A 65,610-nucleotide genomic window follows, 5' to 3' on the forward strand; every position below is an offset into this window, starting at 1 on the left:
ACCCAAGATCGACCGCCTAATGGATGCGACCTTAGGGCATGAGTTGCTGAGCTTCCTAGATGCATACTTTGGTTACAACCAAATCAGGATGGACCCCACTGATGAAGAAAAGACAACCTTTATAACTGAGTTCGGGTTGTACTGCTATAAGGTTATTCCCTTCGGACTAAAAAATGTCGGGGCAACCTTTCAAAGACTTGTAAACAAGATTTTTGAGCCATTAATTGGCAATAAAGTTGAGTGTTATGTAGATGACATGATCGTTAAGACCCAATTTTCAAAATTTTTATTAAATGATATTTAAAGTGTTTTTGAAATTTTACAGAAGTACAATATGAAATTAAATCCCAACAAGTGTGTCTTCGGGGTCACCTCGGGTAAATTCTTGGGCTACATAGTCAACTGATGTGGCATCGAAGCCAACCCGGAAAAAATAAAGGCCATTTTAGATATGAGACCACCTTGCAAAGTAAAAGAGGTTCAGAGGTTGAATGACCGGATAGCCGCTCTGAGCCGTTTTATGTCTAAGTCGGCATATCGCTGCCTACCTTTCTTTAAGGCTATGAAAAAGAGTAAAGGCTTCGAGTGGACCGTGGAGTGTCAGCTCGCCTTTGACGAGCTAAAAAGATACTTAGCTAGTACCCTGGTTCTGACCCGACTCGAGGAAGGGGATATTTTAAAGTTGTACCTCTCTGCGAGTGACGAGGTGGTCAGCTCGGTACTGATTAAAGAGGTAGATCGGGTTCAACGACCCATCTACTATGTTAGCAAAGTTTTGTAGGATGCTTAAACAAGGTATCAAGAGATCGAGAAACTTGCGTATGTGCTAGTCATAGCGGCTCGCAAGGTTCGTCCATACTTCCAAGCCCACACCATCGTCGTCCTCACCAACAAGCCTTTGAGACAGACCCTGCTCAAGCCTGAGGTGTCTGGCAGATTGACGAAGTGGGCTGTTGAACTCAGCGAGAACGACATCCGGTATGAACCTCAGGCGGTAATTAAAGCCCAAGCCTTGACCGACTTCGTGGCAAAATGTACATTCAGTACCGCAACTCCCGATTTGGCCAAGCTTGAGCACACGATGGAAGCTTTAACCAGTGCGACACCAATCCCGGTTAGAGCAGGTCCAACATGGGACGAGGAGCCCTGGATCCTCCACGTTGACGGCTTGTCCAACCAACAAGGAAGCGACGCAGGAATAATTTTGTACGGTCCAAGCAGGGTAAAGCTGGAATACGCGCTCTGGTTCAGGTTCGCAACATCGAACAACGAAGCAGAGTACGATGCATTAGTCGCCGGGCTCACTCTAGCAAAGGAAGTGAAGGCTAAGCATCTTTTCATATGCAGTGATTCCCAACTCATGGTCAACCAAGTCAGCGGCGAATATGAAGCCCACGACCCCACCATGGCAGCTTATTTGGCCAAAGTCAGGGAGATACTGTGCGGCTTCATCTCCTACTTCATCAGGCAGATCCCGAGATCTGAAAATGCTGAGGCCGACGCTTTGTCCCGGTTAGCTAGCACAAGCAACAACACCATGCGGATCGTGTACGTAGAGGACTTACCTTGGCTTAGCATTCTCGGGGGGGCAGGAGAGGTCGCTCCTATAACACAAGCAGAGCCGAGCTGGATTGACCCACTTTTGAGTTATCTACTTCACGGGACCCTCCCTGCAGAATGCAATGCGACTCGAAGGGTAGAGTGCTAGTAAGCTAAGTACGTCATTATAGATGGACAACTGTACAAGAGATCTTTCACGCTCCCCTACTTGCGCTGCTTGCGACGCTCAGAGGCCGAGCTCGTTCTCCGCGATACCCATGAAGGCTTATGCGGCGGTCACTTGGGGGGCAGGGCTCTCGCCCATAAGGCATTACGACAACGTTACAAATGGCCCACGATGAAGGCAGATGCACTCGAGCTCGTCAAGAAGTGCGACAAGTGTTAGAGGCACGCTAACATCCACCATCGACCTACTACCGACCTCAAATACCTCACCAGCCCATGGCCTTTCGCACAGTGGGGAATCGACATACTTGGCCCATTCCCGCCAGCGACAGAACAGAGGAGGTTTCTGGTTGTAGCAGTAGACTATTTTACGAAGTGGGTGGAAGCGGAACCCCTAACAACGATCACAGCTCGCAACATACAAAACTTCTTCTGAAGGAACATAGTGTGTCGCTTTGGGCTACCTCAGGTACTCATCTCCGACAATGGGAAGCAATTCGAGGATGTCAAGTTTCAGAATTGGTGTGCTGAGATGGGAATTCAGCAAAATTTCACCTCGGTAGCACACCCCTAGGCGAACAGGCAAGCATAAGTCACCAACAGAGCCATACTCCGTAGACTAAAAGCTCGCTTAGCTCAAGCCAAAGGATTGTGGGTAGACGAACTGCCCAGTGTACACTGGGCCTACTGAACCACTATCAAGACTGCCACGGGTGAGATTCCTTTTAACCTCACTTACGGAATGGAGGTAGTGATCCTAGCAAAAATTGAGGTGCCTACACTACGCTTGGAGGCCTACGACGAGGAGACAAATGATGACGAGCTCCGTACCAACCTAGACTTGGTAGAAGAAGTACGAGACCTGTCATACATCCGAACTGCAGCCTACCAACATAGAGTAGCTCGGTACTATAATGCCCAGGTTAAAAAGTGACACTTCCGTGTCGGTGACCTGGTTCTTTGGAAGGTTATGGTACCTGAGCTTGGTGTTGGTAAGCTCAGACTGAATTGGGAAGGTTTGTACAGAGTAAAACGGGTATTCAGAGAAGGTACATACGAGCTCGAGACCTTGGAAGGGAAGCAAGTACCTCGAGCGTGGAACGTCGACAACCTGAGAAGATACCGCTTTTGATCACTGAATTGGAGAGAGGACTGCGAGTCACTCCCAAAAGCCCAAGGGCCACAATGCCGAGCTGATATAAGGCCTCGGTACTACGATAAATCCCTGTCGCCTCTTCGGCATGGGCGGATAAGTCCCAGTCACCTCTTCGGCATGGGCGGATAAGTCCCAGTCACCTCTTCGGCATGGGCAGACAAGTCCTAGTCGCCTCTTTGGCATAGGCAGACAAGTCCTAGTTGCCTCTTCGGCATAGGCAAATCAACCCTCATGCCTAAGGCATAGATAGTTCGGGCATAAACCTTACGACGTCTAGCCCACCTCGGCATATAACAACAGGTTGATCTCATTTGAAGTTAGGCCCGATGGCTCGGCTCTAAGGGACAACCGACACCCAAGCGAGTAGCTCGTGCGCAGACAGGTTGGCTATACCCTACAATGTCCGCCCACCTCAGCATACAATATGCGAAGTTACCCCTACTCCTAGTCTAGCTCATTAGCTCGACAGTTCGGGGTAACCAACACTTAGAAGGAAGTTTTACTTTGGTTATCCCTACTCCTAGTCCAGCTCGTTAGCTTGACAGTTCGGGGTAACCTACACATTTCTACTCCTACTTGGTTTAGTTTGCTAGTTCGGGAGTTATTTACACTAAGAAAATTTTTGCACAAAGATAGTCAAAATGTTTGCATCTCATTGATATAAAATTTTGAGTACAAAAGGAAGAAAAAGTAGAAACTTTCATTATAACCCGAGCTCAGAGGCCCGGGGTGTACATCATAAGGGTCCAAGGAAAGAGGCAAGAATCATGCATTCGGACTACCAGGCAGGTCGGTCTCCATATGCTCCTTCGCATCCTCTCGACTTGATGGGCCCGCCTCGGGGACTTCATCGTCGCTTTCCTCTTCGGAGGAGCTGGGTTCTTTATTTGCCGCCTTCGCCACCTCAGGAGTAAGGTCAGACATAGAAACGACTCCGAGGTCCAGTTTGGGAAACTTCTGCCGCATTAGATATTTACATAGCTTGAAGCCGGATCGGTAAGAGCTTGATCCATATTCGACCTGGAGATTGTGAAACTCCAGAGACTCCTTGAAGCTTTCAATGGCGCGCTCTTTCTCTTCAGCTCGCGCCTCTTGAATGGCGGTCTTAAAGATCTCGGTGCATTCTCGGATCATTGCTTCAAGGTTCTCGTTCTCGCGCTGAAGCTTCCCCTACTCCTTAGTTAGTGCCAGGATCAGATCCTATTGACTCCAAGCTCCCTTCTTAGCCCGAAGAACCTCACCCCGAGCAATGTCCATCTCACGGTAAAGTTTCCGTGCCTTCTCCTCGGCTTCCCGAGCTTGCTTCAGGCAGACCTTAGACTGGTAGACCAATGAGTGAATGTGGCGGAGTCCACCTAGCAAAAGGAAGCAGAGGTAAGTACACTTAAAAAGCAGACAAGGAAATGAGGTATGAAGTTAGAGTACTCACCACCATACAATAGCTGGCAGCCCGACCTCCGAGCTGGTTTGTAGGCATGTTAGCCCACTCCGCGACCTCGACAGGAAATATGGCGTCCTTACTCTTGAGGAGCCCAAGCCGAGGGGTCATTATGCTCTCCCTTGGAAGCTGAGGCTCGGGTGCGGAAGTGCTCTCCGGTTCGCGAGGTAGAGCACCTTCGTCCTGGTTTTCGTCCAGGTCCACAATGGGAGGCTAGAGACGGACCTCCTCCTCTGGAAGCTCGACAGAGATCGGCTCTGGCGCAGCAACCTCGGGCGGAACGGGGGCAGAAGGACTGGCCTCCCAGCGAGCCTTCTTTGAGGCCTTCCTCTTCTTTCCTCTCTGGAAGCTCTTCAGAAGGTTCTTTGCATCGACCTCCGGCATGGCTACTGCAAGAGGAAAAGAAAAGGTTAGTCACGAACTAAAGAAAATTCAAAGTAAATAAGTATCGAGGTGGAGGCCTACCAGGAGGGCTCAACCCAGCTCGCACAAGCTTCTCTTCGGCCAAGAAATCTTTCATCTCTAGGCTGAGGTCCCTCCAGGAGCTAACGACCACCCTAGTATCCGCATCTAAGCTTACCCCGGGGTCTTTGATAGCCACCCTCCAGTGAGTCGGGAAGGGCCATCCCTCAGGGTTCCGAACAAAAAAGTATCTTCTCTTCCAGGCCGGTGCTTTGTTCGGGCTACCGAATAGGATTTTGAACCTGGACCGAGGAGAGATGTAGTAACTTTGTCGGACGTCCTTGCGCAGACAAGCGGAGTTCTTTTTTATTGAGCAAATCGAACTAAAAACATCTAAGGACAGAGGTCGGTTGTACTCGTGGAACAGGGAGATGGTACCTACTATAGTTCGGATGGAGTTCGGGTGTAGATGGTTGATGGTGATGTAAAAAGACTTGATTATTTCTATAATAAATGGGTGGAGCGGAAAGCGTAGCCTGGCTACGAGCTGTTCTTCGAAAACCGCGAGCTCATGGTGAACATGAACACAAGGGTATTGACCTAAAGGAATACTAAAACTAGGTTATCAGGAAGACGATAACGAGCTACCAAGGATAGCAGCCTGTTCGAGGTCATAGTAGAAGGCCCGAAGTCATCCGGATCCCGATCCCGAGAAGAAGATGGGACCTCCTCTCTGGAGGTCAGTCCCTCCTCCTGAGCTACAGGCTCCTCAGGCCGAGATGGCCCAACTTCAGGTAAAGAGGTTTCCTCTAAGGGGCGAAGGGGGGAACTACCTAGCGAGGAGCTGACCTCGCCAGTGGGAGCCGAGGACTGCACCTCGGCACCCTCGAGCTCACTAGAATCGCCAAGGAGCGTATCTATGCTAGCACTAGACATGTTGAAACAGGAACAAGAAAGGAGAACAAATTAAGAAAAGACGAACTCACCAAAAAGAAAACGACCTAGGAATACAAAGGAGGAAGTAGCGAGCTGAAGGACTCCGACGCGACCTCGGGAGAGCTCAATCACAGGATTTTTGGTGAAGAAGAGGGGCCCCTCGGCCCCCTATTTATAGTTCACTGCGAGGCGATCAACGGCTGAGACCTGCTCGATCCAATGGCTTTCATGAAAACTGATTGCATGACGCCCGAGGATGAAATCGGTTGAACGCGTTTTTGACATTCGCGGAGTCCATAAACAACGTGACGTCCGCGCGTACACTCGACGTGACCTGGGTTATTACTGGTTGAGCCGGAAGTTCGAACGGGTCCGACCAAATGATTCGCCCGGCAAACCGCCTAGACCTCGTGCCAAATCCACCTGGACTCATCATGAACTCCCCACACCGGGTCGAAACCCCTGGCTCGGGGAGTGGGGGGCAATTGATGAAGGGTGATTTGGCCTGACCTAGTAGGAAGGGGACACGTGGACATGACCTGACTAAGAGATGACAGCTCTGACATGCCTAGTTCGCAACAGATGAGCTTAGATATTCAATCACCTTGCCACAGGGTCACCTCGGAACAGGGTCATCTCGGCCCCAAGGCACTTCGGCATTTAATCCAATTTAGAAACTAAAAGGTATCAGCCCGGGGATACCGACTCGGACCACTACGTGACGATCCCGGAAATCTCTCCAACAGACCCTGAACCTCGCGGGGTCACGCCGCGTAACGACAAGCTTTATCTCCTCCTCGCCCGGTTCGGGCAGAATTGATAAACTTTATCAGTTGATAGCGTTATCCCCCAATTAAAGCGGAAATGGATCCCATCATGACGAAGATCATGGAACCGATCCGCAAGACCCGCGAGGATTCAACTATATAAAGGCTCCAACCCCGAGGGCACAAGGTACACGTGATTTTCTGCTCTCTGGCTCTCTAGCTCTCTACATTCTCAAAGCTCTTCAGCTCGCATTAGATATCTAACTTAAGCATTGGAGCGATCTCGCCGGGTTATCCACCCCGGGGTCTCTGATCTTGTCTTTCAGATTCACCTAGCCCGTCGTCCGACTGGAAGTCAAATCACCCTCCAGTAGGGAGCAATCAAATCGCGCTACATCAGTAATCAAAGGAAAAATCATACTCCACACATGATATTCGTTAGTCAATAAGCAAATTTCCATGTAAGATTGTAGAATACTTGCGATTTTGATGATGTTGCAAATCTCCGTTGCTCAAGTTAATGGATTTGATGTCTTCGGCATATTGTAATGGAGTGGTTGGCCGTCCGGATTTTTATTTCGCTACTTCCATGGTCGGATGCATTTGTCCCACCACACAAGCACCCCTGTATTATAAGGTTAGTGAGAAAGACCCCTACATAAATACCCCTTGAGCTTTAGTCATTACTCATTATACAAACCATCTATTGAAAAAGATGGTTTATTAAATGTACAAATTACCCTTTTCTAAGTTATTTTATCCTTTTTTCCTTTTCTACTATGATCTTCATTCCCATTTACTTTACTCTATATTCATGATGGCTTCACGGTATCAACCCTATGTGCATGTCTCTTTGAGAGGGATTCATGGATTAGGGGTCGTGTTGAGCCTTTCACGAGCTATTCAAGCTCGACTTGTGAGGTTCGTTAGCCTAGTATTAAATAATCTAATTTTTATTATATATACATATATACATATATATAATAAATAATTTTATTATATATAATAATATTTTTATTTTTTATGTATAATAGTAAATAATTTTTATAATTTGTATTTTCTTGTATGTAAAATAAAAATAAATTTTATAATTATTTTTTGTATAAAGAATATTAAATAATTTTTATAATTCTTAATTTTTTTGTCTAAAAAATAAAAGAAATAATTATATATACAATTTTTATTTAAAAAAAAAACTTGGCTTATAGTTAATTCGAGCCATGCCTAGCTCAAACTTGCGAGCTATGAACCAAGCCAAGCTTGCGCTCAAATCGCTAGCTCGACTTAAGCTCGAACCTGATACTATTCCTACGAGCGGAGCTCGAATAGCCAAGTATTCTGCTTAGATGGCTCGAAACTATTATGACATCAAGACCACGTGCCAACTAACTTCTCCACTTTCTTGATCTTGATCTTGGTTCTTGCCACTTGCTCGACAAGCTATTAGGCCATCAATTGTATTTATAAATACCGTCGTGTACTACTAAGAAACATTAACAAAGTTTTGTTTTTTCATCACAAGTTGCACTGAGCCTTGTACTGTTGCTCATCGCAACCTTTTCTCATCACAACTCTATAATTTGTCATGGTATCAGAGACTATAGTTTGATCGACCGTTGCATCTTGGTTTCCCCAATAACGCTTGCAACTCTATTCTTCATCAGATCACGAGAAAATGGTTGTTAAAAGTAACGGGTGTAGAGACACGGAGATTAGAGACGTAGACTACTCTGATCCTACGTCTCCATACTATCATGGCACCTCAAACAATCCTGGCATGGTGCTGGTCACCACTCTACTGAACGGTGACAACTATCTGACTTGGAAAAGAGCAATGACTAATGCTCTTTGGGCAAAGAATAAGATCGGTTTTGTTGACAACACAATCTTGAAGCCTGATAAAACAAAACCAACAAAGCTTTTTGCCTGGAAGAAATGTAATTCGATGGTCATATCCTGGATTTACAATGCCTTAACCAGAGAATTACATGACAACGTTGCTTACATGGATGATTCTCATGTAATCTGGTTGGATCTTAAAGAAAGATTCTCGCAAGGAAATGCTCCCTGTGTCTTTCATTTAAAACAGGAATTAGCTCTGCTCAAACAAAACGACCTCTCTATTTTAATGTATTACACGAAGATGATGGCGATTTGGGATGAACTCTCAATTTATATTCCAACACCAGTCTGTACTTGCTACACATGTGGTGTGATGAAAGATCTAGTAGTAGAACATGAAAAAAATCATGTTTACCAATTTCTCATGGGTCTGAATGACCACTTCAGTACTGTTCGCTCCAACATTCTTGGAATGGAGCCACTTCCATCTGTGAGCAAGGCATATGCCTTAATTACAAAAGAGGAGAAACATCAGTTAGTTTCTGGGCAATGGAACCCAACGATTGAAGCAACAACCTTCCATGTAACTGATCAGGCTAAAGGTGGTTCCAAGAAAGCCAAAGATCGACCAAAGCTCCGTTGTGATCACTACAAAAAGACGTTACACAACAAAGATATCTTCTACAAACTCGTTGGTTGTCCTCCTAGCTAGGATGTAAAGGGAAAATCTGGCATGAACAAAACCCATTATCAAGAAAATAATAATACCAACACTCTAAGGCCAAGCTCAAATGTTTCAAATGCTTTAGATTCTTCACCGATAGCAAGCCTCATAATGGAACGGTACCAACAAGTCTAATAAACCAGTGATTTCTTCAAATTTTGCTGGTAAGGCCTCTAGTTTACATTGGCTATTTGAGTTAGGACCTTGGTTATTGGACAATGGTGCATTAGACCACATGGCACCATCAACCATGAATCCAAATAATCGCACTTTCCCTGCACCCATCAATCCAATCCACTTGCCAAACATATCTATAATGCCAGTACAATCACAAGCCGATTTGGAACTATCCCTGGATTTGTTCCTACGGGATGTTTTATTCATGCCAAAGTTCAAATACAAGTTATTATCCGTCAGCAAATTGACCTTATAACTTAATTGTGTTGTCTTGTTTTTGCCAAATTTCTATGTTATACAGGACTTGAGCTCCAAGAAAGTGATTGGACTCAGTCTGATAAATGATGGTCTGTATTATCTTCTACCTAGTCCGCCATTCGTGGTTTTTCACGCTGCACATGATGTTGACTCGAGACTGTAGCATTCAAAACTTGGACATGCTTCTTATCAAAATATTGCTTTATTTATGATTTACATATTACTGTTACTTGATGTGACATTTGTATGAAGGCAAAGCAGGCTCAACATTGTTTTCCCATTAATAAGACTCGCGCTACGAAATGCTTTGATTTGATACATGTAGATATCTGGGGTTGATACCGTATTCCTTCACTTACAGGGGCTAGATATTTCCTTACTATTGTGGGTGATTATTCACGAGCTACATGGGTTGGAATTTCTATCTGGCCCTATGCAGACATACTTTATTGAGAATGGCATACTCCATCAATGTTCGTGTGTTGAAACTCCGCAACAAAACGGAGTGGTGGAATGGAAACACCGTCATATTCTTGAGGTGGCTAGAGCCCTCTGATTCCAAACAGGTTTACCAATTCAGTTTTGGAGGGAGTGTGTTCTTACAACTGCATATCTGATAAACTATCTACCCACTCCTAACTTATCTGGTAAAACCCCATATGAAATGTTGTTCCAAAGGCTACTTGTTTATGATCATCTATGCCACAACACATAAACGTGGTAGGGATAAATTTAGTCCACGTTCACAACAATGCATATTCACCGGGTATCCTCATGGCGAGAAAGGTTATCGTGTTTTTAATCTTGAAACGAAACAAATATTACTCTCAGGATGTAATATTTTTTGAAGATCAATTTCCGTTCAAGGCTGTCGATCATAGAAATGTTGATACTTCCACTACTGTAGTAGTCCCTGTTCCAATCACAGATGATGCCATCTCTCGATTGGAAACAATCAATGGCGATAGCCCCCATGCAACAACTGATGATGCCAATGTGGATTCATCTCAAGGCCCATTTCATCAAGATGATGATACAAGCCCGATCTCATCACAAGAACTGTATGAAAACTCCACAAATCAAATTGGGGCTGCAGAACCATCACAATCACAACCATGTGATGGGCTTGTCGGGCCTACTCACACCAATGAGAATGCCCAATCCAATTCTAGGCCCATCAGAATACGTCAAGCACCCACCAAACTGAAGGATTTCATTTGCCCCACCATCAAATATGGACTACAAGTTACCAAATCAACATGTAATACAAGTCATCCAATTTGTAACTTTCTCACCAGTCTTCATTCAAGCTCTACTCCATCTGGCCTATCCTCTGAACCCACCACCTATCAACAAGCCAACCAACATGCATGTTGGCGTAATGCCATGGCAGTTGAACTTGATGCTCTTGAAGCTACCAAAACTTGGTCTCTAATAGATCTTCCTCTTGGAAAAAAGCCTATTGGTTGTAAATGTGTCTACAAAATTAAGGCCAATTTTGATGCTGGTATAGAGCGCTACAAAGCGCACATTGTAGCCAAGGGCTACACCCAAACTGAGGGCGTGGGCTACACTGAAACCTATGCACTAGTTGCTAAACTCATCATTATCCGTTGTCTATTAGCTTTAGCAACTACATGGGATTGGCATTTACATAAGATGGATGTAAACAATGCTTTCCTTCATGGTACTCTACATGAAGAAGTATATATGCGGCCCCCTCTGGGCCTCCTTCCTCTAGGTGACAATCGTGTTTGTAAACTGAACAAGTCAATATACGAATTGAAAAAAGCATCTAGAAATTGGTTTGAAACTCTAACTCATGCACTTAGGCAAAGAGGGTTCTCTCAGTCTTCTGCAGATTATACTCTATTCACTTTTCACAAAACTAGAGGCACTTTGATTATGTTAGCTTAATGTGGATGACTTAATCAGAGCCAGAGATGATCTAGTCAGCATTAACTCACTTAAAAAATAACTCAGTCACTACTTTCCCATTAAAGACTTGGGTCCACTCTGATATTTTCTGGGCATTGAGATCTCTTGGTCTCCTTCTGGCATCTTCCTAAACCAGTGCAAGTACACACTCAACATTCTCAAAGAAATGGGGATGCTTGAATGTCGTCCAAGTCCTTTTCCTATGGAGTAGCAACATCATTTTGGCTGAGATTCTGGTCCTCCCATACCACACCTAGATTAGTATAGATGCTTAATTGGGCGCCTGATATACTTCACCATCACCAGACCAAAAATCACCTATGCAGTGCATATCCTCAGTTAATTGATGAGCGATCCACGCCATGAACACTTGGATGCTACTATGCATGTTCTATGGTATCTTAAGTCTTCACCTGAGAATTAGGTGTTTTTTTTCTTCTAAATTTGATCTTCTTATACGAGGATAATATGATTCAGATTGGGCAAGATGCCCATCAACAAGACGGTCAACAACCGGTTACCTTACTACTTTGGGTTCCTCCCCTCTGTCATGGAAATCCAAGAAACAACCAACCATTTCTCACTCTTCTGCCGAAGCCAAATACAGATCAATGGCGGCAGCTACAAGTGAGTTACTTTGGCTTAAACGCTTGTTTGCTAATCTTGGACTACAACATCTACAGCCTATTAGCTCTTCTGTGACAACCAGACTACTTTACACATTGCCGCCAATCTAGTTTTTCATGAACGGACAAAGCACATAGAGATTAATTGTCATTTTATCTGCTCTCATCTTCAAGTCCACACCATTGCGACAAATCACATTCCCTCTAAGTCGCAACCAGCTGATTTATTTACTAAAGCCTTGGGGCGTAATCAATTTACTTTTCTCTTATCTAAGTTGGGTGTTCAACCTCTTGCTCCAACTTGAGGGGGAGTATTACGACATCAAGACCACGTGCCAACTAACTTCTCTAGTTAGCACTTTCTTGATCTTGATCTTGGTTCTTGCCACTTGCTCGACAAGCTGTTAGGCCATCAATTGTATTTATAAATACCGTCGTGTACTACTAAGAAACATTAACAAAGTTTTGTTTTCTCATCGCAAGTTGCGTTGAGCCTTATACTTTTGCTCATTACAACATTTGCTCATCGCAACTTTGTAATTTGTTAGAAACCATCCCTACTGTGGATCAAGTTGAGTCTGAGTGTGTTTCTCTATATTCATGACGTCTTTCTGAGCACCGGTATTGTTAATTAGTAATATGGCGATTAGAAGAGCAAAGTTGAGAGGGGAAAAACTAGTGTTCTGGTGATTTTTGTTGTTTTTCTATTTTATTTGTAGTGTTTTGGCTTGTTTCAGAGTGTGCATTTCGTTTTGTTCTAACTTGGTTACTTGGGTTGTGAAATGGCTTGCAGTTTGCTAACTGGAGATTTTCTGTTCCTTCAACCTACAGGGAGGAAGATAGAACGAAAACCAGAGACACTCTTAATACCACAATCATCTTGTTGAAGGCTCCCTGATTTCAAACAATCTATTAAGCTGAAATATGTCAAGCTCAACTACCATTATCTCATCACTGGCCCGTGGTATGCATCTCTTAATCATGCCTACGGTGGGCATCATTACTACCCAACTACTAACATTATCGTTCCAAGACCTGTATCTCCTATGAGACCATCTCAGGTTCAACCTCATTTCCGTGATCCTTTGCTCCACCCTCCTCGTCTTCTTATCTACAATCTACTTCGTCACTTGACCAAGGCCTCCCTACCTTGGAAATGCACAAGGCATATTTTCATTGAACGATCCACCCTAGCAGGCACCTTCATTGAAAAGAACCTTGAATTTCAGAAGAAGATCCTTGAGAGGTCTAGTTTCTGTGAAGACACTTACCTCTCAGTTGCTGTTCTCCATGTCCCTCCCAACCCATCAATGACAGAGGTTAGAAAAGAGGCCGAGACTATGATGTTTGGAGACTTCGACCAGTTCTTTGCTAAGACTTGTTTAAAACCCAAGGACATTGGTGTCTTGATTGTCAATTGTAGCTTGTTCAATCTGACCCCTCTCTGTTTGCAATGGTCACCAACCCTTATAACTTGGTACAGTTTGTCGCAAAAGAAAAAAAAGTGTAGGAGGTCATTGTCATTGACTTTGACCCCATAGTGTAGGGGGTCCTTGTAATTTACTCGATCAAGTAGGAGTCGACCACCGTTGCTTGAGTCACTTCTACTTGGTGCTCAGCTAGCCTTATCCGGTTGGTATCGTTGAATTAGAGGTATATGCAATGTAGTGTTTTCAAACTATTATTGACCTAGACAGTTAGGATCGTTCGACCCAGGAACTGTCCAAGCAACTAGTTCCGTTTTACCCCAAATCCTATCCTTGGCCAAAAACCGTTAAATTGGTCAACGACCCATTGACCTGGTGTTAGCACCCAATTTTTTCTCAATCCCTTTACTCTACCTCTTTGCACCCCTTCTTAGACCCTGAAAACTTACATCCAGATTGACTTGAGACTTGCCAAAACCCAAAATACCCTCCTTTGATACAATCCACAAGACAAATAAAAACCTTGAGATCAATATCAATGTCCAATCATACATCACCCTTAGAGTTGGAAAACTAAAACTTTGTTACACGTCAATTTTCTTGATTAAACTCCAAAGATCTACTATTCATCATGCCAACTTCCTTTTTAACGGACCCAATCTATGCGATAATCAAAACCGAACTTCGAAATCAAATCCAATATATCTATCACCTCAAGATCATTAGGAAACAATATATCTATGGCCATTCCCTACCCCTCCTTAGGGAATGAAATCCCATTGCTGTTGATTCCAATTGCCATTCCCATTTTTATCTGAACCAAATAGAATATGGGAATAAATCATTTCGATTCCAGCTGCAAACCAAACAGACCCTAAGTATTTTGCAAGACCAAATTACCCCTAAAATGGCTAGTCAACCGTATTAAATATTCTTATGACAAAATTCTTCCTGAAATGGCTGATCAACCTTATTAAATACTTCAGACCTAGGCCGGACTTGAAGTATTAAGCCCAAGCCCAACTCTAAAATTTGTAAGCCTAATGTGGGCCTGGGCCTAGGTCAAATGTAATTTTGTCATAAATATATTTAATAAGCTTGATTGACCATTTATGGGACGAATGTTTATTCGATCGGTTTGGGTTGAAAATGGATTCCAAACAACATTTCAATTATGCAGTTTAGCTAAAACTTTTTTCTTAAAATAATTAGTTTTTGGTTTGATTTTCAGTTTAACCAATTTTGGACCCATGGCTAATCTCCTGACCCTGGTGGCCACGAGCAGTGGTGGACCTATGTAGAAGTCAGTGTGGGCAATCGTCCCCACTGATATTTGAAAATGTTTTATGTAATTATGAAAATGACGAGGAAATTTATTTATTTTTTACAATTGCCCCTAGCAGTGGCAATTGGGCGGGTTGGGTTGGGTTTCGTTTGGGTTGAGCTTCAACCCTATCCAGCTAACCCGCGAACCCATTAATGACCCAATTATATAAAATTAAATGGGTTGGGTTCAACCCAAACCCGTTTTAACCCAATCCAACCCACCCAAACCCATTAATCTTATATTTATGGACTTAAAAAACAAACTAACTCTCTCTTAACAAATATGTTGGTTATAGCTTGGTGGTAATTGTAGTTACTATTTACATAAGTGCTAAAGGTTCAAGTCACATTACATGCATATTACTTTTACACAAGCGGCGAAGCCATTTGACTATGTTTAGATTTTAGGTTTGACCGAACCACTTAGGTTCGAACTGGTCAGACCAACTTGAACTATCTAATTGGATTATCTTCGAGCTAATCATATTAAGGGTGGTTGAACCGTTTAGATTTGGATTAGTTTAGTCGAATTGGTTTAATTAATGGTAGATTGACTTGAATCGGACCATATCAGGTTTGTGCACGGGTTTGGGACCGAACCGACCGACCTGAAGCGAGTCAACTTAAGTAAATCGGGTCAGTCCGGATTCGGGTTGGGTTGCACGGATATCGGTCGGCCGAGTGGTTTGACCGAGAACAACACGCGGACAATGGACCATCCCGTTTGAAACTGTTTTGGATTCGATCCGACCCGGATCGGCTTGTGCCAGGTTGGATTGGGCCGTGTGAATGCTGTTTGGATCAGATGACCCAAACCGGGCAGAGCAAGGTACCAAACCATCCTGCTCGGGGTCTATTTCGGATTTGGGTCGACCTAGATCGGTATATATATGCTGGATCAGGTCAGACCACGTTGAACTGGTCGAACTCAGGTTAAATTGATTTGAATTTATGTTGGGTGAAGTGTGTTGGTTAAAGACAAAACTAAATTTAGTTAATAATTAATAGAAAATTAATGCATTAATTATAAATTATTTAAGTCAAATAAATAGAATTAAAAAAGAAGGCTAAGGAATCAATACTTATGTATGTAATGGTTAACCCAATGGTTATCCACAACCCAACCCAATCCAACCCATTTAAATGGACGGATTGGGTGATGGGTTGATCACACAACCCACCAAGTAAATGGGCGGCTTGGGTGAATTAGATACTGGGTGGTTGGATGGGCTCCGCAGGTTGGGTGAAAAATTGCTACCCTTAATTGCCCCACTCAAATAAAATAGTAAGGGGTCAAATAAAATTTGGCTTCTTAAATATATGAGATTATTTTCTTGGAGACGAATGGCTAAGAAATAAAGAAAAAATATAAAAGAATAACACCTATGTCTCTATTCCATATCGACCAAACTTATGGGTCATTTTTTTTTTTTTCATTTCACATTCCTCAACAATTTAATCTCATTTCTCTACTTCCTCTCTTCAAAACGGCAATTTTCTTTGTCTCCATTGGATATCCTTCATCACAATCAAAGGTCCTAGATCCGCCACTGGCCACGGGATTGTAAAGAAGAAGAAGAAAGAAGAAAAATAGTAAAAAAGCAAATAGGTAGATTGGTAGATTATTTCATACGTGTACTTGGAGTATGCTGGTCGGCCCGGGCCTACTAGTGTTAATACACCACCAGCACCACCATGACAAGCAGATAGTGGAGGATGTTGACTCACAAACTAACCCACATAATACAGTTCTAAACTGTTTATTATCATTTTAGTCTTTGTCTGATTCTGCCAAAGCCTAATTAAAATAGTTAAGTACGTAATTCATCTATATATGCTCAGCAGTCAGCATTAGGATCTACCATCACCCCTACATAATGATATTCAAATCGACAAATCGGCCGGCCCCACGCGATGGTCCCCACTCCCCACTTGCTAATAAAGGAAATTGAGAGACAGAACTCAGAACTTGGTAAAGGTGTCCCACTTCATGTTTGGAAAATAAAACAAGTTTCATTGTAACTCCCACCAATACCCAGAATCATATTTACTGGCTGATTGAGAACAATTACTTCTTCCAATCTACACTCTTCTCATCTATACTATAACGTTTAATCCATTACCCCATAAGAACCTGGTTTTTGGGGACAAATCACGACGGCAGATTCATCCGGCTAAGAGGAGCAGTGACAGAACCGACCGGGTAATTTCCTTTTGTCCTTATTTGTTATAATGTTATGTCTCAACTTTACCCCCCAAAAAGGGGAAAATAAAAAAATCAATCGCTTGAATTCAAAGTTCTTTGTTTTTCTCTTTCTTTGGTAAAACTTTAATTCAAAGTTCAAACACAGAGCTATATTCTGCACACTGCACTGGTGAATTTCACAGGACAGGACCACATATTTGGAATACTTCTCTTGATCGTCGAGGGGAAAGAAAAAAAAAAATTGATAAGGGTCGTCGGTTCTGCTTAATTCCTGTTATGCTGACTTCAGTAGTGCAGAATTTTTTTTTTCTTTTAATTTAATGCCAATTGGCAAAGCTTTCGAATGAAGCCTGTGAAGATGTGCTGGCATCTCGTATCGCGTCATCCGGGCTCCGGAGTTGAAGTAAAATCTTGACTTTATAATTTATATAAATATTATTTGGGAACTCGTGAAACGCAGGCGTTTGTAGGCCAACGGTTAGGATAATTGCGTTTCAAGCAATAGACCCGGTTCGACTCCCGGCAAACGCATCATATGCCTTTTCCGTTATAAAATCTTTTAATTTCATGGCATATAAAATATATAATTGGATCATTGGAATAACAAATACACATAGAGCTCAAATGGGCTCAGGTTGAGTCTGGATCTTGTTTGGTTTGGACTGGGTCAGAGTACCCAAAGGCCAAAGCCTCAACTGAAGTTGAGATCAAGCCCTAGTTTTCGAACATAGAAAATCTAAGCCCATTTTGTGCAAATACCAAGATTAGGACAAGAGTCTGGATCCATTTGCGGATGTAGCATCTTGTGGGGCAGGTAGGTGTTGGATAGCATCTTGAATGTGGCAAATCCATCTTTTAGATGCATTGGGCTTGAGTTAGGACATCAATAGCTGTGTCCATGCCTATTTAATCCTCTCTAGCTTACTTAGAATTCCCATTGAGAGAAATTTCAAGAAATATTTGGGGACTCCCATCATTGTTGGTAGAGTAACAAAATCGACCTTTCTTGATCTTGATGAGAAAGTTTCAAATAAACTAGCAAATTGGAATAAGAATAATCTTTCTTTGGCTAGGAGATTCTCTTTTAAATACAACAATCAGCATGATGCCCTAATACATCATGAGATCCTTTAAGATCCCAAATGATATTCTTAAGGATATTGACAGGAAGCAACCCAACATTTTATGGACAAATTTGAGTGGGAAAAGCCCATTCACCTTCTTAAGTGCTATTGTCTGTGCTCCCTAGAAATTTGGGGAGGTCTAGGCTTAAAGAATCTACAATGGGTTAATATAGTGAATTTGGCGATGCTGGGTTGGAAAATCTTGAAAGAAGAGGGATAACTTCTGGGTTAAGGTTATAAAGATTAAGTACCTAAAAATATAGTTTTTGGGATGTTAAAGCCAAAAGGGGAGGGGGTGTCTCTTGGGCTTAGAGAGGAATCCTCTCATTGAGAGACCTACTCAAAAGTGGAAGTGGTTGCGCTGTGAGTAATGAATGAAGAGAGGAAGGTTTGGAATTTTTTTTTTCAGCAAAAAAAAGGAACTCCATTCATATAGAAAAAGTTACATGCGTAGAGTTTGTTGAGTTATAGTGTAAGCTGAGCTGGCCCAGGATATATAAGCAAAAAGGTGGGCTGCCTGATTGTATTGTCTAAAAATATGTACAAAATATATAGTTTCAAAAGAGGATATTAGTCTTCTAAGATGACTTCTATGCAGCTGCTCCAACCATTGAGTTACTCGATCTGCATTTGCAAAATCTACTAAGGCAGCATTATTTGAATATACCAAAAGATGTGTTATGCCATTTGTGAGGCATACATGTAATCCTCTTAACAGGGCTCGAATTTCAGCATCATAGCTGTTGAGGGCCCAACAAGGCTTGCCTTTTGCAATGATATACTGGTCGTTGGCATGTTGGAGGATGAGCCCTCGTCCTGTATTACCTGAATCTGGATCAAAAGAACCATCAATAAACAAGAGGGTATATTTCTAAGAAATGACAATAGGAAGCGAGGTTGTAGTGGCCGAGATGGTGGATACTCCAGTGAGAAATTGAATGCTGACTTAACCACCTGTAGAGGGTCTTGGATAATATTCTCAAATAACTGTTTATTCCTTGCTTCCCATATGTGGTAGATGATCTTGGCGAATTTATTGAGTAGGTGATAAACCGTTTCTTCTTGGAGTTTACAAAAAACACAAAAAGCGTATCTGGCTCACTCAACCAAGAGGAACACTTTTTGTAAGTAATCCATCCCAAAGAGTCTTCCAAAGGAAGACTTGAAATCTGAATGGTCACTTGAGCTTTCCATATTAGCTTCCAATTAAAATAGGTGATCGAACTTGTAACTTTGAGAGATTGCATGAACCTTTAGGATTAAGCAATTCAGAAACCTTTAAATCAGGCCCTTGAATTTGAGGTGATGATGTATTCAGATGTGGTATGTCACCTAGCAATGATGGAATCCAAGGATTTGAAATTGCTGAGACATCCGAGCCATCATTGATTGACCACAACAGGTTTGATCGTAGCAATAGCAACAACTGGTGGGCTTGTTCCCACCATTGAGAACTACGCTGACCTTTTTTTGCTATAAAAAAGGTGTGAGGGAAATACTTGGACTTGATATGCCTACTCCAAAGCCCTTGTCTATCTGTTAACGATCTCCCGATTTTCTTACCAAACATAGCTTGATTCATAATACCGTATGATTTGAAACCCAAAATGACCTGGCCATTTTATCAAGTTTGGAGGTTGTTGACTTCAGGAAAATTGATGTTGACATTGAGTAGGTAGGTATAGACTGTAGGACAGATTTGACTAAAGTGGTTCTACTGGCTTGTGATAAAAGTTTAGAACTCCAGGAGTTTTCTTCTTCTTTTTTTTTTTTAACACACCCTATCAATTACCTCTTTATGAGAATAACATAGGTGGGTGTTTGTTCCCACTTGGATGCCAAGGTACTTGGTGCTTATTAGTGACTTTTTACATGTAGAATGTGAGAGAAAAACTTGCGACGCTGGCGGGGAACATTCCTACCAAAGTAGATGCTTGACTTGGAGTAGTTGATTTTTTTGGCTAGACATGATTTCAAAAGTTCGCAGAATATTGACTAGAGTTCTGGCTAGACATGATTTCAAAAGTTCGTAGAATATTGACTAGAGTTCTAACTTGAGCCATATTGACTTTGCAGAAGAGGATGCAATCATCTGCAAAAAGGAGATGAGTGATTGGGGTACCATTTCGACTAATTCTTACCCCATCAATCTGCCCCGAGATTGAAGCTTGATTCAAAAGTTGAGTAAGAACCTCCATGCCTATAATAAATAGATATGGGGAAATGGGGTCACCTTGCTTGACGCCACGACTCAGGTTGAAATGATCATGGGATTCACCTGCAATTTTGATTGAGAAAGTGGCGGTGGATATGCATTGATGTACCATGTTACACCATTTCATGGGGAATTCCATCTTTTGAAGAACACGATATAAATACAACCACCCCATTCTATCAAATGCTTTGGACATGTCCAATTTAAGGGCGATGAAACCTTTTCCCTTTTGTTGAAGTTTCAACTTGTGCTTCACCAATAGGATACTATCTGAGATTTGCCTTCCTTTGAGAAAACCCGGCTGAAATGGAGATATCGGTTCCTGCAAAACAGGCTGAAGATGAAGAACCATCCATTTGGTTACTATTTTGTAAAGCACATTGCATATACTAATGGGACGGTAACTTGAAGCATCCACTGGCTTATTGTTTTTGGGCACAAACACCAAATTTGTTTTGTTAATTTCTTTTGGAAGGAACTCTGTGTTGAAGAATTTGAGTACCATGGCGAAGATGTCTGGGCCGATCAGATCCCAGAAGTGTTGGTAGAAGTAAGGTGTAAACCCATCAGGTTCAGGGGCTTTATGTGGGTGCAACTATTTAACCATCACAAATATTTCTTTGAATGTAGATGGGGATAGTAGAGAATCTCGCTGCGATGGGGATAGGGTGGGAAGTGAAACATCAGACAACATGCTGGGATCAAATGTCTCATGTTGGTCTCCAATGTCCAAAATTGATTGTTTGAATAATTGACCAATGGAGGCATGATTTGATGCCCAGGAGCCATTTTAAGTTTTTAAAATTTGCCATATGATGAAAATATTTTGTATTTCTATCACCCTCTTGTTGTAGCCATTGTTCATGTGATTTAACTCTCCACAGCTGTTCTTCCTTTGAAAGCTAGTAATGGTATTGCTCTGTAAGAGACTGGAGTTGTTTTTGGAGCTTACATTTTGTGGCATTCATTTGTAGAGATGAAATTTGGTCAGAGAGCTTTTGGATGTGATTTTGTATTTGACCAAAGTGGCTTTTATTCGAGGATTTAAGAGTGGATTTGCATGACTTCAACTTAGTAATGACTTAGTGAGTGGGAGATCCATGTATATGCTGATTCCAGGAATCAAAGACAATTTGCTTACATTGGGGGTGGTCAGTCTAGAAATGCAGGAAGTGAAAATGGGCTTCCTTTAAGGGGGAACTGATGCGGTGTTGATTGAAATGACGCCATGGTTTAAACTAGTTATTGGGAAGTGCTGAAGCAAAGAGTTTGGGAATAACTGACACTAGGATGAGACAGCTAGAGCTCTATCCAGTCTTTCCAAGACTTTTGCTGTGCCCTGTTGACCATTAGTCCATGTGAAAGGAGGCCCAAGAAATTTAAAGTTAATCAGGCTAAAGTTGTTTATAAAGTTTTGCATATGCTTGGAAAGAAAGGGCTTACCATTCCTGAAGGACTTATGGTCATCTGATTTGTAGATATCATTGATATCTCCCATAAGAAGCCATGGCAAATTAACATTTTCTTGCAATTGTGTTAATTACAACCACGGGTCCTTACGGAGGTGACAAACTGGGTGACCATGGAACAATAACAGTTGCCATGAGTTGGTCAAAGGATAATTTACAACTCCTAAGTGAATCAGGTGATTGCCCACATGAAGAGTATTAACATTTATGGAGTTTAACTAGCAACAAAGAAGACCACCAGATTGCCTGGAATCTTCATGAAGAACAAACTGACTAAACCCCAACTTCCTAGCCAATGAGGAGTTTTTGATTGAGGAAAGTTTTGTTTCTGATAGGAATAACAGATCTGGCTTCTCTCTTTTACACAACTTTGTAAGGTCTCTAATTTTCTTTTGGTCATTAACCCCCCCAGATATTCCAAGAAATGAGTTTCATAATGCCAAGAAGATAAAAAAATAGGTAATTTAATGAGAGTTCTCGTATAAAAATGATAATGAGAATATTAAAGTGTTCCTGTTGGAGTAACTGAGCTGAGGAAGGCGATGATAAATTGAGAAAATGTTCAACGATTGTTTGGCCCTCCACACCGGGTGACATCGGGAGCATAGATGCTGCCATATTGAGAATGGACTTTTGGTCAAGGTGAAGGGGAAGGTCCAAGTGGAAAGGTCTGGTGATGGGTTGTCTTGCGATTGTGTTTGTGGGGGGTGGGAACTGGGTATATCATTGTGGTGCGAGTTAAAAGGCATTCAGGGGGTAACCCTTGACCAAGGGAAAAGTCAAACACTTGTCCATTTCGAACTGCTAACAGGGCATTGGAGGAGGAGTCCATATGGTAATTTTTTGGCCTGCCACGTCTCCTTTTGCTGGTAAGTCTATGGTGCCCAACCCACCTGTTTTAGTAAAATAATGGGTTGTTAAAGCTGGCTTTTGCCTTTCAAGTCACGAAACAAATTGATGTTGTGCATGGATGGTACGTGGCATAGGTTGGCTGCATGCATGTTGCATGGCATTTCATGGGTGCCAAGTGTCAGTTGGTGGGTAGGAGCATGCTGTGAAGAGTTAAACTCGACGGGGTCTTGTTGCATGGGTGTTGGCGAGTTGCCAGAGACCACATCCAGTAAGTCGTAAGAAGGTTTGATACAACGCCTTTTCCGGCCACTTGAACTGTCTTTAGAGTCTTCATCTGATCCATGCTCACTGTGATGTACTTTGCACGTACTAGAAGTGTTTAAACTTGAAGGTGAATATACTGGGAGATTGAATTGTTTCTCGGGTCTGAACTCAGCACAAAGCCATTTGCCCGGGAAATCAATAGTTTGGATTTCAAGGAATTATCGATAATCTGATATGGAATGATCTAGTCCCTTACAGTTATTCCAAATGTGTCCAGGAAGGCCACAATTAGCACAAATCTGGGGGAGATACTTGTATAAGAATCAAAGCCAGACTGGTTCCCCACGATAGAAAATGAAGTGACATGTGTACAATGGACGCCTGAGATCGATGATAATCTTCTTAGGTACATATAGTCCTCTTGTTAGATGGCCAATAGGTATTTTGTCTTGGTTTGGAACAATGGTACTTGTGGCACTGAGGAGAAAACAAACTCTTCCATCTTCAACAATAGCTCGATGAATCATATGGATTTGCAACCAGACTCTCTGTGACCAAATCTTGTCCACTGTACCAGTGTTGGAATCATGCCATTCTTCGAGTAGGATCCAACTCGAAAGATAGAACCAAGGTCCACCTTCTAGAGTTGTGAGCCTATCATTATGGTTAGTGAAGGAAAATTCCAAGCTACCTCCTTCAAGGAAATAGACAGTTATAGTGGCTGATGCTTTCCATTGTATCCGGACATGGTTGGCAAGAGCCTCTTTAGTGACCTAGTGGCGTGGGAAGATGCATCCCTTTAATGTTAGGCTAGTGACTTGGACTGCTTTCTCGATTGGTTCAAAGCTAGGAGGCTGATCATCATCTTCCACATTTACTGCATGTGAGAAGAAAGTCTCGAAGTCCTCGGTTGTATGTACAGATTCTGTGGTGCTAATGACTTCTTTACCTTTTAGAGTCATTTACAACAACAGTAAATGTTCATGTGAAGGTAGGTTGGTGAATTCTCTACAATGGAGTCACTGTTGGAACCTGGGGTAGTAAAGTGGTACGGGGAATGGTGGTAACTAAGGGGAACTAGGGAATCTTACTGTGGGCAAACAAACAAAGAGACAACATGCAAAAACAAGGACGTTTGGGGGAGTTTGGTAATAGAACGGGATGAAGGTTGGTTGGTAGCTACGTCCCAATGAGAACCCTGTGGGGGCTTAGGGTAGTAAAGCTAAGTGAGGGAAGGGGAGTTGGTGAAGGGAGAGTAGAGGTATATCACAACAGGAAAATAAACAAAGAGGCAAGAGACAAAACAAGGGGGTTTGAGGTGGAGGAAAATAGTGATAACTGAGTGGGATAAAGGATTACAAGCTGTTGGCTGTCAATGGAGCATTTGCATGGGGAGCTTACCTTTAGAGAAAAGTTAGAGAAAAGTTCATAGGGTGACTACATACTCTAGGTCGAAAAAGTTCCAAACGAAGATAAAGTGTGAAGCTTGGTTTCCACACACTTAGGTCAAGAATAAAGTCCATATACATTCCTAAAGAGGATAGTCCGATTTGGAGCCTAAGACCAAACGTGAGTTTTCAGTTAAAATGGCATATGCCACTAAATGCAACTCAGGGGCAAACCTGGGATCAAATTTTAGATGGAATAGTAATGCATGGAAGCTAATGTGCCCTCCAGAAGTTAAAACTTTTCTTTTCCTCTTTAGTAATAGATTGCCTACAAAGGATTTGTTAAGAAGGAAAGGAATTGATATTGATGGTTCGTGCCAAGGTTTTTAAAATCAAACCGGAAAAGTAACCAGTCAGGAGTCCGGTTCCTGGGTCAAACGGTTTGACTGTTTGAACCGTATGGATGACCCATTCTGATAAAAAATAAGAAAAAGGCCAAAACAATTTAACGGTTCGAACACCCAGGTTAGCGGTTTGCTAACGAAATCAAAGTTTTTTGGCAAAATTCCGATTTTGGGGAAAAACGGAACTGGTCACCTAATCGGTTCTCGGTTTTTCCGGTTTGACCATCCGGTCCGATCCAGTTTTGAAAACCATGGTTCATGCATCCATTGTAGTGTGGAAGAGAGCATTGGAGGCGGCCATGGAAGCCCATAATATGGCTCTTAACTTTAAAGGGTCTCCCATCATTATTAAGGGGATTCCAAACTTGTTATCCTTTGATTGAATAGGTTCTTGACCCACCTTGGAGATAAAGAAAATGTAAGGCTGGAGTTAGCTACAAAAACACTTATCGCAAGGGTCAAGGTTTTAGAAAATTAGACTGGACACAAAATTGTTTTAGGGACCCGTTCTCTGGGTTGAATGGTCCAATCGTTCGGTCTGAACAAACATCCCATTCCGATTTAGAAAAATGAAAATTAAAATAAAAGAACAGCCAAAAACCATTGTTCGGGTCGACAGGTTGATTGCTCAAGTCAATGGGTCGTTGACCAAATCAATGGTTTTTGGCCTAGGAACGATTTTAGGGACTGGTTCTCAGGTCAACTGGTCCGACCATCCGATTTGGTCCGATTTTCAAAACCATGGCAAGACTAATTAAGCTACCGACTGGCTACCCTATGAAGATCAAAAGAATGAGAATGAATCTTCAACTCTTAACTCGAGGGCTCTCCCTTGGGACAATGTTATTGTATCTAGTGATTATTGGGTTGTGTAACCTTTTCAATATTATAAAATAAAAGGTTGTTTGTTGCCATTGCCATTTTCTACCTATAGTGTGTGGGTTGATTGACACAAATTTTTGAGAAATGTACATAAAATAGTTATTTCAACTAAAAAAAATGCATGCATGGCATTAATGCATTAATCATTAGCATTTCTAGATGAAATGTCTTAAGTTGTAATAACAATTTGTATTAACACCAAATGTTATAGGTAAAAATGACAATGATACTAAACACAATCTTTGTTATTAACTGAATAATACTGAAAATTTGAGGCACATTAAAAAAGATACTACTTAACAAGAAAAAGTGATATGTACCCAACAAAAAAGAAAAAAATAATTCTGCACAATAAAAAACAACTGAAATAAAGTTTTAAACAATTACCCCTCTCAAAATAAGAGAAAATAATTGTCGAAATACTATAATAGGAGTTGGTAATGTAAGAGATTACTCAGAAGCTGGAACAAGAAGCAAAATAACCAGAGAAGATACCATGCACCTAAAAAAAGAGAGGCCTAAGGATTAATGAATCCTACCATCTTTCTCCATCTTGTTCTTGTAGCAAATTTCAAAATCAGACACAATTGAAATAGTACCAAAAATATTGTAGAAAGTTTCACAATTGTCCAGAGTACAGTTCTTTGGCAAATCGCTAGCCGAACAATTCTTGTATATGTGTTTGCTCTCTAAGTTGTTGCCCAACTTGACTTATTAACATGGTATTAAGTGTGCACATGCTTTGCACATGGCAATTTTTGATGATGATGATAATGGTAAATAATGTGTTTTCAAAACTTTCTACATTTTTTATATTTCTATGTGTAATGTGTATAAAAATATTTTTATTTGTCACAATTATTTTTGTTTAATATGATGAATATATGATTAGAAATGTGCCCAAAATGTTTTCTACATTTTTTTTGTATATTTTATATTTTTTGTGTGTTTTTATCTTTTTTAATTTTTATTGTTATTTAATTATGGCATCAAGGGTTGACACATTTAACAAAAAGGTTGAATTGTTGACTTGAATATATCCATTCTGGGTTGGTTTTAAATTATTCTTTATGACACTTATTTTTTTTTTAATATGGTTAATTAATATAGCATTCAATGAAATAATGGAATTGATGCCCTAGATATAAGATTTAATGAGAGAGAATTGAATGATGAGAAAAGTGGTTATTCAAATTATATTATTGTCCTTATAATTAGAAAAGGACCAAATTAAAAAATTATGGTATTTTAGTCAAACAAAAGTTTCACAGTTTTAATAGTAGTATAGGTATATAGACGTCAAGATAACATTGGCAATATTTTGCACCATCTGATATTCACAAGTGTTCAATTTTTTCATTAAATCGGATTAATTTTCCTTCTCCTCGAGATACCAGGTCTAGTAAATCCTGCATAATCATCTTCCAAATATAATAGAATGATTTCCTATAAGGGTGTTCAATTAAACTATAATTTTTTGGATAAATTTCTTAAACTACCCTTATGGTTTAGCTAATTGGCTAAGTACACCCTTATTGTTTGAAAATTGACTATCACTACTATTCCTGACAATTGTCTAGCTCTATCCTTACTATTAACTCTCTGTCAAAAACCGTTTACAGGTGACTTCAAGTGTTTGATTTAATGTTACATAATACCCAAAGCACTCTTTGCATTAAGTCCATCAAACAAAACCAGCGCTCGGACAGACAATTTGAAAGGATTAGATTTTTAAAGCAGAGAGAAGGAGGGGGAGGGCGGCAGAGATCTCCGCTCGCCTGCGCACGCGCCTCTCTGACTTCGATCTCTTTCCCCAACACTTCTCCTTTCCTTCTTCGTCGCCTCCCTTTAATGTCTTCGAAAACGTTACCGATCTCATCCAAATCGACACAACCCCATTTTCTTCTACTTACAAGAGTTACCAAGAATGAACGACCACTGATTTCTACTTGCGGAGCCTGTGCTATCGTGTCTCTGCTCTCGAGCAGGACCGGTTCCTCAATGCGAAGAAGATCAATGATCTGGAATGGAAGTATTCATGGACCGCCGAGATCAAATCCCCGTGGCCTCGATCGGAAGTATAAGTGGATAGTGGAGATTAAGGGGGGAAAATCGAAAAACGGTGTGGTGGGAGGTGTAGAAAAGAATTTCAAGTGGATGGTTGAGATTAAAGGGTCGGGAAAAGACTCCCATCTCTCACACTTGTACGTTTAAAGTATCAACATCTCTTGCTGATGCCGGAGAGTACAGTAGTGACTGCTCTAAGCCTAAGAACAAAGGCGCTAAACATTTGTCCTCCATACGTGTGGAGATTGAAGAGCCAGCTGATCATGGGGCCATTGTTCTTAAACAGGTCTGGTTACTCCGTTGTTTACCTCCACCACTTACTGCTGTAATGGTGAATAGTGAATGGTGATTACAGGACCGCTAAAGTTGAAAGTGTCTGGTCAAACCGGCGTTCGGACAGGCAATCTGAAAGGATCAGATTTCTAAAGTAGAGAGGAGGAGGGCGGCAAAGATCTCCCCTCGCCTGCGCATGCTCCACCATTCGGTTGTTGCAGCGACCGTCATCATTGGCGATGGCAATGGCCCCGTAAAGGATGGCGCTCTCTTTCAACTAATGGGGCGAGTGTTTGAGTTAAGTTATAACGAAGGACACAAATGTAACTTCATAGAAGGGTAAAACGGACATTTGACTTTTTTTATCCATGCTTAATAATTCTTGGAAGATTTAGATAATTGTCAGAAATAATAAGAGTATATTTAATCAATTAACTAAACCATATGGATAGTTTAAGAAATTTACCTTTTTAAGTCTTTTAGTTTTTGTAAAATTTCAAACCAAAATCAATTGATAACTAGTTGATCACTTGATTTTTGGTTTTTATTTTTATTACATACATCGTATAAATATATAAATACACTATATATTATAGATAGATTATTATAAATAATATATATTATAAATTGTTATAAATATATATTCTGGTCAGTTTGATTAACCACTAGTTTTTTCTTTTGGGTTAACCAAACGAATCAATTAATTTGGTTAACCAAAATTTTCAGTTCGATTTCCTCGATTAATTTTCAGTTTTTGTTGAACGACCCTACCCACTACGAAGAGATGAGAGTGAGCAAAAACTACGGACAATAAGGCAATTTCTACTTGACAAGCCTACTACTACACCATGCATATCTAACTATTATATTTTCCTTGTTTCTAAATTTTAAAGTTTAGGCATTTTCTCTTCTTAGTGCATTTCTGTCAGTTTTTCTTAATTAAATGATCATTAAAATCTATATTTATAAATGTTAAGGAGAATAATATTGGTTTTCTAAGAGTTAAGCATATGCCTAGTTTATCAATAATTTTTTGATGCTTCCCAAGTGTGTCCCCATGGTTCATTCTTCACATAAACAATAAAATTGTGTTTCTTATGTGTATGTATGCCTTATTCTATAGCCATTTAAGATTTGGATTTGGTGTTTCCAATATATTCTTCAAATTCATTTAAGTTTCCCAAGTGTGTATCTTCTTAATTCCTTTACTATATGTCCATATCTATGTTTATACAAATATGTTTCTTAAAATTGTCTTTTCAATACTTTTTGCATTTTGAATACTTTGAATCTTGGTAAATATACAAATTGTAGTAATAAGCAAATGAATATTAAAACTAAACAAGGTGGAAAATTTTTATTAGGTAAATTGCTGAGACCTCCTTTGAAGTTTCTCATCGTTGCTGAAAGCTCCCCTAAACTTTCTAACATAGTAGCAAGTAGGTCCCATCTATTAGAATCTTCTAACAAGAGGCATGAAAATGCCCAAAATATTCATGCAAATACTATTGAGGTTGGGTTTTATAGAAAAAAAAAAAAAACAATACAAACTTTATGAACAACAACAAAAAAAGAAAAGTTTAATTGTAGATTTACCTTTGAGCGATTGATATTAAGGGAAAATTTAAAAAATAAATCAATTTTGGAAAAGAGATTGGAAGGATTTGAGATAGCGATTGATATGAAAAGAAAATTTGGAAAATAAACATTTTTGGTCAAAAGTAACTGTATGGGTATTTTAGACATTTTCATGCCTCTTGTTAGAGGATTCTAATAGAGGGGATCTAATTGCTACTATGCCAAAAAAAACATAGAGGAGATGATTGCAATTACCAAATTTCCTACCAAGCGGAGAATAAAGATCTTTAAGGGTACGATTTATTTATAGAAAAAAGGTTCAAATACAAATTGAACATAGAGATAGGAATGTCTGTGTCCGATGAAGGTTCTAGTCAGCCACATCTGTTATCCAGTGGACAAAAATAGGTGAATTGTAGGGGTCTTCCTTACTTGACCTAATAAGCAAAACCCTTTAACAAGAAAGTCTATAATGGTCTTTACCTGAAAAAAAAGAACACCAAAATAAGGGATGATAACCACTGAAACATATGTTGAAAGTGTAAACTGAAAAAGTTTCAAACAAAAAATGGCTCAAATCTTGTTGTGCTATGTTTATGCCTATTATAAACTTGATGCACCTAGCATTGTATTGTTCTATGAAAAAGAACCAAGGCATCTCATTCAAACATCAATAAACATCTCGCTACTTGGTACATGAATAAGAAAAAACAGGAGAAACACACCAAATCTGAGTTTTGTTACAAGTTAAAAGCAAATTTATCAATTTCATGCGTAGCTGTGTTTGCTCCCATTCTAATATAAGACACAGAGTGAGGTGGAAGGTCAGATAATATACTCCTACAGTCAGCTACAGGCGCTGAGATATGCCACCGAGGAACTAAAGCCCTAGCATTGTTTCATTATTGGCATATCTGTTATCTTACCAAATGCACATTAATTTATAGGTTGTGTTTCTATAAGTTTTAGGGTTTGTGGCTTATAAACCCCAAAACACAAAATCCCAATTTTATGCTTTGTTGTTTTTGGGGTTAAAAGTGTTTTGACTTTGATTATGTTCTTAAGAGAAACATTGGGAAACATTTGGGGAGCTTTCGTGTTTTTGGGTTTTAAGAGGGGGGAAAGTTGGTCAATGGGATTTGCAATTTCATTAAATATACATTTAATATTTTAATATATATATATATATGTATAGTTATATATTAAATATATAATATATTAAATAAATTAATGTTATATATAATATTTTTAATAGGTTTATTATAATCGGGTCCATCAAATCAAACTTGATTGTCTCGAGAACCAATTGATTCAATTCTGGGTCTAAAATTGTAGACCCTATCAAGTTCGATTTGATTCAAAGTCCTTAGCATTTTTTATTGGGTCGGTTTCTGGTTCTATTGAACCTGACCAACTGACAGCCTTAATCTAAATGCATCATTTTTTTTTTTATAATAAGAGAGAGAAAGGTTACACCACCTGTGGTTGAGCTTTGCTGGCAATGTCCAGAAGAACAATTAGACAAAGATCACTAGGGAAACCTTGCACAAAGACCTCGAAATTATGTTGACCCTTGCCTACCAACCAATCTATTGCACAATTGCATTCTCTATAAGTGTGCACATAGTTGACTTGAGGAAGATTTCTCGCGATGGAATTGCAATCTTCGATTAAATGAGCACATCTCCAGGGAGGATTAAAATGTTGATTAAGGGGATGCTCTATAATGTGGATGAGAAATTGGTGGGTGTGGACCAATCCACACCACACCTTGTGGCAGGGACTAATCCACACCACACCACAATTCGTAGTTGTTCTAAATTGTGGACAAACTGTGTGGATAAAACTAGTCCACACCCATAGTGGCATTCTGTAGTGCACCACACTTTTTTGGTTCTAGGTATATCATGTACATGGAATGAACGATATACACAATTAATCATAAATATCTAATTTTTGCATTTTGTATGATAAATATTTTAAAAAATGCATCAATGAATTAATACCAACCAAAAAATATCATTTTTTTTATAAAATAATAGTAAAATAATTAAAAAAATTATAAAATATGTATTAAATATTTAAATAATATATTATTTCATTGATAAAAACATTAAAAAAATAAGTAAGATAATTAATATTTTATTGACAAAAATATTAAAAATAATATTTAAACAATTGATACAAGAAATTTTTGTAAGATAAGCATGACATCTAACGATTTATGCAAATTAATAATCCACTGATTCCCATACTAGTTGTAAGACAAGCATAATATCAAAATATTGTTCAATTGGTTTCCTACAATAGTGTATGGATAAACCACCACACTTACAACTATTACTTAAATAAAAATAAAAGGACCACCATTATAAGAGAGATAAGAAAAAGAGTGCAAAGTATGTTGCACCTACAAAATACAAGCAGCATAATATCCGATTTGTGGAATTTGGTATGCCTTTGTGCTACGTATTGATGATGTGTGTATAATGTCTATGTGGGGCTATTTGAGCATCATGTTCAATAAACCTGCTTTCAGCCAAAGCACTGTAGACTTTAGTGTCACCTGCTTTCAGTCAAAGCACCGTGCCGTATAAAAATGAAAGCAGTATTTTTGTCACATGCTTTCAACCAAAGCACTGTAGACTTTAGTGTCCAATAAACCTCTATGAATTATTTGTTTCAACTCACTACTTAATAATTATAATTGGATCTCTTTTCCTAAACAACTATACTTGACAACATGTCCACCACTAACTCACTAAGCCCGGATGATTATACATACTTTTATTTGAAAGAAAGACAATATTTAGAGTATTTAGGGATATGGTAACATTCTCTGTTTCAAAATCTCAATCCCCATCTAAAACTTTAATTCTAGGTTCAAGCAGACTCATTGAGACCAATGTAAGAAGATTTGGCATGCATGAAGGATTAATAGTATATTTGGGAAAGTCTTTGACAACGAGTTCCTCCCTGCATAGTTTTGCCTAGAATGTCCCCACTAGACATCATTTTTACTGTGGATGAAGCAGATATGAGGAAAGTGTTGATGGATTTCCAGGAAAGCTAAAAAACATTATTTTGGCAGTCCCACTTGCAAATGAATGTGATGGAGGTTATACTTGCTTTGATTATTGACTAGCATTTGCGTTAAGAATATCCAAAAAGACAAACATGGGAGTGGTAGAGAGAGAGAGAGAATAATACCTCTAAAACCAACAAAAGCAGAGATGATTTAAGGTTGAAAGAAACCAAAGTGCCAAGCTGCCGAAAAGAAACCAAAAGGTGAGGTTGAAAGGATCTCACATAAATCTGTCAATGCATATGAAATAAATAAAAAAAATGGAGGATGCCATGGAGCCCCTTCAGTTAGATGAAAATGAGAAGAAATTTGGATCATCTGAAGAGGATGTTGTTCAAGATTAAAAAAAAGCACAACAGAGGCTGGACGGCTTCGGTGAAGAGCAAAAAAAGAGGATGTTGGTCAAGATCAAAAATAGATGCAACAGGGGTCTTTCCACTAGATGATACCTCGGTGAAGAGCTTGAACGGCTTCGGTGGAGCACATCAAAGGTTCGATGGAAACCTTTGCAGAGCAAAACAGCTTCAATGGTGGAGACTTTCAGCGGGGACAACGGTAAAGCATGTAAGGTTATAGAAAGGACGCATGAAACATATTAGCATTTTCAACCCATGGACCTACCCCATCCACCAAAAAAAAAGGTATTGCTGAGAAATTGGAGTGTGGACAGGACTGGTCCACGAGATAGTGTGGACCGGTCCTGTCCACAATGAACTGAACACACCACCTTTCATCTCATGGCATGGACCGAAATGGTCCATCCACGAGATGAACACACTACCGAACAGCACCTAAAAACTCCATTAATAGTTGTCAATGAATCTCCTATTGTAATTGAGGCATAATTGAGTCTCTACCTATCTTGTGGGTTTCAAAGGCAGCACAGGTTTCTGCTACTATGATTGAGGTTCGTTCAATTGGTTCCATCTTCCCTAATAGGATTTTGCCCAGGTGGTCTCTTACAATGCATCCAAAGGCACTCCTTTTATGGAGGGGGGACCCATCTTATCCATTTTATTTTAGAGTTTGTGCTTTATGATTCTCAGGTCCCGAGTCAATGTCTTTATAAAATCCATCAAATAGCCTCTAGACTTTTACTTTAATTCCTGAAGCGAGTAAACAGGATTCTATTTATCGTGAATTGCAGCCACACAGATAAAAAATGAATAGGAAAAGTGAGTAGGAAATATAGATTGTGGAGCGAACAGCTTTTATTTTTAAAAATTTTGTCATTCAGATTTTTCCAAATATACCATAACATGTAACTAATTCTTTCCCAAATGGTCTTGGAATTCCACCTTGCCTTGTGGCATCTTTGTGTAAGGATTTATTAATTTCATGTAGACTCTCAATAAAGTCATTTAATTACCCTTCTGAAACGGAGCATCTTTAATTTGAAAGTAAAGCCCATGTGAATACTTTGAGAATAGCACATTGGGCCATACATAGAGAATAATGTTTTCTCCACTTGTTTGTTATTACCTAAATTCATGCCAAGTAGCTGCAATAATACTTTCAAGCTACTTATGTTTTACGTTTTGCCTTCAAGCTGTGCCTGTGCCAGCTTTAAAGTTGAGGAATTCAGATCTCCCTAAATTCGTGTCAACTTGTCAAGGGTTTAATACAGTAGCTTGCAGACTTATGTGAATTTTAAAGATGCTGCCTGTGTCACTAGGAATTCCACATCTACCATTAACAAGACGCTCATAACTTGGTTCCAACATGTCACTGCATCCGCAAATTGGGAACATCTCCACGATTCATTTTGTTTATGGCAAATCAAATGAATCTACATCACCTCCCAATACTCTACCAATATGATCTGAAATCACATATCTCATGCGAGTATGGTTTTCAAAACCGAACTGGCCAAACATTCCAACCGAAAAAACTAGGAACCGGTTCCGTTTTTGTCAAAACCAGATTTTAACTAAAAATCGTTGATTTACTCGGTAAATCCGGACAATCAAACCGTTCGAACTGTTCAAGGATTTTGATCGTTTTTTATTTTTATAATTTTTGTCAGATCAGGACCCGGGAATCGAACCCTAGGGTGTTGGAACGTATCTTATTGTCAGACATCCCAAGTCAAATCCGAATTCCTTTGGGAGATAGATAGCTGGACATTCACATTCACACGTATATTGCCAGCTGTTATGTTTCAAAGGTGCAAATATCCATATTGTTTTCCTTCTACGCATTTATTTCATTTAACCTTTAACGAGTCAAAGTAAGTTGATCACGCTGACGCTATCACGCATCCACAAGCAATAGATCAAATCGTTAACACACACTGACGCTGACGCCGAGCGGTAAATAGGATCTGCTCGTCACAAACTGCACCTCGCACCAACCTCACAGGACATATCAGCCGTGCACCTTGAACACCTCCTACTTATAAATTTTTAATTCATGAGAGATGTTCCAGATGCACGGCTGATACGTTCTGTAAAGTCAGTGTAAGGCGTGCCTCGTGAGGAGCAGATCCGACGAGCAAGTACTTGACATGGGGATTGGTGCTTTCAAGGATATTTTAGTCATTTGATTCAATGAGTCAACTCGTTGTCAGATTAGACCCGCATATCTCTCTCCCAAGTCCCAAGTCACACCGAAACCGAACCCATCGCTGCCTTACTGTCGGAGATGGGCAACTGCAACGGCTTACCGTCCAACGGCGATCAACTCCAACCAGGCGGAGCAGCAAACTTACATGCGCCACCCCCAACCAACAACGTCATTAACGTGCGCCCCGATGATAAACCTACGCCGCCTCCTTCCATCCTGCACCAAGGCCCACAGCAACCTCCGTCCTTCGTTCATCGTCCACTCTCAAGCACCGGCCGCGTCCTCGGCCGTCCGATGGAAGATGTACGGTCCACGTACATTTTCGGGCGCGAGCTCGGCCGTGGTCAGTTCGGTGTCACCTACTTGGTCACACATAAGGAAACTAAACAGCAATACGCCTGTAAATCCATCGCCACTCGTAAGCTCGTCAATCGTGATGACATCGAGGACGTCCGCAGGGAGGTTCAGATCATGCACCACCTCACGGGGCACCGTAACATAGTGGAGCTGAAAGGGGCGTATGAGGACCGTCAGTCAGTGAATTTGGTGATGGAGCTATGTGAAGGTGGTGAGCTGTTCGATAGAATCATTGCCAAGGGTCATTACTCTGAACGAGCGGCTGCGGCGTTGTGTCGTCAGATCGTGACCGTGGTTCATAATTGCCACTCCATGGGGGTGATGCACCGGGATCTTAAACCTGAAAATTTTCTGTTTCTGAGTAAGGAGGAGGATTCCCCTTTGAAGGCCACAGATTTTGGGCTATCCGTTTTCTTTAAACCTGGTAATTTCTCCCCTTCTTTTCTCTCTATCGTAAAATCCACTTTTAGACTGCCTCTACGCATCCCCTCTCATTGTTTATAGATTTTATTGTAGCATTAAATTGCGTAGGTTTTATGCAAAACCCTGTTAAGATAATAATTAAAGCTACGGAGGTAAATGATGGTAGAGAGCAGAAGTGCTATTAAGCCTGGTTGAGAAAACCTACAGAAATATTATAGGACTTTATTCATTTATGTTCTTGACTCGTCTTATGAAAATAATGACGGAGTCGTTTCGATCTCGTAGCTCAATTAGCTGCTTGACTCATGACTGATCGTGGGATTTATACATATTATGCTACTCATATAACCTAATGTTTTACTATAATATTGAATTAGTGTAGCGACTTATAAAAAACGTAACTAACTTGTCTGGTTGTCTTAATTCATCAATGCTTGGCATAAGTATTTCACTTGTCTTGTCAGTTTGATATGTTAGCAAGTTTCCCTGCATGTTAAACGATATTTGGGATTATATCACAATTGGACCTGCTAAGCCAATAAGGTGGTATCTAAAAACTGCTGAAATAGACGCTGAAAGTGGAATGCAGAAAAGATTCCAAATTTAGAAGTACCTTTTCAGCCTTCTAGTAACCTTCCACCTTGCTGAATGCTTAAGTACAATAGCACTCCTAGATTTAAGTTTTGGCGTTCAGCATCTATTTCAGTTGCTTTCAAAATACTACCTGAATGTACTATGCTAACCACTTTTCTATCAAAAGACAGGAAAAGATTTATCATCATACCTTTGATTTTTTGTCAATGGGGCCACTTCAATTGACAAACCTTGGATCTAAGAATAGTTGATGCAGTAGCATCATTTAGAACCACCAAAGGTAATCCATATTCATGATTCAAAATGAGTCTTTAATGAAAGCAAGATAATGCTTTCCTGTTTCTTATAATGTTACTTACATGCATCTAGTTTCTTGTATATGCTGATCACTTAATTTCTGTTCTTTTAGTTTGTTTCACGAATTGTTAGAGATGCCAAATGAAAATAGTGACACTTCATTCCATTTTAACTTTACATTCTTCATATGCTATGTCCACAAATGAATTTCAAGCATCCCAAGTTAACTATTAAGACATTTCATCTCGGGCTTAAAATATTATAAGCTATTATGATCCTTCCGGATGTTATGGAAAACCACTGCTTTTTCTTTGCATGATTATTAGTGTTTCTAGTAGTTGCTTATTCTAAAAAATGAAAAAAAAAAAGAAACTCATGATGCATTTCTAACCAGTGCCATTTTTTTTACAATGTTTATGCGGTCCGCAGTGGAAGTATTCAGAGATCTTGTTGGAAGTGCATATTATGTAGCTCCAGAAGTGTTGCGACGAAACTATGGGGCTGAGGCTGATATTTGGAGTGCTGGAGTGATACTCTACATTCTTCTTAGTGGTGTCCCGCCTTTTTGGGGAGGTACCTACTCCATCCGTATTAATGAGGGAAAACATCCGTCATTTTCTGTTGATCCCATGCTTGCATCCTTGTGATTATTTGCAATCTCTTTGGTCCAAACCTTGTATTCCTTTTATTTTGCCTGGGGCGTGGAGCAAAAAAAATAGAATATTTAGAGGATCCATACTGGAACTATGGATTTAGAGCTCAGTTGTAAGAGAGGTCAATAATTAGGGTGGTTAGAAGTGTCCATTTAGGTTGGGCTATGCCCTTCACTTATCATGTCATGGCATGGGTCAACAAGTGAATGGCCACATGTACACTGAAAATGGGTTTGGTTAAGGATGATGAGTCTCTGGTCCTTTTATTTCCTAAGTTTCAAATGCTAAATATCACCTAATTCTGAGTCAGGTGTTCTGATATTGTTTTTGATGACTTTTATTTTTTATTGCAGAGAATGAGCAAGGTATTTTTGATGCTATTCTTCGAGGTCATATTGATTTCGTGTCTGATCCTTGGCCTTCTATATCCAGTAGTGCTAAAGATCTTGTGAAGAAGATGCTAAAGCATGATCCAAAAGAGCGACTTTCTGCAGTGGAAGTTCTAAGTAAGTTTTAAGTCTTCAAAATCTGAAAGGATAAGCCAAATGTGTGTATTGGTTCAACTGTGGCCATGAGATGTCCAACATGCATACAATTCCCTGATAGCATATCTGTTATATTTGATAAATATAGCATATCTGTTATATAAATATTAATCTTTCTCAAATTACTATTACATTCATCATATAGTTAGAGGGAAGAAGCTGCCCTGTGGCACATGGCATGTCACACATGTGCTGATGGGTTGTGACCCACCATTAGATGGATCCCTGCTTAAAGTGATCTCTGAGGCAAAAGTTGGTGCGAGTTTGTGATCATAGCCATGTTATTTTTCACTTTCTTGTGAGTCATCTAAAAATGAATTGTCAAGAGGTGTCTCATTTTGAGGTTTCTAAAGCTAATACTCTAGTCCCTTGTTTTGGATTGGGAACTCATGTACTTTGGATTTGGTAAGGGCACAATATTCTTATCCAAGTGCAAGTAAAAAGGTTTGATGGGGGTTTATTCCATATAAAGGCCTCTTGATTGGATAGTTACAATAATCAAATCAGATAAGCTTTGGTTGTGTTCCCATTTTGACTCAACCTAAGTACCACATAGGTGATTTGACCTTAACGGATTTTGTTGGGCTGATTTAACTTCAGATGGTCATGCCACACTTTGAATTGGGTCAAGTGCGTGGGGGTGTTGAGGAAAACGCCAAAAAGATGTTTCTTATATTTGGGGGTGTTTACACTTCAGCTGTCCTATGTGACACCTACATGTTTGAATCTATAATAAACTACTGTGCAGTTTGTTCTCATGTCATGATTTAAGTTCAAATATGTAAGTCTCCTGGTTGGTCTCATTTTAAGTCTTAGTTTCACCTATATTTCACATGCACCATCTATTTGGGATGAGGGGTGGTTCTCCAAGTCTCTCCTTGAAGGTAATGTAATATGCATGTGCATACACACACACACACGCACACTAATACATTTCTTTATTTGAATTTAGTCTTATTGTTATTATTTTAGCATATGCCTGTGAATATTCTGAAAATAATTCCTTTTTTATGTATTTGGTTTTCTGAAAACGAGAAGCATAAAGTTTGACTGCCAGAAATTAAATGCAGGCCACCCATGGATCAGAGAAGATGGAGATGCATCTGACAAGCCAATTGATATTGCAGTTTTAACCAGAATGAAGCAGTTCAGGGCAATGAACAAACTCAAAAAAGTAGCTCTGAAGGTGATAGTAGATCCTTTTTATGCCTTTTCTGTTCAAAAGGATCTGGAACCTTCTTTGAGCTTTTTCTTTGTGCCCCTCCTTCCTTTTTCTCTTCCAGGTTATTGCAGAAAATCTTTCTGAAGAGGAGATCATGGGGTTGAAAGAGATGTTCAAATCCATGGACACAGATAACAGTGGAACAATCACTTTTGAGGAATTGAAAGCGGGTCTTCCGAAACTTGGTAGCAAGCTTTCTGAGTCTGAAGTTAGACAGTTGATGGAGGCGGTAGGATCTCTTCAGTCTTTCCTTTTCAATTTATCTGGTGCTTCTGGCAGATGCTTGTCCTGTTTCTAGAACAACATAGAGAGAATGTCATGTTAGACTTGAGGTCCAAAACCTAGCCTAAACCCTACTTCCCAAATGAAAAGGTCAAACGATTTTATATATTGATCTGACTATATGATGAGTTTGGTGGACTATAGCTGCAGAACTGCATTTGGACTCTGTTTTTGGTTGGTTGAATAAACTCTTCTTTTGAAGTAGGTATTGCATTAGGAATATGTCATACTCTATTAAAGATGAATCACATTCAGAAGTTAGCCATGTAATATACAATATAGATAGAAAAACTTAGTACATAACATGAGGGTTGTACAAAGGCAGACAAATACACAAGAAATAGCAATATTTCAAGGCGAAAGGACCTATGTAAAAAATTGGTCACTAGATCTCCCTGACACCATGAGTTTAAGGACTTTCTACTTCATTTGAAGTTGTTTAGATGTTTTCTGATTGTGGCTCTTCCAGATATATCTATCCATATAGGACTGCATGTACAATTTGATTATTTGGTATGGTTAACAAAGTATTCTTGGCTCTTTCTCAGGCTGATGTGGATGGAAATGGAACCATTGACTATATTGAGTTTATAACAGCTACAATGCACATGAATAGAATGGAGAAAGAAGAGCATCTATATAAAGCCTTTGAGTATTTTGACAAAGACAAGAGCGGGTTCAGTTCTTTTCTCAAAACATTTATGTTTCTTCACTTTGTTATTATTACAATGTTACACAAGTGTTTGGTAAATCATTTCTGGTGTTATTAGTGTTGTTTGTTTCTTGCCTATGCATGCATTTTTTATTCCTATTTTATTTATTGTCCTTTTAGGTACATTACAATGGAGGAATTGGAACAAGCCCTCACGAAGTACAATATGGGAGACATGAAAACCATAAAGGAAATAATTGCAGAAGTTGACACAGATCATGTATGGTTTGTTTACTTCAAATGTGTTTATTATTTTCAAATATATGTTAATGACCACACATTCAGTATGCGGAAGCTATATAGGTACATGTTTTGTTTTAGACTCACTTTCCAAACATAAATTTTGAAAATATTAAAAGTAAAGAATTTACCAAAATAATAAAACTTTTAAATTATCTTAATCTCCTATAATAAAGTCTGATAAATCTCAGTGTATGAACATGTCTCCTCATAAAAACCCTCTCTCTTCGATAAAATCTCATAAAAACCCTCATAATAAAGTCTGATAAATCTCAATCTCCTATTAAAATCTATCATTACTCTTCTCTAATAAAAGTCATTCTTAATTCTCCCCCCCCTCCCTCTCTCTCTTCGATAGTCAATGTTTGTAACATCTCCCCTCCCCCCATTAAATCCACCAACCCTAGAGCAACCTTGAACATAGACCTTGGCTTGGAACCAAACTAATGTCAAAATCTCAATTTTCCAACCCAAACCTAATCAAAATTCTATATAACCTCATGCATTTGCATGGGTTTTCTTGCTAGTTATATGGTAAAGATGAATTAGCTCTCTGACTTCAACTAGGAAACATGATTATAGAGCTAGAGTGGGACCTACAGCACTCCAATATTTTGAATTAAAATTTATTTTTATCCCTTTTTCTGCATGGAGAGGCTTGCTTTGTGTTGGAAGGGAGTCTTTCTTGTCTGAGGGTTTTGCTTTAATATAAAAAGGTGATTTCCATGTGATAAAAAACCCAGCTGGGGAAAGAATAGGATGCTGATCTTTCTGAGGAGGTTGCAGTCTGAAAACCATAGGAACTAACAAATGCACAAATTACTATCTATTTACTATTTAGGCTAGTATTGCTGGTTAAATCACCATTGGTTTTGCTAGTTCGTGTGTAAATAAAGTCCCAAAATTAATGGAAAAGTTGTGGAATAACATGCAAGAAAAAGCACTTGTTGGACAATTATTCATGAGATGACAAGAAATAAGTTCTGCAACTATTTTTTTTAATATGTAAATCTCGCTTGTATTAGCTGGGTTTAATGATGTTTAGACCTCTGTTATCGACTTCAGCCATGATATATACAAGTCAGAAATAACAAGAAAAGGTCTAATGGATGCCTTCTCATTTAATAGTTCTAATTTGGTGATATTGTACTTTATTTATATTATCTCCTTTTCCCTCTTATGTTGCAGGATGGAAAGATTAACTATGACGAGTTTGTAGCCATGATGAAGAAAGGTAATCCCGAGTTGGTTACCAACAGACGCCGCAAATAAGTTAAAGTTTGGGTAGAAATTTTGCTAAGCTCACGTCAATTGGCCTACGTATTGTGTTTAAATTATTATGGCCACATGTTTTGCTGTATGATTTGTGGTTCCCTGCAGTCCAGTCCCTTTTGAAAGTTAGAGACCAGTCTTCTACATATCCATAGGATGGATTTATCCTTTTGTTTGGTGGTGAGGGCAGGGAGAATTCAATGCCAGACTGGAAGATTTGAGTAAAATTCTAGCAAGGTAATGATCCCATACCTCATAACTGATAAAAAAAGATCCCATACCTCGTGAATTTTTGCTGTCTTCAACCGTGGGGCTGGTATAAGAAAATCAAAAAAGGGTTGTACAGTCCAATTTTATGATCCTTTTAAACTGTGCTAGAATTCATCCATGTATTTTGTACAATTACTGTTACTTTCTTTTGGTATAATCATTGTTTGTTGTTTCCTGGTTTCTTGTACTGGAAATTGTCATATTTGTGTATGGGTGGTTCTACATGGCATGGCTAGAGCAGCAAATTGGAAACCCCACCCCATGCATATTTCTTGTCCACGCCCCATTTTGCAGCAATCTCACTGATGGAGATCGAAGACAATCCAAGATTGTCAAACTCCATTTCTGAGGAGCAGCATACGTTAAATCTCAATAGCAGCTGAGTTCTTAAACAATGAACATGACATTGATAGAACAGAGCATAATGGTAGAAAAAACGATTTCAATGTAGCCCACTCCTTATGACTAGGATGACGTTTTTCTAAGTATAGACTAACCGTGAGGTTCACACGGTTTACTCAGCTTCACTATCCCACCATCCTGCTCATCCGTGGCACACATCATCACTGGCGGAGGCATGTTGCATCTCATCTGGTTGATCTAGAATATTCATTATTTACAAACAGTAAAGGATTCATATGGGTCCCAGTTAGAAAAATACTTGGCTCCTACCACGTTGGAGGATATCACCTCCTTATTTTTAGATTTAAACCCTAAACTTTAAATCTAAATCTTAAACCTGAAAGCATAAAATCTAAATTCTAAACCTTAAATCTAAATCTTAAACCTGAAAGCATAAATCTTAACCCTTAAACCTTAAACCAAATCTTAAAATCTAAAATCTGAACCCCTGAATCCTAAACTCTAAAATCATGCGGAAGAAGCTCTCAAACAGCCCAGACTTCTTTTTTTTTTTCCAAACAGTCAAAGATTCCCAAATTCAAGAAAGGCTTGTCTGTTTGAAAAGGAAAAAAGCCTTGGACTGTTTTAAAGTTTTATGTGCATGACAGATTAATATGGTAATGGGTAGACTAATTGGGGTTGCGTGTCATATATATGTAAGAATAAGAAGCTCCAAAACAGCCCAGGCCGTTTGTTACAAGGACCCAAGCTGTTCTCGTTTGACTATAGAAGCAGAAGCATGGGTGATCAAGGAAAGAATTTTGGTGGGTAAGGAGGAATTCCAAGAGAATTATCATTGAAATGACTGCAAAGACTTGATCGAATGTCTGTGGAAGGAGATAGTAGATACTTTATTTGTTGAAAGATATTTCCATACCAGTTGATATTTTGTTTGTTTGTTTCCATTGTGCTAATAGAGAGTCTGTAATGAAGCTGCAAATTTTGCAATAGCCATGGGGGTTTCTCTGGATGATGACGAATGGTTTGGTTTCAGGCCTCCTTTCTCAGTAAATCCATGTTCTCAGAAAGGCTGCTGGTTTTCGGGGTATGACTGGTGTATGAGGCTTAAGGACTCTCTTAAATTAGCAGTCTGGAATTCTGGATATTCTACACTTAAAAACCTAGTACTAATGCCAATACTAACCATTGAAATTCATCAAAATTTACTTTGCTTTTGATTGGTGGAACTCTCAGACATGAGAATGGGGCAAGGTTCAAAGTATCAATACGCCCAATACGCCGGTAGAGGCGTATCGGGCAGTATTGGTAGTTTTTTTTTTTTTTCAAATCCAGTTTAGAAGGGCCGGTTTAAGGTCCATCCACCCCCTGAAGCAGTCAAAACCCTGATACACCCTCTGTAGGGGCGTACCGGCCAATACGGGCCGATATGTATTGATACTTTTAACCTTGGAATGGAGATATAATACATTGATATCAGACAATCTCACGTTTGAGAGTTTGACCGATCAAATATAATACTAGACCCAAATTCATATTAAGGGTCTATTTGGGAGGGATGAAGCTATGATTGAGTTTTTTTCTTTTTTTTGGCTGAAATAATCTAGAATTTCCAGGTTTTTTCACCGAACATTGTTTATAGGTCATCTTGGTTGGGCATCTCTGGAAGCTCTGTCAAACACAAAAAGGCTTGGCTGTTCTTTCAGAGGTTTGTAACGAATTGGGATCTGTTCCTAGCAGAGCATGCCTCACACCGACCTCACAGTCACATCCCACCCTGCAATAAGAACATCTCTCCATGAATAATAATTACAAGTATGGGAGATGTTTTTGATGTGCGGCCAAGACAGGCTGTAAGGCCAGAGTGAGACGCACTTTGTGAGGAGCATATCCGGGCTCGCTTGTAACAGCTAGTCTCTTGGAAGGATCTAGATTAACTGAGCACTTTAGCTGTGTGGTGGGCCATGAAACCAATGATAATGTTCCACGTGAGTAATAAGAAACATAGGGCCCACAATGAGGGGTTGAATATTTGTTGGTCCTACTTATTTTATGACTGGTGTAGACAATAATAATGTTGGTAGATGGGGAAATTGAGACACTCGTATATAGTGGACAGAAAATGCTTTTGCTCTGAAAGCCATCATCATGATATAATAATACTTATATGGTTGCTTCAATGTGAGTTACAAGCAGAGCATAAAAGAACCCTGTTAGCAATTATTGGGAACAATACCTGTTAATGGAAATTTGCTATAACTAGAGGAGCAGCATTCATTCAAGTTAGCATTATTTTTTACACCAATTCCAAGGGGTTACACAATGGGTAGTTCATCCCCAAAATCATAAACCCTCCAACCGAGGTGTAGGCAGGATTCTATCCCAAGTCTCCACTACAACAAGTAGGAGACCTTACCAACCAGCTGGTTGGCTCAATGCAATTAGGAATCCCCATTCAAATGGCTTATAGTAAGCTTTATTCATATGCAGCTTTACCCGTGTTTTTTTTAGAAAATAATAAGCCTCATAAGCTATGATGTTTTCGGACATATCGATATCTTTTACAATGGCTACCTGGGTTTGGTCTATAAGATCCTCCAACCAAGGTTTCGGCACTTGTGGGAATTCGGCTTCGATCAGGGCACTGCCTGGTCGAACAGCCTTTACAGTCTTGCATTGAGAATATCTCCAAGGGCTTGCCCTGATGGAAGCCAATCTGCATGTGTACAGAATTTTGGAGTATTCATTTTTTTTTTGTGCAAAAGGATAGTATGTACTTATTAGCTACAGAAACCTTACAAGACGGCCATTGCGGTAGTTCAACCAAATCCTCCCACAAAACAGACAAAATATTAGGAGGGGGACTGTCTAGTCATCTACTACAACATTGAGATACCGCATAGCTAGGTAAGGCATCTGCACTTCTGTTAGCCTCCCTAAAGCAGTGAATTAAAAGTGATATCCTATTCAAATACGCAGGTCTTGTGGCATTTTGGGATCAGAACTATATTTGTCTTGCTCATTTCTTCGGGTATGGATTATGGAATCATTTTGTAAGCATAATTGAATGGCTTTTGTAGTATATTTTCTTACAAGGCTCTAGAATTTTTGGTAGCCCAGGGAGTTGATCGATGTCTGGGATTAATATCGAAAGCTACAAGGTGTACATACCTCATCAAAGGCCAAAGGGGCATTCAAGACATCGATCATTCCTGGAATTATTCTATTTTGGATGTGGGCCATAAGGTTCGGGTTTAAGGAAGTAAGCCCCTTACCCCTAGGACTGTCCAAGGCTTAGAGATCCAAATGCTCACCCGAACCGCATTCAACAGCAAATTATATTTCTCCTCCATTAAATTGTGAATTGATGAAAGGAGTGGGTAAATTGTTCTTGGATTTTTGGTGGCAGTGAACTTCTCTGCGATATAATTCCATCTCAAGCTCCTTTATTCTTTCCTCAATGATCTCCAAGGATCTCTTATTCTAGATCTTAAGCTAGACATCCTCCAGAATCTTCTTGCAGCCTAAATTGTCGAGGACCCCTTCAAACTTAAAGCATGCAGGTTAGAATGATAGGGGTATGATTCCCAACCTAGAGGCCGCTTTATTTATCATGAATGCTTAGGGAAACATCTCTTGCTATCCCTGGTAGAGGCACCAAAACTTTGTCCAGACATTCCCTAACCAGACTTCCTTCTTGCCTCCGGTTGGACCAGGTGAATTTCTATCTCTGCTAGTATATATCAAGGGTTCTACAATCATACCTTGGAACTCATTTATATTTGGATGCCTCTTCCTCCTGCCCCCTGTTTCTCTCCCTTATTGGTTGGTTATCTTGTTGAATCCCTATTTCTCACCAAGTTGGACCAATCAAAATCTGTTCAAATTGGTAGCTAAAAATTTATATTTTCTTGACCTATTTTCTTGTTATAGTATTCATCAAATTTCAGTATTAGTACAAATAGTGATGGGTGGGGCTCAAAACATTCCACGGAGAGAGAGATTTTATATTGACAATATTAAAATGTTATTTATAATTATAATAAGTTTTTAATTAATTATTGAATCTTATTACTTTACTTTTATTATTTGTCTTTTTCTATTATCTATTTTTTCACTTATTAGTATTTTAGATATATTTACTCGTTTTATTTCAATATTTATGTTTTAACTTAATTGTTTTTCAAGAAAAAGTTTTAACTCAACATTAATATTTTAATACATTGATGAAAAATTAAACGTGTATATTTGGAAGGTGGATAGATAGATATAGAAATAGAGAGAGAGAGAGAGAGAGGGGGGGGGGGGAAAGAAACGTTAGAATGATTAGATGGTTTATTGGGCATGTAAGATAGATTAAGAGATGTTTTAGATGGGAGAGATGGTTTAGAAGAAATTTTAAGAGAGGAGATGATTTAGGTGATTAGGAAGGGGTGTGTGTGTGGGGGGGGGAGGGTTGGGAATGAGTGCTCATAATTCAGTTAATCGAACCATGGGCAAAATTCTGAAACCTTAGTCCTTTGATTTTTCAGATTTCCTGAAATGAAACTGAACTGAATCAACCGATTGGCTGGTTACGGTTTTTTATTGATTTGGTTCTTCGACTTTTTACTTTATATATATATATTAAATGCTATAAATATTATAATATATAATATATCATAAATAGATTATTATAAATATTATATATATTTATATATAATGCATACATATATTTACATATAATATATAGATAATATATGATATATTATATATAAAATATGTATATAATATGTACACTGATTGGTTCAGTTAATTACTGGTTTTTTAGTTGACTGAAAACCAACCGATCCTTTGGTTTTTCAAAATTATTGAACCGAAACTGAATTAATCGGTTCAATTAACCAATTTTTTAATTCGGTTTCATCGGTTCATTTCGATTTTTTGGTTTTTTATGAGCACCTCTATTAGGAAGGGAGAATGGAAGGAGAGAGTTAAAGTGGAAGCAAGAAAGGGGAAAGGGAGAAAAAATAGCAAGGGTGACATGAATAACCTTGATAAGTGAAGGCCAAAAAACTAAACAGATTATTAATCTTGATATGTATTGATATAAGTAGGGAAATAGTTTACAAATCGAAGTCTTCATTACCTATACATCACAAACCAACATTTAAAAATAATAATGTTAATAATAAGAATAATAAATTAATACAAAAACATTCAAGAAATGGAGGTAACTCGGACCGAATGATCAGCAGATCCAGTCAGAAAGATGGGCAATGTGGGATGCCAATCAACTGTTGTTATGGCTGCACTATGTGGAAGTGTTTTTAGATTACCAGTACGACCTTGGACCTGCAAAAGATAAGGAAAAAAAAGAAATTAACAAGGGGATTGATGATTAGGAAAAACCGCCTTGTGCTTCCGGTATGCTACACACAAACAGGGATTGAAGACCCACCAAGAGAGATCTCAAGCTGAAATTCAATCTTCAATCCAACAATTGTCTAGAAAAGGGTAAAAGAAAGTCAAGGGTGGTTCACCTGATAAATGGGTGATCTCACTGAACTGGAAGTTACAAGTAGTCTCCTCCCACTAGCATCCAATGCCATTTCATGTCTATAGATTTCAGCACTGTCAGGGTTGCAGAACCTACATATCAATTATGCCCAGGTTGCATGAGTTCCTTAAGATAGAAATGGGTTAGATGGACCACAAGAACAATCAGCATGAAGTGAAACAATTAGCAGTGTGCTGTTCCAATAATCCAGAATTAAAAAAGAAAAAAGAAAAAAGAAAAAAGAAAACTTTCTCAAGGAAGACATCTGCAGGTTTTTCAACACCAGCTCTATCAATAAATTTACCTTAGCTTTTTCAGAAAAAAAAAAACACTGGCCAACTGAAATCAGTATAATATTAACTAACAAATTATTGCATTTGAAAATAAGCTTTAAATGTCAGGCAGCACATGGAGATAGAATCGTTGTGAAATATTATGTCCATTTATCAAAATCTCCATGCCTATACCAAGTTAAAGATGTTGCAATCTGCAGGATTTTAGAGACCATTGAATTATTCTACTATAAATTATAATTAGAAACGCATCCAACTCTTGTAATAAATAAAATAAGTTACTATATGTGGAGGAGGTGCAAATAGTTTATGTACCTGCTACAATCTCTTGACCAAAGAACTTGGCCTTGGTTCTGTAAGCTCCACTCAAATATCTGTAATGAACAACCTACTTTAAATAAACTTCTCCATGTTCACTTTAGCTAGGAAAGGAACTACCCACCACTGTGAAATTTTCAGATAAAAATTTACTGAAACACTGTTCCTGTTTTTGTTTTTTGTTTTGTTTTTTTAGAAAAAAAAAAAAAAACGCCATCCAAATATTTGGAATAGCTACACATTGAAAGGTACAGGACAAAAAATACTTGCCTTTCCATCAGAACCCAAGCTGAAGATGCTTGTCTCATCAGGCCCAAAAAGGAGAGAGCTCATTGCAGAATCATGGGCAGGCCATCCTGTGATTTGTAGGCCAGCTGACATGTCTTCCACTTGTTAAGGATGACACACATGTATGAGGGACAGAAATGCATGTGCGTAACTGAAAGCTAAATCTTATTCAAAACCTAATGACGATAATCTAATTAAAGGATACCAAACATATGAATCATTCCATCGGTTGCAGAGGCTGCTAAAATCTTTCCATTGTGATTGAAGCAAAGAGAAGTAACTGCTGGATGATCTTTACCGAGAGGAAGGACTGTCTTCATGAAAGGCAAAATTTTGATAAAACTTAACTGATTTAGTTCAAACCAACCATCAAAATGTGAAGCTCTTGGACAACCAAAACTCATACCATAGCCTTCCATGTTTTCATGTTCCAAACTGTTAATGAAGCAAACCCCATTTTATCAACATATCTTGAGCCACGGCTGCCAAAAACAATAGCACATAAGAATCTTGTGCAACCAAAAACAAAATAGAGAAGGATTGCAATAACTAAATGAATCAGAAACTTGTTAACCCCAAAAAAAAATCATAATGTTGATTATAATTTTCTCCATATCATCTTGTTCAGCTATGAAGTAGACTAACCAAGTGATTGTAGGTTGGGAGTTTCTAATTTGATAGGGAGGGGTAGCAAGTGGGCTAGCTCTCTATTTTCACTTCTTTATTCTTTTCCTTTAATAAAATCTGACCAGTTACTAATCAAAAAGGAAAAGAAGAAAAGATTAACAAACATCCTCCAACACTGTTTTATCTAGAAGAAGCAGTTGTTGTCATTGACATAGTTGTTAAGGGAGCAAGGTTTAGCTGAACATGATGGCTGTTCAGCAGGCTGTGGAACCAATGATAAAGTTCCACACCAGTATATAAATACATGGGGCCCGCACCTTTCACAGTAGGGCCCATGAATTTATTACTGGCATGGAACCTCATCATTGGTTCCACAGCCTGCTGAACAGCCATCCGTTCAGCTAATCTGAATTCTTGTTAAGGTGATGCCTAGGTAGGACTCTCTCTCATAAATCAGATCCTTAATTTCTCACCACGTACATCCTAGTATGATTTTATCTTTTTGCCCTATATCATTTGTACTAGTAGGATTTTGTCATGTTAAAAGCTAATAGCATCATGATTTTTTTTTTTTTTTGGAGAAAGGGTAACAATAATATTAATGGTGTAGCAAATTCTACAGAAAATCATTAAAACTTCAATATATGTAATTTTTCATTAATTTTACTTAACAAATATTAATCTCTGAAAAATCAGTTTCTCTGGTCACCAAGAAATGCTTGCTTCTATAACTGGTAGTAAAGCAACTCCAGACTACTTGGGACAGCCTGATAGGAGGATGCTGTCATCACTTCACAATTATGGAAGAATGAGCTACAACTCAGACATTCCTCAAAATCACAATGGTACCTCACTATTTTCTTGCAAATGGTGACACATTCATAAGTAGAAATGGACAAAAGAAACCATTAAATGGAAGTAAAGTCACCAAATGTTTCAGGTGTGCTTGTATGAATAAATTCTTAGACAAGGGAATTTCAATTTTCCTTAACACCCTGCTGATTTTACCAATCATCACTATTTTTAATGCCTAGTAGCTCCTTTTGCAAGCGTTGGTATTGCTATCAAATCTTCAGAGGACAAATCCTCCCCAATATTCCCAAAATTTTCCTGGTAGAAAAACTCTCCCTAAATCATTCTCCTTGAGACCAATACAAGGTGTTTCACCTGTTTAAGTTGGTGGTATTAGTGAGTTCAGCTGTGATGATTTGGTAGTTCATTAAGTTTTTAATGTGGCAGTCTTGTTCTACAATTTTCTAATATGGTATCCACTCATCTAGTTCTAACTTTTCAGCAGTGTTGCATGGACGCACCTAAGTGGATGAAATATTGTATTGGTTGCAACTTGGGCATGCTCAGGTCGAGGCATTGTGCATTTATTAAAATTTGAATAGGCCCAGCCTGAGGGTCCGAGCCTGATGCTGTGTGTATATTTTTCACATCGGGTACCCAACTTGCACCCCTATGTAAACACACATGTCAAATTCTGGTTCCCATGTCCATATCCATGCAATACTGCTTTCCAAGACTTATGTTGCTGTTCTATGACAAGACAGATTATTTTCAAATGTTCTACCGTGGATTGGTTTGTCCAAGTTGACGTAGAGATACTGTCTCAGGAGAGGTTGGACAAATTTGGATGTAAAATACTTTTTTTCTTTTGACTGGTATATTTCAATGTTAAGAGGGGGAATATGACATATGTCTTACAGTGTTTCTTAAAAAAGGGCCATTACTCATGTTGGTTCCAGGCTTCCAGCTATCTATAGTCTTGAGAGTGGTGGAGTGGATATGGACCTAACTTTTGGCATTTTTGCACAAAGTGGCTGATCTCAGACTTGAACCATTATCATTCTTGTCAGCACAAGAATTTACCAATGCATTAAACAATGACCCTTTTATAACATTTCGTAGAAGATACCGAGATTATATTTAACAGTAAAAGTCCAAGGTATCTGTTGCTCTTATATTAATTAGGTCCTTCAGTGGTTGCAAGTGCTATCAAGGAAAGTTCTCAATCAGGCACACTAGAGGGTGGTGTGATGTGCATTGTATCTCAACTTTCTGTTTATATAAAGTTAAAAATTACCTACATTAACCAGATTATAATTTTAGCATTAATAAAATTGTTACAAGACCATGTTTATATAAAGTTAAAAAGAACTTACTATAAAGATAGTTTCCCAGTTATTCAACTACTTAGAATTTTAGATGATTTGGGATAAAGATAAGAAGCAAAAGAGAATACCCTCTAGATGATGCAGCAGAGACAAAGATTGGTTCCACGGGGCTGCATTTAAGATCCAAGACACTGCAATAAAAGAAAATGAAGATCAAGTCCAAAATAAGAATCTTCATCAAAGATAAGTGTGATGAGGACCTTGGATATGCTTCAGTTGTGTTAAGATCGCATACAACTCTCTTTGCATCAACATTCCATGCTTTAATGCCACCATCAGCTGTGCCTATGAATAGCTATCATCAAGAAGAGCAATTAAAATTGGAATGCATGATTCTAACATCACAACTATCTAAACACAATTTACGAATAATACACATTTCAAACATATTGTATTTAACATACCAAGCGGTCAGATTTGCACTCCCAGTCAAGTGACATAATCTCAGCTCCACAGTATATGGTTGCATTTCTAGATGTTGAGGATGACGAGTCATAAGTCCATATCCTTCATTAAAACATAAAACAAGAAAAGGTAGCTTACTGATCAGACTGCAACGATCAACTAGGGAAATGCAATTTTGCAGCAAGAACTAATCAGATAGTCCTAAACTCAATCAGACTGCAAGAGGATTGCCTCTTGTTAGGTGGTATGAACTAGCCTAACAAGAGGCAATCCTCATTGTACATACATTCTTTTACTGCAGTTAATAAAGTTACACTGTTAACCCAAAAAAAAAAAAGCAGGAGGTTGGAGTGGGGGTGGAGGGGTTGTCACATTGTTTCTTCTGCAGTTCCAAAAGTAAATACCTGACTGTGCCATCCATAGATGCACTTGCAATATTGCTTCCAGAAGCAGAAAAGCGGCATCTACTAATTGGACTAGTATGGCCCAAAAAGGTTTCCTGAAAACCAATGTCTTTAGACAGATAAAACAAAAATAAAACTGCAAGTGAAGGAAGCATGAATTACAAATATGAGTAGTTTAAAGTTTCAAAAATGGGAAGAAACATTTCATATGACTTCATTATACCTGGAAGTCTACTTTGACCTCTGGGAAGTCTTCCTCTATCTGCATTTCTCCACCATTTTCTGTTGAAACCTCTCCAAATGGTTAATTAATTGAATAAACCAAGATTTACAAAGAGATCAAAGTAAACAAATAGCTAAGAACATTACAATGATTTCTTTTTTTTGAAGAACATCAAGATGGTTTTCATTGCAGAATAATGCTTCTCAGCGGCTTGGAACATATTATGACCTAGGGTATTATATTTCTTTTTTATGTTCATTTAATCTCTGTTACTAGTTAAGAACAAAAAGAGAATAGCAACAGACCAGAATGGAAGCCACTTTGAGATGTTTGAAGGCTAGTTGTAGCTTCATCATCTCCAACAGGACGTTTTATTGAATTTGAGTAACGTTCTGATTCAGATGATGTTAGACCAGACAGAAGTTCGGTAAGGCCAGAAACATCCCTCTCCTGTTCCCCAACTCCAGGGTCTCGTAAACGGGAAGTAGATACAGCACTAGTTTCAAGAAAACCCCTGGATGAAAGATCATTTTCTTCATTTACGGTCTTTACTGCAGTTCCATTTGAAGCTTGTGAATGTGAAGACCCATTCTTTTCAAGCAGGCTTCTTTCCATTGCTGATGAAGCAGTACTAAATGCAAGCAACATTGGTTTCATTCAGAAACTTGCATCATGTCAACTAGCAACAGTGATGAATATAGAACGAAAAAATACCCCCTTAATTGGCATAGCTGGGTCTCCTTTTCCTCCAATAAAGCCTGGAGTTGTGACAATTTAATGTTAAGTTGCTTAATGTCTTTCTTGAGACGCTTAACGGTATTCTTCTCAGTACTGATCCTTAATAGGACAGGGATGCGTGAATTCGTTAAGGAAACATTTTTTTGAAAATAATATATGCAATAAGATGAATTTGCAGAAGAACTGGTTGACATCCTCTAGTAATAACTAGAGGTAAAATGATAATTCTAGTGTTGCCAAAGTAAAACAGCCATTATAATCTAAATTTGCTGTGATCTAACTGATATACTTTGTTTAAAAATGTTGGAAAATGATAAACTATTTTGACATTATTTAACTGTAAAAATTATTGATCAAAAAAATTATTTAACTATAAAAAGGAATAATATATTTTTTATAGTAAAAGAAAAATTTTATTAAAAAGAAAAAAGAGAAGTACAAGAAAGGTGATAAGAAATCAGCAGAGAGAAGCAACGGCTCAACAATCACACACCACAAAACCCCCACACAAACAAACCTACAAAACATTCACCCCAAAAACAAACAACATCCCATCAGAAGACAAAACACCATTCCACATATAAAACAATCACACCTCTCCAATCACTAACATCAACCTACGCCTAGAACCCCAAGAAAAGATGTTGCCAAGAGATTCCATAGAAAATCCCTCCAGCATGAATATTTAACTTATAATATCAATTAACTGGGGATAGATACATTCCACACCTCAACATCTATCAAAATCTGATCTTAAAATAGAAAGAATTACATACAATAGTAGGATAATAAAATCCATTTAGCAACAAACAACTATAGAGGTCCAACAAAAGTTTCTTAACGTGTGATTGTTATATGGTCTTAAATCTAGAATACTGATTAAACTTTAAACATAATAAGTAAGCATCTTCTGAACAGAAAAAAAAAAAAAAAAAAAAGATGTTCTACCAAAGGATATGAGTACCATTGAAGATCTCACTTAAGAAGTTTCTGAAAGAAAGATGCAAGGCATCGAACCACTCCCTTGAAAAAAAGACACGGAACTGAGGATCCAAGCTTGGATTTTTTAGATATGGAATGGCTGCAAAGAACATCCCATGCTATAAAGTAAGGGGAAGGTACATTCAAAAAATCACAAAGCAGGTAGTAATAATAAATAAATAAAAAGTAACTATAAAAATAAGTAACCACTTTATCCTTAGCAAGAGAGATAGAAAGATTATGTAAATCCAACTCATGAAGAGATTGAATGGTGACAGTAGCCTAAATCTAAATTAAGTAGATAAGTAAGAAAATGGAAGGATGGGAAGAAAAGACCCACTAAACCATGGAGTCCAGTCCTGGCCTCTTTGCAGCAAATCATTGCCATTAGCTCCAAAAAAGTCTACAACTTTGTCTCTCCTGCCTGATTTTATAGCATGGACAATATAGTACCGTAGAATTGAGACTTCTAACTTTGATAGTGTAGTATTGAGTACTATTTCATTGGATGAAGAGAAGCACTGCTTGAAAAAATTCAATAGACCCACTAATTTTTCAGCTTGATACTTGGGCACGTATACTGAGAAGATCAAGTCTAGGATCTTGTCCACTTGAAACCCTTTTCCAATATCTGTTGACAACTCCGTCTCAAAAGCTTGTAGAGTACTTGTAAACCCTCTGAAGACAAGAAACTCCTTAACAAGCTCCTCTGCGTAATGCATGTTCTCCATCTTATCCTGTGAGAGATAAGCTGAGAGATATCTCAGGATCATAAAAATTGATTAATTGTGGTTGAATTGTTAAATTATAAGCACTTAAACAAGAGATTGTTTATGAAAATATGGCAAGTTATAAGGCTGTTTCAATCATTTTCAAAATTCAGCTTATCTATTACTTCAGTACATGTTTCATGATACACATGGGTTCTTAATATTTCCCCTAGTCAAAATATTTGCTAAATAATACATAAATCCAAGTGCTATACAAAAGAATGCTAAAATTCATTTTTTACATTAATTTATCTCCTGGTGAATTAACAATGAAAATACATAATGTTCAAACCTTACAGTTCCAATGGTCATTAGTCAAACATTTAACCAAGGAAGAGTAGGACGTCTAATTCAATCACTGGTGGGAACCACAAATCATCTCGACCATCACTAATGTCCCAATTCCATTGAAATCGGATAACCAAGTTGTAGCTGCAAGTTTGACTAAAGTGGGGGAATACAAGACTCAGCTGGTTGATTTAGATCTTAGCCAGAGTTGACATTCCAACATAAAACCAAGATCAAATTAACTAGAGTTACAATTTCCATGTCAGAATCATCTGCAACTAGCATGAAGCGAAGGAATAGATATTCCAAATATTAGAGATTAATACGGCAAGCTATAGTTGACAAATAGGCTGAACACAAAACCCCACCACAGGCTCCTGTGAGATAACTGATAGCAGAAAATCAAAATTGGGACGATAAATTACCGAAAAACGAACTAACGGATCTAGGGCAGTTTACTGTAGCGGAAACCTCATCAATCATAGAGGAGACCAGTATGGAAAAGAAAACACTAATAACAAACAACAACAACAATAGTACCTCTTTCAGAGTTAAGAAGATGAGAAATCAGACATGGGCGAGGACAAGGAAGTAGTTCTTCGTTTCTGTTAGAGCTTGCCGCTTAAACATCTGCCGTTTTCTTGTTAAGATGCACCGCTAACATAAGGCAGGTTTGAGCTTCAGAGTTGGCAAATAAGGATTGATGATTGATCTACTACAACGTAGCGCTCGCGTGGTCGGTGTCTGTCTCTAACCTCGTGGCTCTTGGTGGCAGTTGATCTATTATATTTTCTTTTGAGCGGTGCTAACCCTCCATGTAGGCAGTTTAGGGGCTGTTTGGCATCATTGCTATTTTTTGGAGCGACAGCGTCACATTGAAAAAAATGGTGCTTCAAGTCACATTTTGGAAATCGGGAAGTCATGGTTTGGAGGAATGTCAAATTTGACATTTTCTGGAGCTGCAATTCATTACTGCCAACAGGGCAGTTATATGACACTAATGTGGCACGGGATAATGGGTATCACCGTACCAAAACTGAAAACGTTTTCTGAAATAATGATATCAAACAGAAAAAGTTAATATAGTTACAACAAACATCCTAACATTTTTTGAAAAAACAGTACTCCAAACCATACGTTAACAGCATCGATGCCAAACATATACATAATCAACCACAGGGAATCGGTCGAATAATTTTACATTGGCACCCCACATGCACATTGTACCATGCATTGCAAATATCTCCAATGACACAACTAAGGCACCCCACATTTACTGATGAGGGTGGATTTGGCCCTCCAGTGAAATTGTGACACCTGGCACCTCATGCAAACCAAGTGCAGCCTCTTGACGACTGGACAGCTCGGGCAGCTCGGCATAGGCAGCTCGGTACAGCTCGGGCAGCTCGGCATAGGCAACTCACCACAGGTAGCTAGAGATCGAACTGGCAAACAGGGCGGCAAGAACAAGGAGGCGGCAAGAGAGTATTCGCAGGGTGCAGAATTCTCTCTTCTTGATTTCAGCACTAAAGAAAATCTAATGTTGTGTGTCTTCTCAAGGCTGCCGCCCCCTCCTTCTTTTTGTTAACCTAAAAGGATTAGCTCCTAATCCAATTAGGAGCAGCTTATCCAAATCATATTTGGATAAGACTTCTCTTCAGGTGATAGGGATAAACCCTTATCTTATCTGCAGATTAGATTAGCTTTCTCCTAATCTCATTAGGAGGTTTCAAGATCTGAATCATATTCAGATCTGAACTCTCTGAGTGGATAAGATTAAGACCCTATCCTATCTGCTAATCCATCTCAGAATTCGCCCCTTTAATTAACTAAATGAATAGCCCAGTTCAAAATGGGCTTTAGGCCCATTAAGCTTATGTGCTCACTTAACCTTCCTAACTGCTGCCCAGTTGGGCTTCCTTGTATGGCGTGGGACCCAAGCATTGATCTATACATCAGCCACATGGGTTCGGCCCAACCTTTGTTACAAGGCCTGGCCAAATACACTGTTAAAGACAGTGCACCCCCTGAAACCCATCGAATGGGCTCTATGGGCCCAACACTTACCCTAAGTGGTCCCTAGGCCAAGCCACCTTGTAACACCCAAGGACTGTGGGCAGATGCAAGATTAGCCCATCAGGTATTATCCTCAATGGTCTTACACTCAACCTCTCAGCCCATAATGGTCACACACTGCCCGACAAGAGAGGACCTCTCCCTCGGCTGCAAGGAACAGTGTTGCACTCTCCACTTATATGGATCCCGGGAATTAAAACCTTTTTGGAAACATTTGAAAAACCATAATATATATATACTTTTATATCTCATATAAAATATACTTTGCAAAACAAATCTCAACGGTTGAAATCGGCTGCCGGCAGTCTTGGTTTCCATCAGTGAGAGTGCATCCCCGATCATTACCTTTGTCCGACAAAGGGGCTGATCCTGTCACTATGATCACCCACTCAGATGAATTCTCGAACTGTCCTAACATACCCAGGTTTTGACCCCCGCTAAGGATCTCGCTGATTGGTATATCAAAGACAGCCCAATCCGACACCTAGTGCAGTATCATAATCGAGTCTAGGGGTCGGGTGTAACTTTCCAGTTTTGCCCATCAATCTCCAAGGTCTAGGGCAATACTGGAAATCTGGTCCAGTTCAAAGATTCAATTAATCCTACACTGTATGTGCCTAGGGTCTCACCCTGGCAGCTGAGACAGGCCACCCCAACCGATTTGGTGGCACCACAGTGTCAGCCTTGTCAGGATAGGTCTCCCCAGACCGACCCACTGGCTGTGAACATTCTAAACTAACACGAGTCTCATTAAGTGTCCAGTTTAAGGGTATTACACAGAAACATACCAAGGGAACATGAATCAAATATGCACTTTTATTCATTTACAATAAACTCATAAAGTACATCATTCTGATTGAAGCTAAGGGCATACAAAACTATCTAACAGCTCCCACTTGCACTTAGGTCCAATCAGGTACTAGCCGGAGTCCCATGCTTTCCACGTGTTTCTCAAACACTTTCTGTGATAGTGGCTTTGTCAATGGGTCTGCTAGATTTTCCGCTGACGCTACCTTCTGAGTCAGGACGTCCCCTCTACCAACAATCTCCCGCAGTACGTGGTACTTCCTCTTGATGTGCTTCGACTTTGAGTGGGCTCGTGGCTCCTTAGCCTGAGCAATGGCTCCATTGTTGTCACACAACAATGGGATGGGTGATGTGCTAGACGGAACTACTCCCAACTCGTGAACGAACTTCTTCATCCATACGGCTTCTTTAACAGCCTCACTTGCGGCAATGTACTCGGCCTCGGTCGTGGAGTCTGCAGTGGACCCCTGTTTGCTGCTTTTCCAGCAAACAGCACACGATCCTAACGTGAAAACATATCCAGATGTAGACTTTCTATCATCTGGGTCTGACTGGAAATCGGCATCTGTATACCCTTGGATCTGTAGTGAGCTACCGTTGAATACTAGACAAAACTCTTTTGTCCTTCGAAGGTACTTAAGTATGTTTTTCACAACAGTCCAATGCTCCTGCCCTGGGTTGGCCTGAAATCTGCTTACTACACTCACTGCCTGAGCTATGTCAGGACGAGTGCACAGCATGGCATACATGATGCTCCCTACGGCTGAGTCATAAGGAACATCTTTCATGCCATCAATCTTCTCAGAAGTCTTGGGAGACATCTTCTTGGAGAGAGTGACTCCGTGCCTGAAAGGAACATTTCCTTTCTTGGAGTTTTCCATGTTGTATCTCTTGACTATTTTGTCAATGTAAGCAGATTGGGATAATCCTATTATCCGCTTCGATCTATCTCTATAGAGTCGAAGACCCAGTATATAGGAGGCTTCTCCAAGATCTTTCATGGAGAATTGCTGTGATAGCCATACTTTCACCGTAGTTAACATTCCTACATCATTCTCAATGAGTAGAATGTCATCTACATACAGAACCAAGAAGGTAACCTTATCTCCACTGTACTTCCTGTAGACACAGGGTTCATCCGGATTCTGCTCGAAGTCAAACGATTTGATAGCAGAATTAAAACGGATGTTCCAACTTCTAGAAGCTTGCTTAAGTCCATAAATGGATCTGTTAAGTTTACATACCATGTTTTCCTGTCCTGTAGTAATGAAGCCTTGCGGCTGCTGCATATAGATATCTTCAGTAAGATCTCCATTCAGGAATGCAGTTTTGACATCCATCTGCCAAATCTCATAATCATGGTATGCTGCTATAGCTAGTAGTATCCTAATGGATTTAAGCATGGCCACAAGCGAAAAGGTTTCCTCATAATCGATGCTCTCTTTCTGAGTATACCCTTTCGCCACCAGACGAGCCTTAAAGGTCTCAACCTTACCATCGGGGCCCTTCTTCCTCTTGTAAATCCATTTGCAACTGATTGCCTTTACCCCGGAGGGCGGATCTACTAGAGTCTAGACTCCATTGGTCTCCATTGAGTCCATCTCTGCTCTCATGGCCTCCACCCACTTCTGGGAATCTATGTCCAACATAGCTTCCACGTAAGTCACGGGATTCTCCTCACTAGTCAAGGTTTCCACCAGGTAACTATCCTAGTCATAACCATAACGGACTGGTTGCCTGGATACCCGAGTGGATCTTCTAGGTTGGTCACTACCTGGAACTTGTGGGACATCTCCCACTGCTCCTGAGCTCTCCTCATCAAGAACAACTTCCTGACGATGGGTGTCCAGAATATAATCGGTTTCCAAGAATTGTGCATTTCGACTGCAGAACACTTTCTGCTCACTTGGGTCATAGAATAGATAACCTACAGAGCCTTTTGGGTAGCCTACAAATAGGCAACGACTGGTCTTGGGTTCCAACTTATCTGCACTCGTTCTTTTAACGTGTGCTGGACAACCCCAAATCTTCAAGTGTTTGACACTTGGTTTCTTTCCGGTCCAAAGTTCATATGGAGTATTCGGAACCGATTTGGTTGGAACTCGATTCAGCACATAAATCGCAGTTTCTAATGCGTAACCCTAAAAGGATGTGGGTAACTCTGAGTGTATGAGAAGTGACCAGACCATATCCAATAAGGTCCTATTCCTCTTCTCTGAAACACCGTTAAGTTGTGGTGTAGCAGAAGGAGCTAATTGTGATACTATCCCATTATCCTTTAAGTAGTCCTTGAATTCGTCAGAGAGATACTCGCCACCTCAATCTGATTGACGGGTTTTAATTTCTCTCCTTAACTGTTTCTCGACCTTTTGTCTAAACTCTTTGAACTTTTCAAAGGATTCAGACTTGTATCTCATTAGGTACACATAACCATATCGTGAAAAATCATCTGTGAAGGTGATGAAATACACGTGTTGATTTCGTGTCCTAACACTCAGGGGACCACATACATCAGTATGTATTAGGTCAAGTGTGCTTGTACATCTTTCAGGCTTACCGTTAAATGGTCGTTTCGTCATCTTGCCTTGTAGGCAAGGCTCACAAGTGGGAAGATCTTCTACAGTTAGAAAATCCAAAGGACCATCCTTTACCAATCTTGTGATTCGGTCAACACCGATGTGGCCAAGTCGGTAATGCCACAAACACGTGGGGTTAACTGTATCACGGGTTCTCTTCTTGGGGATTTCAGCCGACGTAGTTTCGGTTATGTTAGTTTCTAGAGAAGGATGTAGAACATAGAGGTCGTTCTCCAGTTCCCCGTATGCGATGAATCTGTTGTTTCTTTTAATAGTAATCGTATTACTAAAGACGACAGAATAACCATCTACACACAGTTTTGAGACAGAAATCAAATTTCTCCTTAAATTTTGAACATAAAGACAATCTTTCAGTACAATTATTCCTTCTCTAAAAAATAACTCCACGGTTCCTATGGCCCCGACTGCAACAGTTGCAGTAGTCCCCAAGTAGAGTGTGACTTCTCCTTCACTTAGCCTTCTGCTTACCTTGAACCCCTGCAGTGAGTTACACGCATGAGTTGAAGCCCCGGAGTCAATACACCAGGACGCAGAAGCTACCAACAAATTGGTTTCTATAACATAAGTTTTGAAGTTACCTTTCTTGGATTCCAAGTAGGCAGGACAATTCCTTTTCCAGTGGCCGGTCTTCTTGCAGAAGTGACAGGCATCTGATGCTTTGTCTTTCTTCTGCTTCTTGCTCTTAGTGGCTTTCTTCTGAGGCTTCTTTGCCTTCCTCTTTCTCTTACCTGTCTTGCCAGCTTCAACAAGCATGGCTACAGGCTCATCATTTCTAATCAGTTCTTCAGCTCTTTGCAACATATTGCTGAGCTCTTGCAAGCTGACATTCAGCTTGTTCATGTTATAGTTCATGATGAACGGATTAAAGGAAGGAGGCAAAGAATTAAGGATAGCATCTATCTGAGTTGCAAGGTCCAGCCCGGATCCAAGAGCCTCCAGTTCGTTGATGTATCCCATCATCTGAAGACAATGGTCGTGAACTTGTTGACCCTTGGACATTTGTGCGGTCATGAACTGTTTCAAGACTTTTTGTCGAGTAGAACGATTCTGCTCTTCATACATCGTCCTGAGACTGTCCAATATGTCCTTGGCAAGTTCGATCTGATCGAACTACCTCTGTATCGGGTTGTCCAAGGAGGCAATGATGTAACACCGGGCAAGGGAGTTTTTTTCTTCCCATTCTTGATAGTCTCTCCTTCGGGCCTCAGAAGCCCTATCACCCGGACGCTCCGGGGCAGGATTCTTTGCCACTTTGTCCAGCTTTTCAGAAGCTAGGACCAACATAAGGTTCCTGTACCAGTCAACATAGTTTGGGCCCTTCAACTTGTTGTCATCAAGCAGTTTTGCAAATGATCTGTTTGCCATTTTCTGATAAAAGAGCAAACAAGCTTTTTAGAAGCTAGGACCAGCATAAGGTTCCTGTACCAGTCAGCATAGTTTGGGCCTTTCAACTTGTTGTCATCAAGCAGTTTTGCAAATGATCCGTTTGCCATTTTCTGATAAAAGAGCAAACATCAGTCCACAACTTAATTTGATTCATGTTCATTTCATAGATATCGATTTTAATCTATGATCCATTTTCATTTATTCATCTCTGAGATTTTCCTCCTTTCTCAGTGACAGAGACTACGGGTTGTCTCTAGAAATGTGGGAAATCACATTGGGTGCATGGAGCCAATTGTTTCAGCTGCATAACCCCACCACCTTTCTGTGAAGGATCATATCCACTCATCATATGAGTTTTCCCTTTGGCCTCTGTCAGACAAGGTTCATAGCCGTTTTCAGGTAAACCTTTCTGTCCAGTGAGTGCTTACCCATCATATTCGTGAACGCCAAGGTACCGTGAGAGAGTTCCCATTTTCTGGTGAAGCCCCTCCCACATCGGTCTATGACGCCCCTATCATCTTATGAAACACTAAGACAAGCCCAACAGCAAATGGATAGCCCATTTTCTGGTGCGTTTCCTCATTACTGAAGGACCCATCCTCAAGCTAATGATGCAAGGCCTTTAGAGAGTTCATCATATGAATCTCCTTATCACATGCACTCATATTAGCCGGAGGGAACAGTTAATTATGCCCTAGTTCTTATTTTAGGTCAAACCAAAGTGGCTCCCATTGACTTTCATAAAGCCAGATTTCGGTGGGCCTAAATCGGCTAGGGTTCCGCACGTAACCTCTTGATGAGGTGTGGGGCCCACCACTGAGGGAGGTCATCCAATGACCAAAAGGGACACCATGGCAATGATGTGCATTCAGCCATGGTGTGCGCAAGAGCCACTGTCGATTGAGCATGGGCCAAGTAATTATGGCCCATGTACGTAGCACATCACACATCCATACATCACATGCAGGGATAAATTGATCCAATCAATTAATCATCTGTAAGGCCCATTTGAAGCCCATAATATTAACCATTAATATTATCTAGGTATATGGGCCGAATGGTTCAGCCCATATAGCTTTAAATGTTAAGTGGGCTTTTAGCAGTTTTAACCTTTTAAAACTGGGCCTTTACAGGTTGGGCCGAATTAACCATTTAATTAAACACCAATCCTGAGGCCCATTAGTGGGAAAATTAGGGCAGACTTTCAGCCTTGATTAAACCCTAGATTCGGTTCAAACTATTTGAACCAATCTTGGTTCGAATGGGTCTAGGGTTTGATCTTTAATTCAAGAAAATAATCTGAAATTAAATACTGATAAAAGAAAAATAAGAATCAGTTAATCAGGGTTTTTTGCACAATCCATCCTACAAAACAGAGGTTAGATCACAGGATGCAGTTTCAAAAACTGCAAATCGTAGATAGCGATTCTCCCATCTGCGAAATCTCCTTCTCTGCGAAATCTCCTTTTCTGCGCCGCCATCTTCGATCCAAAATAAAATAAATAGAAATCCTATTTCTATTAATAATTACATCAGATCGAATACCTATACATTGAGTCTAGAAATAAAAAAATATTTACAGACCAAAATAATTGAAGAACTGCAAAATCGCAGGTTCCCTGCGCAAACCAAGAATTCGATCTCCTCTTGTACGAATAGTCCATAAATCAAGAAAATCATAAAGAACAATTCTAAATAATAATCAGATTTATGTAAAATTAATTTTAAGTTATTCGCCCATTCAGTTTGGGAACAAATTTCTCAAAACCCATATCTGTGCAAATCGGGTAGAACACCTTCTGCCCATTTGCGCAGGATCATATCTGAAACAAACTGGTTCAAGATTGGAACCATGGCTCTGATACCACTGAAGGGATGAGAGATCCATCCCATGGATGCCCAAAGATTGCGGAATAAGGGGCGAATTTCAAAAAAAATTTCTCTCTCTTCAACTAGGAATCGCATTCCCTATTTAGAAAATCATATTTTCAAGGATCATTCTTGAACCTTAAACTGAATCAGATCTGAACCAAAAGGAGTAGGGGAGAATTATACCTGATACGGAGAAATAGTATCTCCCAACGGAGGTGTTCACGCCCAAGGAAGGATCCAAAAACTGCTCCCACTAAAGATGGCGCAGTGCAGGATGGAGCAGAATCAGCAGTGTTCTTCTCCAAGAACTCTGTCCTTCACAAGAATCAGCAGGATGGTACGTGAGCACAGCTTCCTTTCAATCCTTTCTCAAAGAACTGCTGTCAAGATCCAATCTTGACTTCTCCCACAGCTGGAGATTGAACTAGCAAACAGGGCGGCAAGAACAAGGAGGCGGCAAGAGAGTATTCGCAGGGTGCAGAATTCTCTCTTCTTGATTTCAGCACTAAAGAAAATCTAATGTTGTGTGTCTTCTCAAGGCTGCCGCCCCCTCCTTCCTTTTGTTAACCTAAAAGGATTAGCTCCTAATCCAATTAGGAGCAGCTTATCCAAATCATATTTGGATAAGACTTCTCTTCAGGTGGTAGGGATAAACCCTTTATTTTATCTGCAAATTAGATTAGCTTTCTCCTAATCTCATTAGGAGGTTTCAAGATCTGAATCATATTCAGATCTGAACTCTCTAATTGGATAAGATTAAGACCCTATCATATTTGCTAATCCATCTCAGAATTCGCCCCTTTAATTAACTAAATGAATAGCCCAGTTCGAAATGGGCTTTAGGCCCATTAAGCTTATGTGCTCACTTAACCTTCCTAACTGCTGCCCAGTTGGGCTTCCTTGTATGGCGTGGGACCCAAGCATTGATCTATACATCAGCCACATGGGTTCGGCCCAGCCTTTGTTACAAGGCCTGACCAAATACACTGTTAAAGACAGTGCACCCCCTGAAACCCATCGAATGGGCTCTATGGGCCCAACACTTAACCTAAGTGGTCCCTGGGCCAAGCCACCTTGTAACACCCAGGGACTGTGGGCAGATGCAAGATTAGCCCATCAGGTATTATCCTCAATGGTCTTACACTCAACCTCTCAGCCCATAATGGTCACACACTACCCGACAAGAGAGGACCTCTCCCTCGGCTGCAAGGAACAGTGTTGCACTCTCCACTTATATGGATCCCGGGAATTAAAACCTTTTTGGAAACAATTGAAAAACCATAATATATATATACTTTTATATCTCATATAAAATATACTTTGCAAAACAAATCTCAACGGTTGAAATCGGCTGCCGGCAGTCTTGGTTTCCATCAGTGAGAGTGCATCCCCGATCATTACCTTTGTCCGACAAAGGGGCTGATCCCGTCACTATGATCACTCACTCAGAATTCTTGGACTGTCCCAACATACCCAG

At 39.6% G+C, this 65,610-nt stretch overlaps 3 protein-coding genes across 8 annotated transcripts; 2 read left to right on the forward strand and 1 right to left on the reverse strand.

The window, feature by feature from the left end:
* Positions 1-8,099: 8,099 nt before the first annotated feature.
* LOC109114897 (uncharacterized) lies at positions 8,100-8,978 on the forward strand. Its single transcript, XM_019198262.1, has one exon. The coding sequence runs from the start codon at positions 8,100-8,102 to the stop codon at positions 8,976-8,978; it is 879 nt and encodes a 292-aa protein (XP_019053807.1).
* Positions 8,979-35,084: 26,106 nt separating this feature from the next.
* LOC104600271 (calcium-dependent protein kinase 1-like) lies at positions 35,085-42,168 on the forward strand. The gene is made up of 8 exons (XM_010263132.3): positions 35,085-35,895; positions 37,215-37,358; positions 37,792-37,944; positions 39,054-39,169; positions 39,267-39,434; positions 40,036-40,163; positions 40,320-40,419; positions 41,628-42,168. The coding sequence occupies exons 1-8, from the start codon at positions 35,193-35,195 to the stop codon at positions 41,709-41,711; spliced, it is 1,596 nt and encodes a 531-aa protein (XP_010261434.1). The 5' UTR covers positions 35,085-35,192; the 3' UTR covers positions 41,712-42,168.
* On the reverse strand, positions 39,431-56,165 carry LOC104600270 (uncharacterized). Of its 6 annotated transcripts, none has more exons than XM_088895485.1 (17): positions 55,936-56,153; positions 54,678-55,088; positions 54,315-54,437; positions 53,333-53,474; positions 52,924-53,249; positions 52,619-52,677; positions 52,396-52,490; positions 51,991-52,093; positions 51,787-51,881; positions 51,655-51,717; positions 49,186-49,261; positions 48,985-49,093; positions 48,762-48,874; positions 48,489-48,547; positions 47,864-47,972; positions 47,565-47,675; positions 39,431-39,499 (listed from the first exon to the last, which is right to left on the reverse strand). In XM_088895485.1, the coding sequence occupies exons 2-17, from the start codon at positions 55,066-55,068 to the stop codon at positions 39,446-39,448; spliced, it is 2,028 nt and encodes a 675-aa protein (XP_088751611.1). In that variant the 5' UTR covers positions 55,069-55,088; positions 55,936-56,153; the 3' UTR covers positions 39,431-39,445. The 6 variants fall into 6 exon arrangements, with proteins under 6 accessions (XP_088751611.1, XP_088751610.1, XP_088751609.1 ...); XM_088895484.1 differs by lacking the exon at positions 39,431-39,499 and adding an exon at positions 47,218-47,469 and having other exon boundaries at positions 54,678-55,074; positions 55,936-56,165; XM_088895483.1 differs by lacking the exon at positions 39,431-39,499 and adding an exon at positions 47,218-47,469.
* Positions 56,166-65,610: the final 9,445 nt, after the last annotated feature.

The sequence above is a fragment of the Nelumbo nucifera genome, chromosome 1 (genome assembly GCF_055504915.1).
Source record: "Nelumbo nucifera cultivar China Antique chromosome 1, China Antique-T2T, whole genome shotgun sequence".
Classification (NCBI taxonomy): Eukaryota; Viridiplantae; Streptophyta; class Magnoliopsida; order Proteales; family Nelumbonaceae; genus Nelumbo; species Nelumbo nucifera.

Bases quoted from the DNA above. Each gene is read 5' to 3' on its own strand.
- LOC104600271 (XM_010263132.3), top strand. From the start codon at position 35,193: ATGGGCAACTGCAACGGCTTACCGTCCAACGGCGATCAACTCCAACCA. The intron at 37,945-39,053 runs GTAAGTTTTAAG...AATTAAATGCAG, and splicing joins TTCTGCAGTGGAAGTTCTAA to GCCACCCATGGATCAGAGAA. The intron at 40,164-40,319 runs GTTCAGTTCTTT...TTGTCCTTTTAG, and splicing joins TTTGACAAAGACAAGAGCGG to GTACATTACAATGGAGGAAT.
- LOC104600270 (XM_088895484.1), bottom strand. From the start codon at position 55,068: ATGGAGAACATGCATTACGCAGAGGAGCTTGTTAAGGAGTTTCTTGTC. The intron at 51,882-51,990 runs GTATGTTAAATA...TCTTGATGATAG, and splicing joins AGTGCAAATCTGACCGCTTG to CTATTCATAGGCACAGCTGA. The intron at 48,875-48,984 runs GTATCCTTTAAT...AACAAGTGGAAG, and splicing joins TGGAATGATTCATATGTTTG to ACATGTCAGCTGGCCTACAA.
- LOC109114897 (XM_019198262.1), top strand. From the start codon at position 8,100: ATGGTTGTTAAAAGTAACGGGTGTAGAGACACGGAGATTAGAGACGTA.